The 58,502-nt window shown below is 53.5% G+C and overlaps 2 protein-coding genes across 2 annotated transcripts in view; both read left to right on the forward strand.

Moving 5' to 3' along the window:
• The window catches only part of CST11 (cystatin 11), a 2,470-nt gene extending 2,284 nt beyond the window's left edge, over window positions 1-186 (forward strand). The window contains exon 3 of the mRNA XM_032461167.1: window positions 64-186. Within this exon, the coding sequence (XP_032317058.1) occupies window positions 64-147 (84 nt within the window). The 3' untranslated portion in view covers window positions 148-186. The remainder of the gene's footprint in view (window positions 1-63) is intronic.
• Window positions 187-25,410: 25,224 nt separating this feature from the next.
• On the forward strand, window positions 25,411-57,527 carry NAPB (NSF attachment protein beta). Its single transcript, XM_032461718.1, has 11 exons — window positions 25,411-25,597; window positions 39,186-39,265; window positions 42,555-42,671; window positions 44,178-44,224; window positions 44,329-44,406; window positions 46,897-46,952; window positions 47,090-47,174; window positions 53,169-53,273; window positions 54,187-54,255; window positions 54,494-54,544; window positions 55,372-57,527. The coding sequence occupies exons 1-11, from the start codon at window positions 25,500-25,502 to the stop codon at window positions 55,480-55,482; spliced, it is 897 nt and encodes a 298-aa protein (XP_032317609.1). The 5' UTR covers window positions 25,411-25,499; the 3' UTR covers window positions 55,483-57,527.
• The last annotated feature ends 975 nt before the right edge of the window (window positions 57,528-58,502 follow it).

Raw genomic sequence — 58,502 nt, forward strand, 5'->3', positions numbered from 1 at the left:
CCTTCCCCTGTAAAGTTCTCAGCCTGCAGGTAGATCTTTTTCACATTTTGTTTTGTTTTTTAGAAAATCGATTGCTTCTTCTCAGTGTCTGTTTTGCCCTGGTTTGAAAAGTATAAACTTCTGACCAAAAACTGCACCGATGGCTAGAGGTCCCAGCGCACATCCGGCGGTCACTGTGTGTGAAAGAACCCGACGTCGACTGCCGCGCTCCGTGTGGAAAATAAATGCTGGTCAACCTCTTCTCCTAGCGCTCTGAATGTCTGTGATTCCACTCCCCGCCCCCCAAATTCTTCAGCTCATAATGACACGGTCTGAGTTATTCCCGGCTAGCACAGCTTTGGGGTCCAAGTGGGGTGACAGGTGTAATTCTTGGTCTGATGGCCCGTTCCTGAACGACAGCAGAATTTCAGCCTCGTTCTCATATCGAGTGGGATCCTCTAGATTTTAAAATAAGAAGGAGAAGATGAGAAAAAGCAGGAGGAGGGAAGACGCTCCGATTACCTGAGTGAGCAGCGGAGGGTGCTGGCACGGACGCCTGTGGCGGCACCTCCGAGGGGCCCAAAGGACCTCCTTTGCCTGAAGTGTGGAACGAGGGGACGTGATGTGAGTAACTGAGATGAGCAGGGCGTCGTCACTGACAAGGGCCAGGCTGGGAGCTGTGCCTCATTTTTGCCGTCACGTGCACTTTCTGAGCCCAAACTCTACAGTTAGACCCACACCCCCAGCATCAGCCACGCTGGGCCAGGGCAGGTATCTTCCCAGAGGGACTCCTGGCCCAGAGGGCCCAGGGCAAGGTGGGCCCCTGCGGGAAGGAGGAGGACGTGGGCTGCAATCCCCGTTCATTCTCCCCAGCAGACCTGAGAGGGGACTCCCTCCGGAGGGAGGATGGAGGACAGGGACCAGGCACGCCGCGTCACAGGGGCCCCTGCCCACGGGTGTCACCTGGGCAGCGAGGAGTCAGCAACCCCCACCTGACAGCTCGAGTCAGGACTGAAGACAGCATCGCCGGGCTCGTGTCCCCACGCGACCCCCTCCTTGTTCTCCGGACGGCTGCCGGCAGTTTGCTGGGTCACAGCCGTCCTCACGCACCTCACGCGGGACCAGCAAGGTCCCGCCCAAGGGCTCAGGCTAAAGCCTTGGGGTTTAATATCATGGAGACGCTGTGGAAAACGCGCGCCCACATGCACGCAGCATCCATCGACCTGCAGGGAGAGGGAGCCGGCGTTTATCCCGCAGCCCTGGCCGGTCACTGGCTGCAGGACAGCTCTTAAGGGGCACTAGTTCCCTGGAACCTCTGGCCTGGGGTGGCCCGAGCGCAGAGTGCGCAGCCAGAGGGGAGGGGCACAGGTGTCGGCATGCGGAGCCCGGGCTGGTGTGCACAGAAAGGTGAGATGCGAGGGGGCCCGGCAGAACACCAACGGGCCGCCCTCCGCACAGGTGAACTGGGATGACGGTCTCCGCCCAGGTCTCCACCGGCTGGAGGAGGCTGGAGCTTTGAAAGAACCATTTTTTCCGACTTCGACTCTCCCTAGCAAACTTCTGGAGTCCTTGAGACCCTGTTTCAGGTGGGGCCCCGGTGAGAATCCCCTCTACCAACTATCTGGGAAGATGCTAACCTACAGTTTCCTCATCTTTTAAAAAATTTTAATTCTTTTTTTAAGGCTTTTTTTTAGGGGAGGTGGTAATTAAGTTTATTTATTTATTTAATAGACTTTATTCTTTTAGAGCAGTTTCAGGTTTACAGCAGAACTGAGCAGAAAATACAGAGAGTTCGCACACAGCCCTCCCCACCCACACATACATCCTCCCCTCCCCTCGACGTCCCTCGTCAGGGTGGCGTGTCTGGTTCAGTCGCTGAGCCAACACGGGCACATTATCACCAGCCGAAGTCCATAGTTTGCTCGAGGGTTCACTCTTGCTGTTGTACATTCTGTGGGCTTTGACAAATGCATAATGACGTGTGGCCACCACTACGGTACCATACAGAATACTTTCGTTGCCCTAAAAATCCCTTGCGCTCCATCTGTTCATCCCTCCCTCCCTCCCTCCCCTCCCCAAACCCCTGGAAACCACGATCTTTCTATTGTTTCTGAAGCTGTGCCTTTTCCAGAATGTCATTTGGTTGGAATCGTACAATTTGTATACTTTTCAGTCTGGCTTCTTTCATTTAGTAATGTGTCTTTTAAGTCTCTTCCAGGTCGTTCATGGCTTGATAGATCTCTTGTTTCACCGCACATACATCTTTTAATTTACACATATGTACTGCTCATTGTTTCCAAGAACGTTTAGAGAGCTTTAGCTTTTTAAACTTACATAGTTATCAAAGGAATAAAGCCAACCGCAAAATAAGAATTAATTAAAAAAGATACATACACCCCACTATTAACAGCAACATTCTTTATAATTGCCAAGATATGGAAGCACCCCAAGTGCACATCAACAGATGAATAGACAACGGAGATGCAGTGTGTGTGTATATATATACGGAATGGAATCCAGCTCACCCAGAAGAACGAAGGCTACTTTGCCATTTGTGGCCCTTCATTCACTTTTTTTTCACTTCAAAAACCAGAATTTTAAAACTGGCAGAGACATTTCCATTACATCAAAACCAACCAAATACCTAGAAATAAACCTAACCAAGGAGGTTACCTGTACTCTGAAAGCTGAAATGACACAAAGAAATGGAAAGATTTCTTGTGCCCTTGGATTGGAAGAATCAACACTATCAAAACGGCCACACCACCCAAAGCAACCCACAGATCCAACACAACCCCCATCAAAGTACTTGCAACATTCCTCACGGAACTAGAACAAACAATTCCAAAATTTATAAGGAACCACGTAAGACCCCAAACTGACAAAGCAATATTTGTAGATCTCTCTCTCTCTTTTTTCTCTTTCTTCTTTTCTCTTTTCTTATGGTTTGATGACTAGAGAAGGTCCTTGAACATTTGTTGTAAAGCTGGTTTGGTGGTGCTGGAATCTTTTAGCTTTTGTTTATCTGTGAAGCTTTTGATTTCTCCCTCAAGTCTGAAAGAGAGCCTTGCTGCACAGTGTTCTTGGTTTTAAGTTTCCCCCTCGCATCACTTTAAATATATCGTGCGCTCCCTTCTGGCCTGCAGAGTTTCCGCTGAGAAATCAACTGATAACCTTATGGGAGTTGCCTTGTATGTTATTTGTTGCTTTTCTCTCGCTAATTTTAACATTTTCTCCTTATCCTTAACTGTCAGTTTGATGACCATGTGCCTTGGTGTGTCCCTCTCTGGGTTGATCCTGTGTGGAACTCTCTGCACTTCCTGGACCTGGGTGACTGTGTCCTTTCCCAAGTTGGGGAAGTTTTGAGTGATTATCTCCCCCCAAATTTTCTCAGGTCCTTTCTCTCTTCTCTTCTCTTCCAGGGACCCCCATAATGTGAATATTAGAGTGCTTCATGTTGTCCCAGGGTTCTCTTAAACTATCTTCATTCCTTTTTATTCTTTTCCCTTTTTTCTGTTCTGCAGTAGTGATTTCCACTAATCTGTCTGCTGGCTCACTGATCCGTTATTCTGCCTCATTTAGTCTCATCTTGGTTCCTTCTAGTGGGTTGTTCATTTCAGTGATTTTGTTCTTCACCTCTGTTTGGATGTTCTTTATATTTTCCAACTCTTTGCTAAAAGCTTCACTTTGTGTATCTATACTCCTCTTGAGTTCTCTGATCATCTTGGCCATCATTACTTTAAACTCTTTCTCAGATAAATTGCCTATCTCCTCATCACTTATTTCTTCTTCTGGGATTTTATCCTGTGCCTTGGCCTGGGAGATACTCCTTTGCCATCTCATATTGTCTGTCTCTTTATGTGTGTGTGGATTCCTTCCACAGGCTTTGGAATTGTTGTTTTCTTATTTCTGTTATCTGCCCCTGGTGGATGAGGCTGGACTAGAGGCTTATGCAGGGTTCCTGGCAGGAGAAGCTGGTGCCTGCCCACTGCTGGGTGAAGCTCGGTCCTGGACCTCTGGTGGGTGGGCTGTGTCTAGAGGCCTTTGTGGCTCAGGAGGTCTGCCGATGGGTGGGGCTGTGTTCCCAGCCTGTATGTCGTCTGGCCTGAGGCTTCCCTACAGGCTGTCAGGTGGGGCTAGTTCTTGGTGCTGGTGATCCAATCGAGATGTCAGCCTCCAGGAAAGCTCATGTAGAGGAACACCCCTGGAATGTCCGCCACCAGCTTTTATGTCCCCTGAGTGAGCCACAGCCGTCCCCCACGTCCCCAGGAGAGACCCTCCAGATCCAGCAGGCAGGCCTGGCCCAGGTTCCTGTGAAGTCACTGCCTCTGCCCTTGGACCCGGTGCACGTGAGTTTCCGTGTGCGCTTCCCAAGCGAATGGAGTCTCCGTTTCCCCCAGTCCCGTAAGGCTCCCAGAGCCAAGCCCCCGGCCTTCAAAACCAGATGTCCTGGGGTCTCCTTCTCTTCCCAGTGTCAGGACCCGAGCTCGGGAGCCTGGCGGGGGGCTCAGAGCTCTCACTCCTGTTGGGGGGCCTCTGTGATTTAACAGATCTTCAGTTTGTGGGTCACCCACCCGAAGGGTATGGGGCCCAATTATATCGTGAGCACGCCCTTTCTACCGTCCTGCTGCGGTTCCCTCTTTATGTTTCCAGTTGCAGATCTTCCTTGCAGGTTCCGGTCTTTTTTGATGGTTGTTTAGTAGTCGGTTGTGGTTCTGTTGTCGCCGTGAGGAGAGGCGAGCTCGTGGTCCTCTACTTATTTTAATAGAGGTACTGGGGATTGAGCCCAGGGCCCGGTGCAGGCCGAGCTACTGCCGCCCCCGACAATTCCCTCATCTTCAGCTGGATGACACCTGTTTCCAGCACAGCGATAACGGTGAATGAGGGTAATGCACGTAAGTTGCCCGACATGCGCCCAGCACCAAGCAAACATTCAAACCAGCGTCAGTGGCCAGCAGGAACACCGGCTGCACGTGGCAGTACGGTTTAATGCTCACCAGCCACGCGACTCTCTTCCGGCATCCTGGCCACTCCGTCTGGAGGTAAGGGTGGGGGCGGAGAGCAAAGGGAAGGCAGTCACTGATCTTGGATTTCTCAGCGCAGTGGACTTTTAAAATTTTTATCTTGAAATAACTAGATTCACGGGAAGTGTCTTGTACCCTCCAGTACCTCTCAGCTGACCCCTCCATGGTTGCATCGTTGTAATTATAGAAAAATACCACAACCAGGAAATTGACACTGGTACATGGTGTGTGCGTGTCATTTTGTTGTACGTGTAGAATTGTGCAGTTGCCACCACCATCAAGGCACAGAACTATTCCATCACCTGGAAGATGCTCTGCTCCCTGAGGCCACAGCCCCTTCCCTGCATCATCTCAGACTCCCGGCAGCCTCCAGTCTATTCGCTGTCTTTCCAATTGTCAATTCAAACACGTTGCATAGATGGAATCACACAGCGTGTGGCCTCCTGAGACTGGTCGGGTGCCCTTGGGATCCACTGCAAGCTGTTTCGTGCATCAGTAGTTTGTCCCTCTTGACCGCTGAGTAGTATTCCACAGTGCACCACACACCAGGGCTTCACTGTTCACCCATTGCTAGGGGTGCTTGTCATTTTCAAGTTTGAGGCTGTTGCAAATGAAGCCTCTATGAACAAGCATGTAGAGGTTTGTGTGTGGACTTAAGTTTCCTTTCTGTAGGTTAAAGGTCCGGGAATGCCATTTCTGAGTTACACGGTAAAGTTTAATTAAGGATTTTTTAAAAAAGAAACTAGCAAACTGTTTCCCAGAGTGGATGTATCAAAATGTTCGTCTTTATCACTGGAGATGTTCTTTGCTCCGAGATGAACTTTATCCAATTTTAATACAGCCTCTCCTGCTTTCTCTTTTTTTTTAAAAAAAAGTAATAATTGATTTACAATGTTGTGTTAGTTTCAGGTGTACAGCAAAGTGATTCAGTTATCCATATACATACATATATTCTTTTGCAAATTCTTTTCCATTATAGGTTATTACTGCTGTGCAGTAAATCCTTGTTTTTCATCTATTTTATACATAGTAGTGTGTATGTGCTAACGTCAGACTCCTGATTTATCCCTCCCCCAAATCATTTTCCCTTTGGTGACCATAATTTGTTTTCATGTCTGTGAGCCAATTTCTGGCTTGTATATAAGTTCACTTGTATCACTTTAGATTCCACATATGAGTGATGCCACTTGACATTTGTTTTTCTCTGTCTGACTTACTCCACTTAGTATGATCATCTCTAGGTCCATCCATGTTGCTGCAAATGGCAATATTTCACTCCTTTTTATGGCTGAGTAATATTCCATTATATATATATATGAATGTATGTATATATGCCACATCTTCTCCATCCAGTCATCTGTTGATGGACATTTAAGTTGGTCCCATATCTTGGCTATTGCAAATAGTGCTGTTATGAACATTAGGGTGCATGTATCTTTTGAATCATAGTTTTCTCCAGATATTTGCCCACAAGTGGGATTGCTGGATCACATGGTAAGTCTATTTTTAGTTTTTTAAGGGATCTCCATGCTGTCCTCCATAGTGGCTGCACCAAGCTACATTCCCACCAGCAGTGAAGGAGGGTTCCCTTTCTCCACAGCCTCTCCAGCATTTGTCATTTGTGGACTTTTGAATGATGGCCATTCTGACTGGTGTGAGGTGATACCTCATTGTGGTTTTGATTTGTATTTCTCTGATAATTAGTGATGTTGAGCACCTTTTCATGTGCCTGTTGGCCATTTGTATGTCTTCCTTGGAGAAATATCTATTTAGGTCTTCTATCCATTTTTTGTTTGGGTTGTTTGGTTTTTTTTGACATTAAGCTGTGTGACCTGTTTGTTTATTTTGGAAATTAGTCCCTTGGTTGCATCGTTTGCAAGCATTTTCTCCCATTCCATAGGTGGTCTTTTTATTCTGTTTATGGTTTCCTTTGCTGTTCAGAAGTTTTTAGGTTTAGTTAGGTCCCATTTGTTTATTTTTGCTTTTATTCCCATTACTCCAGGAGACAGATGGGAAAAAGTATTGCTGTGATTTACATCAAAGTGTGTTCTACATATGTTTTCCTCTAGGAGTTTTATAGTATCTGGTTTTACATCTAAGTCTTTAATCCATTTTGAGTTTATTTTTGCATATGGTGCTAGAGAATGTTCTCATTTCAGTCTTTTACAGGCAGCTGCCCAGTTTTCCCAGCGCCACTTACCGAAGAGACTGTCTTTTCCCCATTGTTGTTCTTACCTCCTTTGTCAGAGATCAGTTAACCAAAGTGCACAGGCTTACTTCTGGTCTTTCTATGCTGTTCCGTGGACCTGTGGGCCTGTGCTTGTGCCAGCACCATGTTGTTTTGATCACTGCATCTTTGCAGCACAGTCTGAAGTCAGGGAGGGTGATTCCTCCAGCTCCATGCTTTCTCAAGACTGTCTTGGCTACTTGGATTCTTCTGTATTTCCACGCAAATTTAACAATTTTTTGTTTAGGTTCTGTAAACAATGCCACTGGTAGTTTGACAGGGACTGCACTGAGTCTGTCGATTGCCTTGGGTAGTGTGGCCATTTTAGCAATATTGATTCTTCCAGTCCTAGAGCACGGTGTATGTTTCCATCTGTTTATGTCGTCTTCAATTTCTTTCATCAGTGTCTTACAGTTTTCAGAGTACAGGTCTTTTGCCGACTTAGGTAGATTTATTCCTAAGTATTTAATTCTTTTTGATGTGATGGTGAGATTGTTTTCTTAATTTCTTTTTCTGATATGTCCTTGTTAGTGGATAGAAATGCAACCCATTCCTAGTATTAGTATATTAATATATAGAAAGCAGGATATTAACCCTGCTTTCAATGAATGTTTGCATAATGTAACTTTTTCATATTTTTACCTTCAGCCTACCTACACCATTATATTTGAAGGGAGTTTCTTGTTGATGGTGCATAGTTGGGCCACTTTTTAAATTCACTGTCAATGTCTGTCTGTTAATCAGTGTGTTTAGACAGTCTACACGCAGTTTGTATGTGCCGTTCATGGAATTATTAACACGTCAGAGCTTAAGTCCATTTTGCTCTTTGTTTTCTGTTCTCTCTGCTTTTTATTTCTGTTTTCTTTATTCTACCTGTGAGTTACTTGAACGTTTTTCAGGGTTTTGTTTTTGTGGGTCTGCACTGTGTCTGCGTGTCTCTGCACAGCCTTCCCGTTGTCGGCCTGGAGGTCCCATCACGGGCGTGCGCCTCGGACCACAGGCTCGGTGTTCTACCAGTCTGAGTGGCGTGTGACCGTTTCCCTCCCTTTGTCTGCCCTTGTTTCCGGGCGTCTGAACTGTTTCTTCTACATACATCAGAAACCACATCAATGATCTGATCTTCGCCTTAACCATCAAACATAGTCTACAAACTCACAGGAAGGAAAATCTATTGCATTTACTAAAAGTTTTACTTTTTAAGGGTCTTCTTTCTGACATTTTACGAGTCTTCCTTTCACAGTGCCCTCTCCATCTAGAGGGCTCTTACCAATTCTTCGTGGGCGGAGCTTCTGGGGCAAATTCTCTTCGTCTCCCTCCACCTGAGAATGACTTGATTTCCCCTTCACTCCTAAACGATATTTTAGGTGGACATAGGACTCTGGGCAGGCAGTTATTTTTTCCTTTCAGCACCTGGAAAGTGTTATGCCACTTCCGGCCCGCACGGTTTATGATGAGAGATCTGTGGCCACTCCAATTCGGTTTCTTCTTTTCTCAGTGATAAGGCATCTTTTCTATCTCACTGCTCTCAAGATTTTTTTCTTTGTCTTTAATTTTCAGAAGTCTGACCCTCCCGTGCCTGGGTGTGGACTTTCTCGGTTTAGTCATATTTAGAATTCCAGCAGTGTCTCAAATCTCATGTCGAGGCCCTTTGCCGCAGTGGGGAGGTCCTCAGCCATGGCTTCTTCAGGTTTTCAGCCCTCTCTCTCCTCTCCTTCCGGGCTCGCTGGGTTAGACCTTTTGTGCTGGCCTCACTGTGGCTCCGAGCGGCTGGTCCCCATTGCTCTCTCTGCAGTCAGGTCACTCTCACCCCTGTTCCGCCGTTCCCCTGGGGGGCCCCTCACGCGGTCTCATCCCCGTTACTGCACTTTTCAGTTCTAAGATTTCCATTGGTTTCTTTGTAGCTCCTCTTCCTTGGCCGAGTTTCTTCAGGTTTGCTGAGACTTTCTGCATGTTCATTTGCTTGAAGTGGGTTTATAATGGCTTGTTGTAACATTTCCATGACGGCTGCCTTGCAGCCTCCATCCGATGATTTTGACGTCTGCGTCATCTCTACGTGAGCGCCTGCTCACTGCCTCTTCTCGTGTGTAAGCTGAAACTGTCCTCGCTCTTAGCAGGACAGGTGATTTTCTGTTAAAACCTGGACATTTTCATATGATAACTCTGGATCGTCCTTCTCTCTCTCCTAGCAAGCCCCTCTGACAGGGCCCTGGTGGGAAGGGTTGGGGGAGCCCAGGTCCCCCGTGGCTTGTTGACCCAGGCTGGGGCTCCCACCACACTGGACATGGGTGGAGTTTGGGCTCCCCCAGGCCTGTGCTCCCCGCTGCCTCCTCTGATACCCCCGCCATGGGGAGAAACCAAACTCCAGACTCTCCAGGAGGCTTCTCTATCCGCACAGGCGGTGGGGGGGCTGGTGGCCCCCAGCGGGGATGGCAGTCCTGCCGGCCGTCTCTGACACCTCACCCATGTGGTGTCAGGCTCCTGATCGCGGTCCCGAGGGGCTAAAGCCCAGGCGCCCGGCTCGGCCTTGGCTTGGCCGGGGCCGTGGACCCTCCCCTCCTCCTGCAGCGCTGGCTGGAGCACAGCCGTTGCTGCCCCAGTGTTTCCTGTCCTGCGGGGCCGCCCCTCTCCGGGCCCTCGGACGGCAGAGAGCGAGCTCTGGTTGGGGCATCTTTGTCTACATGTTAGACAAAATGCTAGCAGCTTCTTCACCCCCAAGTCTGAGGTGGACGAAGCAAGAAGAAGACCCAGGGCATGAGCTGCTGCAGCTGCTGTAACAAGCGACCAGCTTGGTGGCTTGAAGCTGTGGAAATGTGTTTCCCACAGTTCTGGGGCCGTGAGCCTGAGATCAGAGGTGTCGGCCGGGCCTGGCTCCTCCCGGAGGCTCTGGGCTGGAATCTGTTCCTTGCCTCCTCCCGTCTCTGGTGGCCACTGGCGCTGCGGGCTGTGGTCACACGACCCCATCGGTGCCTCCGTCTCCACGTGCCTCATCCTCCACGCGTCTCTGCCAAGCCCTCTCTGTCTCTCTCTGATAAGGAGACCTGTCTTGGTCTCTTAGAGGTCAGGGCCTGCCTCCCCACTCCTGTCACAGGTGCCTGCCTCAGACCTGCCTTCCTAGTTGCGTTTATGAAAACGCAGGGTGGGTGGGTGGGGTGGGGAGGGGAGAGTTCGCCTTGAAAACTCAAAGCAAAGTCATAAAGTTTGGGAAAATGGTATGAAAAAGGTGACAGTGTCAATATAAAACTGCATAAAATAAAGACAGAAATGAAGCCATATGAATAAAAGACAAAAAAAGAAGTCAGACTTTGAGCAGATGTCAATCAATAATGAAGTAATTTACAGACATAAATCAAATAAACGATTAGAAAATGTTCAAAGGTTTTGAGTAGATTAGCTGAAGGCTGAACACACACACGACTCCACTCTCAGGGCCGTCCCAGCGGAGACGCGTGCGCCTGTCCCCCCTCAGATGGGACCACGCAGGTTTGTTCTTAATGCTTTTCTTGTCAAAAGCTGGAAACTAGCTGCAGGCCGGCCCCCAGTAGAATGGATGGTAAGTCACAGTAGGCTCACCCGAGGGAAACCTACACAGCCCTTGTCATGTGGATCGAGGGAGGCAGTGGGGGTGGCAGGCCATGCGGGCGCAGGCAGCCCCCAGCGACATCAGACTTTCAGAGCTGGGTGCTTCTGTATTGCTGGCAGGAGAATTTCACCACCTTTGACCCCTTCCCTCCATCCTCCCCTCTGCCCCAGGGCTCTCGGGGAGACCTGCGCTTCCTGCGGTGTCCACTCCTCCCCTTTGGAAACTCTCTCTCAGGTGGCTGGTCTGACTGTGCTGGTGGGACCGGTCCCCGGGGAGGGACCAGCTGGTCTGGGGGCAGCTCACAGCCCACAGCCGCTCCCCATTTGTGGTCCAGGGTGCATCTTTTCTGCCAGACTATGAGTTATGTGAGGGAAGATGCCACCAGCGGTGAGCATGTGTGAGGCTCAAGGAGAGATCCCGCAGCCGGCCCAAGGCCGGGTCCTCGGAGAGGCCTGCTTGCACAGTTGGCCTTGGCCGGAACCCGGGAGCCAGGATGGTAAACAGTTCCTGATGTGGCTCTAAATCTTCCCCTAAGCGATCAGGGCCTCACTGGGTCCATGCTGCGCAAACACCAGGACTGATGCTCAGCACCTGCTTTCCTTTCAGAACCTGACATTTCGGTCCACGCTGGACAGAGGGTGCCTGTGTGAGCAGCTCCAGGGAAACCCCGGGACACTGAGCCCCCAGGAGCCTCCCTGGCAAACATTTCACCTGACCCCTGGAGGACTGAGGCGCGTCCTGGGTGGCTGCCCCGGGAGGGGACCCAAAACCCCATGCTGTGCCCCGGACATCTCCTCCCCGCTGGCCTCCTCCCTTTGCTCAGTTTGTCTGCGTCCTTCACCGCGGTAAGTCACAGCCCTGAGTACGACCCTGCGCCTGCCAGGTCCTGGGAGTCAGTCACAGAGCTGAACGTGTGCGGGGGAGAAACGGGGCTCTCCAAGGTCAGGCCAGAGTCAGGACGTGCCTGAATCGGGAACAGCCTCAGAGATACGGGCTGGAGGTGGGAAAGTTAGCAAGCCCCCCCAAAGAGTTAGCAACCTCCTGCTCAAACTGCAGCAGCCGCCTAAAGACCCCTGAATGTGTGCTGAGTGTGTGGGTGCCCTGGGGGCCCGCGCGTGAGGGCGTGTGTGAGCGTGCCTCCGGGTGCGAGTGTGACTGGGTGTGGAGACCCTGACCAGGCACACAGGGCCTTTCAGATTCCACAATAAACAGCACACAGCTCTGCCATCTGAGGTTCATCAAAGATTTTGCACAAATGCACTTAGGCCTCCAGACAGGAGTTGTTCCAAAGCTGGTAATGGTTCAGCCAGGGCAAAGTGTACACCAAAAAGTCGCAAATGAAACTCTGAGGAGAGAGAAGACAGACCATCAGTCCTCAGGGGAACGTTTTCCAAAGGCGACAGAAGTCCCCACCCCCCACCGCAGTCTGGGTGTGTCCGGACCCACTACTGAGGCTGGTCACTGACCACACGACCACGTGACCACGTGGGCAAGGCCGGATCTGCTCACTGTCACATGCTGGGGCGAGGGGGGCTGTCAGCCAGGACAGGAATGTCGTCCTGGGCTCCCCTGCCCAGCCACTCAGGAGCCGGAGCAGGCGTCCCCCGAGAGGCACCCCTGCACCTGGGGACAGGGAGAGCCCTTTGGGCCTGCCAGCTGGCAGGGGGTGCCACCAGGAGGGACCAGGAAGAGGGCAAAGGCTGGGAGATAGGGAGGCGACTGGACAATCCACAGGGACCTGGGGGTGCTGACCAAGACCCAGAGAAGGTCCCCGAGGGTAGTAAGCTCTGCTCCCGCCTGAGGGCTGGGGAGAGGGCCAGGTGGGTGAGGACTGGCAGCCGGAGGCTGGGGCCAGCGCAGCGCCGCCCACGGTGGGGCGAGGCCCAGTCAGAGGGCTTCCCTCCTCATGCCCCCTCCCCCCCATGCCAGCCCTGGGGCCGTGCCCTCGCCCCGCCCCAGCCACCCCATCCACTCCGCTCCAGACCCTGCTCCCGGGTGGGCAGGCGGGTGTACCTTCTTCAGCTTATTCTTGCTCTGGACGGGGCAGGGGCGGGTGCCTGTGTCGTTCCTCTTGCACTTGGTCCGGCTGATCCTCACGGTGACCAGGTACTCCACTCCTGTGGTCAGCTGCCCAGAAAAGAGCTGATAGTTTTGACCCCGGAGCTGGGACGAGAGGGAAGCCCAGGAGTCCCGGGGCTGACCCTCCTCCCCTCCTGGTGGGAGGATGCGTGGTGGCAGCCGAGGCCCCATCAGCGCCCAGAGCGTGCGGAGCTGTCCCTTGCTCTGGACCAGCGCACCGCTGCAGCCACAGGTGGCTTCTCACCGTCTCCTGCATCCTCGGGACCCATCGTAGCCCTGGCCTGCACGCATGGTCCTCAAGACGCGTGGAACCACGACCTTGTCCCCCCTCCCTGCTGTCCTTCCTGCCACACCTGACCTGACGGCCGAGCAGCTGGCACCTCAGCTGACGGCCTGGGTGTAGGGACCGGGCTGACCTGAGCACACTCCCCACCCCCTCCCGGACCCCTGCGGCCGTGCGCCTCACGCACTCCTCCTCACCCAGTGCCTGCCCAGGTGTGCACCCACTGAACACACAAAACAAATTGTTGATTAGCTCAACGACCACGAATGAGGACATGTTTTAGCCAATCGCAGGAAGGCACTCTGAGGCAGCGTGAGTGGTGTGGGGGAGAACAGGAGACGGAGGAACTCCCCCTGGCCCTGGGCCCGGGAACAGGTCCATCCACCTCCTGGGTCTCAGTTCTCTTCCCTAGAAAATGGGTGGCGTGGCACCAATTCCTCCCCAGGCGTGCACACACCCGCGGAGAGTGCAGGCCCAGGGGGCTGGTTCCTGTTCCCACGTCCAAGTGCCAGGCTGCCAGGACTAGATGGGGAAAGACTGGGGAGGCCCCCTGTGGCCGGAAGCCCCAAACCCAGGAGGGACAGGCCAACAGATGGACCCCACGTGAGCAGGTGCGCTGGATCATCCACCTGGCGAGGGGAGAGGCTCGGGGGAGGGCCCCGCTGCCTTGTCCCAGACTCAGTGGTCGAACCAGCGAGGAGGCCAGGCACTCTCTGTGGTGGCGACAGAGGGTGCGGACAGAGCCCCAGAAACCTCGAGGCAGAGCATGTGGGGGAGGGGCCTGAGGGCAGGACCGCCAGCCTGGTCCCGCGTCCACCAGAAAGACCTCAGGACCAGGGCCCGGCTCTCCATCCAAGGGCAGTTCCATCCGGCCTGCAAGGCTCAGACCAAGAGGTCCACACTGACGTCAGCACGTGTGACCCGCACATACACGGAAGCCGGAGCATCGGTGTGGATTTCACTGACGTTTCAGCGTGCCAGCTGTCTGCTGCCTCGTTGTTAGACTGGCCGCTAAACAGGAACAGGAACAATCACGGCAGTGGGTCACCCCGCTGCAAGGGGCACATCCCCTCTGACCGCTGATCGGCCTGAGCGGCATCAGAAGCTGCTTATAAGCAGCCGCCTTAGGTGCTGTTAGTGATGGACCCAGTCCACACGGCGGGCCCCTGGAGATGCCAACCTGGGCAGAACGTCGGTGGACGGCCGCCACCTTGTGGCCAAGTGTCCTCAGTGTCCCTGGCCCGCCTGAGCAGGAGCGGGGGCTCAGGACAGGCTGCCGTGCACACCCCGTGAGGCCCACCAGTGTCACACGGGCACCGCCCACCCCCTCTGCTGCTCTCTGTGTCCACTTCCCCACTCTCAGGCCAGGCCCTTTTCTCCCAGCCAGGTGATCTTTCCAAATCCAGTTAACTGAATGAAGCTGTGTTATTGCCTCTGCTCTAATATATGGTTTACTGTCTAAACTTGAGGGCAGGTTGGACCAAACAAAAGTGGCTTTTGAACAGCTTTTCTTTCCTCTGTTATCCTTCAAACACTATCCTTCAGAGAAGCTTTGTATGTAAAACAGAAGGAGAGATGATCTGGTTGGAGCCTGTCCCTGCCCCGTGATCCCCTGCTCCCCAGAACCCCTTGGTAATTCCCGGCTCCCGCATAACGTGGCTGGAGGCCCTTTGTGTAAGCCCAGATTTCCAAGGGACACGGCCAGAAAGTCCCCGCGCAGATGTTCCAGCCCTGGATGTGGAAAACCACGGCTGAGGGGGGCCTGCAGAGAACGTTTGTATTTTGCCTAAATGAGACGAACGAAGGAAACAAAACCCTCCTGTCTGGCTGTACCTCGGCAGGACCTCATTTCAGAACGAAAGACAAGTCGAGCCCTGGAAGAGCAGCTGCGAAGCTCAGGGGACATGTCTGCTCAGATGAGAGTGACAGTCCGGCCCCCGGCCTCGGCCGGTCCCTCGGTGCTCAGGCAGCTCTGGGGCTGGGCCTCCCTGCAGGGTCCTCCCGTCCTGGTGGCGGGAGCCCGGCCGCTCACCTGCACCTGACTTCGGAGCAGCTTGTCCACGCGGAACAGGTAGGAGTCGTTGCTCTTGTTGTTGTAGGCGTCCATGTAGAAGGCCAGCGTGGAGTTCATGTTCTTCGCGCTCGTGGACTTCTCCTGGAAGCCGCCCCACCTCTGAGGCTGGCCCAGCCTGGCCGCCAGGGCCAGGGCCACCAGCAGCAGCAGAGGGTGCCCCCCGCGTCCGGCTCCCATCTCTGTGGCCTCCTCACCGCGGTGCCTTCCAGGTAGAAAGGGGCCGGCCGCGTCCGCTGACTGCTGTCCCCGCCCGCAGCCCTCGCCAGCCAACACCGGCTGCCCCGGAGACCCTGCCTGCGGTTAAACAGAGGCTGACACCCCTTCCTTCCGGGGGCCCCACGATCTGACCGAAGGACGCACCGGGGGAATCTCCCTGCATGGAGGTCCGACCCTCCTTTCACACCCACTGGGCTCTCCCGTGATTCCAGCAGGTGTCACTTCTAAACACCTGCCAAGCAGGCAAGACCCTCTCCCTGCCGCTATACCTGGTGAGGAAGATGGCCCCCAGGACAGACCCCACAGGTGATCGGACAGAGAAGTGCCATTGGTGGGCCTCGGGGAAGGCTTACAGAGAAGATGACGTTTGAACTGGGATGCGAGGCATCAGGGACACGGAACAGGGAGTGATACGTTCCACTTACCTACAGTGGGTTTCAACTGTCCAGCCCCGTCATCAACCCTTCCCCGTGCTTCTCCTAGAGACTGGTTCTCTGCCCCCACTCACTGCTGAGTTCTGTCTCCTGGATCCCACTGTGCCCGCAGGCCCCCCCGCTAGGTCTTGCCATCTAGGTGTGGCCCCGCAGAGCATTGTGAAGTAGCCCTGGCCTCTCAGTGAGGGAGGACTGAGTTGTGGGCCTCACTCAGAAATGAAGCCCTGAAGACTAGTAGGGGAGGGGAATTTCTTCTCCCCTCTTTGGGTCTCTGTCTCGGCCTAAGAATTAGACTGACAGAAGGTGGATTAATAGGAGACAAGCATGTAAAGTTACTGACCTTGGACATGTACGTGGGAGCTTTCAAAGAGGATGAAGACGCAAAGAAGTGACCAGAGCAGGGAGCTTTTATACCTTGCAGCAAACACACAGCAAACCTGTGAAGAGTGAGCAGAGGGCTGGGCTCGGTGTGGTTGGGGTGAAGGGGCAGCAGGTGTGTCTACGCCGCCTTCTTGGCCCTGAATCGCCATCTCTGCTCACCAGGGCGTCCTCTGCCCTCCTGGTCCAGAGAGGGCACCCTTCACTTGGGACATTTGACTCCTGCTTCAGGGTAGAAGGGAGCGGGGAGGTCAGAGGGACATCCCTGCTTCTGCCGTCTTCTCAAACTCCCCCACCTTAAGACACTGGAGAAGCCAAGGTGCCGTATTTGGGGGAAGCGTGCCCCGAACCTCATCACTTGTGCCCGGAAGCCCATAAGAGCTCCCCCGACTTTTAAAACTCTCAGCAAGGTGGGATCCTAAATGGGTTCTGCTCCAGAGAAAGGGCAGTTGTGGGGCAGTTGACCAACTGTGGATCAAGTTGCAGATCAGTTGATGGCATGACACTGTCCGTGCAAACAGTCAGTAACCAGCCTGTAATCAGAACAGAAGAGAGTTTTATTCGAGCCAAAATGAGGACTGTAGCTCCGAGGAGCTGCTCTGGAGAAGCCTGGTTTTCAGCAGTTTCACGCCTTATCAGAACACAGAACATCAAACAAGTCAGGGCGACCTCCTTCAAGGTTTCCAAAATGACGAGCCTGCACACGGCACGTCCGCGTGGCCAGGTGCTGGGGAAGGGAGTCTGCTCACTGGCGGAGCCCAGCTCTGGGTCCAGGGAGGGCGGCGGTCACCTGTATCTTCAAACAGACGTTCTTTACTTCTGGCCGCCGTGCTCCTACCTTTAATGAGGAAAGCAGACGCGGGACGAGGGTTTGATGGGCATCCTTGGCCTGTGGCCTCGTCAGCCAGACTCTGCCTCTGTGGTCACGTGGCCTCCTTTTCTGTCTGCCTCCCTCTTGTGCGGATGTCGGACGGCACTCAGGGCCCATCTGGAAAACCCACGATGGTCTGCGCACTTCACCACCTTGCTCTTAGGGTGCTGTTCGCAGGTTCTCGGGGTTTGGGTTGGGGTTGGGCTGTCTTGCGGGGGGCATTGTCTCGGCTGCCACACCGTGACTGGGGGAATCGGAGGGCTGACTCCCACAGGACAAGGGGAGAGCAGGGCCCTGGTCACGTCTCGGGAAAGCGAGAGGGGAACGAACACATCTGTGGAAGCGAGAGGAAACGGGAGGAAATGGGCAGCCTCACCAACTCCATCGCTAAGGGAGGAACAGGTGTCCTGGCTGTATCCATGGACTAAGGGGAAAACGGCTGTTTCTGTCCAAGAGTAAGGGTGGAACCGGGCATCCTGGTCTCGTCCACGGGGAGTGAGGAACAGGGCCGGTGATGTCCACAGGAGCAGTGCTCCGTCCCTGCATCGGAGGGAGACAGAGTAGGAAGACTCATTCCCACAGTTTAGGGGAAAATGGGGGAGGGGGGCTGGATGGGTCCACGGAAGGAGGGAAGCGGGCAGTGATGAAGGTCATGGAATAAGGGAAATGACCCGCCTGTTGTCCAGAACACGCTGCAGGGACAGGCGGCAATTCAATGTCCATAAGCTAAGAAGGGACTGAGGCCGCCACGTCCACAAAACTTGGTGGACATAGGGGCCTGTGTCCATGAATTAAGGGACGAATACTGAGACTGATAAAGTCCCCAGGAAGGGAAGGTATGAGGCCTGATTTCTTCGTGGAGTCGCGGACAGTGGATCCCCCGGGCTCCCGTAGTGAGAGGAGTGAGGACTCGGCCACATCCGGGAAGGAGGGGACATGCCTGGTTAAGTCCCTGCAGTGAGCAGAAGGGGACTGACCACACCCTTTGACAGGCGAACGGGGAGCCTGGACATGTTCACGGAATTAGGGAGAAAGGTCTCTGGACGTTTCCTTGGAAAGGGGGACACAGGCGAAAAGGAAAAGTCAGCTTTCCACCCGTGTGGGGAAAACCCAGCTCTGCCCTGCGGGTCTCTCTCCCCTGGGTCACCTTGACTGCTGCCACTGGACACGCTCTATGACACTCTGGTCACCAAACAGGAGGGGGCTCCTCACCACAGCAGACCCTCTGCGACCCCGGCCGGACGTCTTGCGATTCAACTCAGTTCTACCTGGAGATGGTGTCAGACCCCACAGGTAAGGCCCAGTCCCACCAGCCTCCCCCGCTTCCGAGGACAATGGCAAGTCCAGCTTGTGACCTGTGCTCTGACCGACACACTGGAGATCAGAGGTCCCCACCACCCGCTCCGTGGGGTCACTGCGTCCGCTAGAGAGGCTCACAGAACTCGGGGAGCACGTAGGTTCACCACTGGTTTGTGATGAAAGGATCTGTTAGAGGACACAGGTGGCCGTCCAGAGGGACACGGGCGTGGCGCAGGGGTGGGAAGAGGGGCAGAGCCTGCCTGCCCCCTGCACACTCTCCCAGCTGCCCCGTGGTCCCCGAACCCCACACTTTGGGAATTTTATGACAGCTTCGTCACGTAGACATGACTGATCGTCAACCCCATTTTCAGCCCTTCTCCCTTCTCAAGAGAAAAGGGTGGGCGGGACTAAAACTCCCAGAATCCCAGTCGTGGCCTGGCCCTTCTGGTGACCAGCCCCCACCCAGAAGCCACGGAGAGTCACCTGATCAGAATGGGAGACACTCCTGTCACCCAGGAAGCTGCGAGGGTTCTGGGAGCCCTGTGCCTGGAATCGGGTGCGAAGACCAGGAGGTCTATTGCTTGCCAGCTCACAGCAGGGGCTCGGTCGTGCCTGCGGCGCAGCGCGGAACCAGAGGCCCTGGCCAGTCACGTCCACAGGACAAGGGGAAGCAGAGACCGACTCACTTCCGCGGGATAATAGGGAAAAGGTGCTGCCGGGTACAGCCGGGGGTGGGAGGGAATAGGAGCCCGATGTTGCCATGGAGTGAGGGTGCGTCACTGGCGGTGTTCATGGGACAGTGAAAAACACGGCCCCGCTCTCGTCAGTAAAAGAACGGGAGATGGGGCCTGGTCATAACACGGAACCAGAGGAAACACGGGCCTGGGTACACCGCGGAGTGAGGGCGGGAGCGAGGGAATGCAGGGGGCACGAGGGGCTGTGGGCGACACAGGTGCTCACTATGCGGGTGGTAGTGATGCCTGCAGGCGTGAGTCGCGTGTCAAAGCTCATCAGATTGTGCAGCTGAGTGAGTGCCAGTCACACCTCCAAACAGCAGTGCGGGTGGACGGATGGACGGATGAGGGATGAGTGAGCGGGTGGACGGATGGACGGATGGAGGGACAAGGGGTGTGCAGGAGTGAGCACAGGCCCTCGTGTGGAATAAATACTAGGCCTGGGAGCCCTTCCCACCACCACTGGGCTCCTCTTCCTGGCTGGTGCACAGAGCACCGAGTGAGAAAGGCCTGCCCCAGGCAGAGCCTCATGGGCCAAGTATGGGAAGAAAGAGGCCTGCACCTCGACCCCTCCCACCTGCCTGGACCCAGGCCACCTTCTCCTCTGCTGTCCCGTCACCCAGAGGAAGACAGGAGCTGGTTCTTAAGAAGGAGGGACCATCTTTCCCAAGAGCCCAGCAAACCTGGCCTCCTGGCTCAGGGCGGAACCTGGAAGGAGGGCCATGGCAGGAGCAGTCGTGGGGCAGAGTGGACGGGGTTCATCTCAGATCAGCCTGTGGCCGGTTGTGTGTGGGTGGGATGACAGGGGTGCCTCGGGGTCCCTCGGAGAGCTGCACAGCTTCCTGGTTTGCTGTTGCCAACCAGGCTTGGGACCTCTGGATCCATTGCTCCCGGGGAAAACACGCAGGAAAGGAGACTGCCTTACACTGCAGGCAGGAAGGCTCTGCTCACGAGGCTGCAGGGGTCTGGAGACAGGCGTTTCCTGGCTGCTGTGTTGCTGAAAGTTCAGGCCCCCGGCCCTGACTAGCCAGAGAACTCAGAGCCCGGACCTTGGAGCTTAGAAGAAAAGAGGCCACTTTGTCACCTTGCCGGGCAAAGGAGACTCACGGCAGGGTTGTGGCTTCAGAGCTGTGGGCCCGTCTTAGGGCTCAGTGATCGCACAGTGAACAAGCTGGAGAGTGAAGGGTGCTATCTGTCAACAGGAGTCTGTGGTGACGCTCCCTCCTGAACCCCGGCCAGTCTGCCCACCATCGTGTTCGGGGGCCTGGAGGGTCATCCACCCACGACCTTCTTTATCTGCTCAGACTCACTAGGCACCAGGAGGGACTTCGGAGGGTCTGGTCACTCTCCTGAGGTTGTCGTCCGGTGACCCCCTTCCTAGAGGAATGACTCAGAACCCAAACATGATTGTCAATCTCAATTGCCAGAGTGAGGTCAACAAACAGGAAAAATCAGCATCTCCAGCTCTAACTCTGACTGTGACTCCAGCTCCAGCTCCAGCTGTAACTCTGACTGTGACTGCAGCAGGGGGCCCGGGGCTGGGCGCAGTGTCCAGTCGGGCGGATGTGCTGAGCGTTTTAAAAGCAAGCGGCAAGTACACGGCCAGAAGACAGCCTGAGAGCAGCCACTGTATTACCTCTCCTTCAGCGGCGCCTTTTAGTCCTCTCCTCCGTCCTGCCTTCTCACGGCGGCCCCCGCCCCCATGGACTTCCCGGCCCCTCCTGGAGCACAGCCCCTCCAGGCCTGCACAGACCGCCCACCAGTCTGGTCAAGACCACCGCTCATCGCGTGAGGCCCAGACTGGACGTCTGAGGTGGGGTGCCACTGCTCCCGGGAGTGAAGGGGGGCCTGGAGGCCCAGCAGCAGTGGGGACCCAAGCCTAGGGTGCCCGGCGGGCTCCATGACAGTGGCCAGGCGGGGTCAGGGACACCCAGGCAGGTCAGTCTGGTCTCACTGAGGGGCAGGGGCGCCTGTCCTCTGTGGCTTGGCTGTGGCTTCACCTTCCGGGTCTGCTTCTTCATCTGTAAGACTGGGCTGTGGTGAACCCCTCGGGGGATTGTGAAATTAGATTATAAAAGGTACGGAGGAGCAGGCTTGGGGCGGGGCCGGGGAGGGGAAGCAGGCCTCAGCTATCTCAGTAAGGAGGGGGGCAGGTGGGATGCCCTGGGGCTCCGGGCCACTTCCAGCAGCCTCCACCCACTCTACTCCCTCCGGGCAGGGAGCTGGTCACTGTGACGTCCTCTTTGTGACCTGTGTCCTCCCAGCCTCTCCCCCTCACTCTGGGAGAACAAATACACCAATAGCCGGGCCTGGCCTCCCCTGGGCTCCTCTCTCCACTGCCTTCCTGTGTGGATTCCGTGTGCGGGTGTGCTTGGGCGGCACTGTGCGTGATAAGCTCTTCCCTGTCCTGTAAACAGCCCGGCTCTAGACTGACTGCCGACCTGGACCTAACCCAGGCAGGGTGCCAGTCTATCTGAGAGCCACCCTGCTGAGCCCAACAAGGAGTGGCGCGCGTGTCCCTCACGCCGGGGGCTGGCGGGGGCACTGCCCGTCCCAGGTCCCTGGGCTGCCGCAGAAGGACGGGGCTGGCCTTGGCTGGAGACGCCTGCGGTGCCGGGAGCAGGCCAGCAGCACAGCGCCGGCGATGACGGGCCGGTGCCCCAGACGGTTGGGCGCTGGCATCGCCCCGAAGGCCCCAGCAGGCACCGGGCTCTGCAGGCTGACAGCAACCTGCCTCTACTTCCTCTGCTGTCTTTCCAGGTTCCCGTAGACAGACACCGTCCTCCCGAGCCAGCGAGCTGCCAGAGCTGAAGGGGACGAGACTCTGGGGTCACCTTCAAGTCCTCGCATGCAAGCCCACTGCCCGCGTCTTCTGGGCGGCTGCTTGCCTTCCGCTGATTTGTAGAACGTCCTTGTCCTTAAAAACAGTTATTTTGGGGGTGTGTGTGCTCCTTTTCTGGATTGTGTTTGTCCTTTCACTTGCGTTGTGCTGAGTTGGTGAAAACAAAGCTTTAGTCTTAAAGGGGTGGCTCTATCGATTTTCTCTCCTGTGGTTTGCAGGGTTGCTGTCTATTTAGGAAACCAAGGCCATAAAGCTACCTTCCTGTACTTTCATTTAAAGCTTCTAAAAGTCTTAAAGTTTAGCACAACACTTCTGTGCCTGTAACTATCAAGTTTTGTGCATGGTGTGCTTGCTAATTTTTTTTCAGAATTTTTGTATCCGTGTTCACAAGTGAGACTGGCCCCAGATTGCCCTTTCTCGTGCTGGCATTTTCTGGTCTGGGTTTCAAGGTTATACCAGCCTCAGACAAGGAGCTGGGAAGTGCAGTCAGTGGGACACACTGGCAACAGGAAGGTTTATTTATGGACACCCACAACGCTGCAGGTGCCAGGGAGCCTGAGAACAGGACTGTCATCTGCTGCAGGACGGCCTCCCTGTGGGGTCTGGGGAACAGCACCACCCCTCTCCCTTCTGCCATCCACCTCAGACCGCGCACCTTACTGGCCAAACACAACAGGGAGTTCGAGGTTGTGATCCCTCTGATGGAGTCTGCACAGGTCTGCACCGCAGGGCAGACTGCTCCAGGAGGACAGGGGGTGAGGGAGGCCTGACACAGGGTGATTCCCCTGTCTTAATCTGGGGAAGAGTTGCTAGGTTTTCCCTTTTCCTTGCCTACTTCTTTTAGGGATTGGGAAAGACTATGATCTGAATTCATTCCATTGTCTTTGTCCAGGCAGCCTCCCAATGTCGTCAGCTCTCACTGTCCAAGGCAGGAATGTTCTAGAAAGTCAGTGCAGACCCTGAATTAACAAGAACGGAACCATTGCCTACCCCCGCCCCATCTGGAAATGCGGTTTGCTTCCCCTGAGTGTCTGCTCACATTTTGTCAACCCATCAATATGTACCTTCTTTTTTTAAAATTAAATTTTACTTTTTAATTGAGGTATAGTCAGTTACAGTGTGTCAGTATGTGCCTTCTTGTATATGACACATATCGTTTTACTTGACATACAGTTGACTCACTGGCTGACTCACCGGTGACAGCTCTGTAACTCAAGGCTGCGCAAGGCTCATCTGACAGCCGGGCTTCCTCCTGAGGGCACGGCCCAGCCTTCTTGCCTCAGGGACTAGACAGCACTTCAGCACTGGGTTTGGGGCCAATTAAACAGCAAAGTCACCAACAGAACGTACAAAAATGTGAAAAACGAGAAGGACACTCATTTACAACACGAGGGCAGAGGGTCGCCTTGTCCCTGTGTGCATGGGGCACGCCAGTGTCTCCTGCCCTGCACGTGTCCGCAAATGACCTCGAAAGTGCTCCGAGGACTGATTCTAGCCACCCATAAATGCAAGCAAATAGGCAGTCGCAAACACAGACCTCGTGAGCAGTGAGCACCATGGGCATTTCCAGGTCCAGTTCCTCGCTGCTGGGTGTGCTGAGCGCCAGGAGATGCTGGCTCCACACCCTCAAGAAGCCGGCATCCGTGTGACCACCCCTGGGAAAGCCCTCCCTGCATTCTGGGACAGACCTCAGTATTTTTGAAATAGTGAGACATGATGAAGCCCGAATATGCCACCATGGGAAAGAGACAGGTAAAATTCAGTGCAATGACTTCTTCCCCAGTATTGCTCCAAATCAGCTTCTCGGAGTTAGAGTGATGCATGCAGTAAAAGAAAGAAGCTCTGCCAGAGGAGCTGAGGTTTCCTTCGGTCTCTAGAGTGGCTGCACTGTGTGAACTCTGAGACACATGCTGTGGTTACCTTTCTGCCTAGGAGTCTGGACTTCTTGCCTTCCTCTCTGAAGACAGGCTTCATCTTCTTAGCTGTATTTTGTGTGCCGGTGCCCACGGTGCACTTACTAATAGTTTGAAATTGTCACAAGTTCTTGTTTGGCAGTGATTTTCATATTTGCTTCACCACTTCTGCTTTAGCCTTGCCAAATGTAAATGGTCTAGACGTTATATTAAAAAATGATGCCCTCTGGGACAGGCCTGGAAATCGTTGGCACACAATAGCATCTATCCATGGATACTTGTTGGAGATTAGAAGTCTTGCTGGCAGGCAGAGCTGTGTTCCAGGAGACCCACTCCACACTATGGCCAGCATTATGTAGAGAATAAGGGACCTCACTGGTTCGCATCCATTGAAAAGAATCCAGTCAACAAAAGACCATTGTGCCTACATCCCACACAGGCAAGTCTGCAATGACCAGTGAAGACTGACAAAGTTGCAATGTGCAGGCACTGAAAAACAACTGATTTAATTTTTTTTAGATTAACGTTAGTATTTTTTAATTGAAGTATAGTCGATTTACAACGTTGTGTTAGTTTCTTGTGTACAGCATAGTGGTTCAGTTACACATATACACTCCTTCTCGTATTCTTTTTCACTATTACAAGGTATTGAAGATAGTTCCCTGTGCTCTACAGTATGACCTTGTTGTTTACCTATTTTATATATAGTAGTGTGTATCTGCAAATTCCAAACACCCAGTTTATTCCTCTCCCTCTTTCTCCCTGGTAACCGCAAGTTTATTTTCTATGTCTGTGAGTCTGTTTCTGTTTTGCAAATGAGTTCATTTGTGTTGTTTTTTTAAGATCCCACATATAAGTGATATCGTATGGTATTTTTATATTGAATTTATATTGGAGACAAATGCTTCCTCGTTAAAGGCCTTGCTGGAGATAAACGTGGCCCCTCCTGCTGCTGTAGCTGGAGGGTTGGTAGCCGGGCATCGCAAGGTCAGTGCAGCTGCTTACCACGGCCGGGCCACCTTACACCACGCTCGGGGAATTCGCGCGCAGTGGGGCATTCCATCCTGCCACCTGCCGCGTCCTCCATCCCGTTATCCCAGTGTCCCCGAGTCCTCGTCCGTCCCTGACCACGCTCAGTCGTGCTGGGCGGGGACTCCTGAACCAACGTGATGCTTGGGTTTGAAGCCACGGGCCCTTTTCCATTTCCCGCATCCTTAAAACGATAAACGTTCTCCTAGGCCGAGGGCCCTACAGAAGGTCGGGACCCCAGCCCCCAAGCCCCTGAAGCCAGCCCTGCCCTGCAGCGTTCTGGCAGCTGTGGTTGACGCCTCCTACACTCCCATCCCCCGGCCGCGGCCTGGACTACAACTCCCGATAGGCTATGCTCCGCGCCTGCGCACCTTGCCGCCGCCGAGAGGCGCTCCAGGGAGCGGCCCGGACTGGAACTCCCGACAGGCTGCGCGCCGCGCCTGCGCGTCCCGCCACCGCGAGAGTTCAGGGAGGCGCTGGAGGCGCTGGAGGCGCGTCGGCGCGGGAGGAGGTTGTTGAGGCCGCCGCGCAGACGACATGGACACCGCGGGGAAGGAGCGAGAGGCGGTGCAGCTGATGGCGGAGGCCGAGAAGCGAGTCAAGGCCTCCCATTCCTTCCTTCGAGGGCTGTTCGGGTGAGTGCCGGGCCGCGCGTGCCCTGAGGGGGGGTCTCCATCCCGGGCTGGCGCCCCTCCCCCCCACGCCTCCTCTGGATCCCTCGGAACAACCAGGAGCCCTCAGCCCCCGCCCGCCCTCCAGGGCTCTCCTAGGGCCCCCGGAACCCCCGACGCCCCCCCTCGGGCCCCGCACTGGCGGGGGGGTGTCCCACGGCTTCGCGGGTTCGCGGCAGCGCGGGTGTGCCTGACCCTCCCCGCCGCGACCACATCGGTTTGTTCGTTTCGCCACGAATGAACCGCGACCCTCGGGAGACCCGTGTGGGCGTGAGGCGTCCGAGACCCCCGCCCCAACGCCCGCGTCTGTCTGGGGGAGTCGGGCGGGCGGTGGGGCCGCGGCGCCCGCATCCCGCCACCCTGTGCGCCAAGTACGCGTTAATAGTGTCCGTGGAAGCGACGACAGGTTTTCCCCAATCAGCGTGTTTCCTTCACCGGAGCTTGACGTGAAACCCAGGCCTCCTGTTGGACTGGGGATAACGCGGCTCCCCTTTAAGGCTGCGCCTTTGGGGACCGCGTTCATTTCCCAGGGAAGGTCTTGAATTCGGGCTTCCCACAGAGCAGAGCCTGCACCGACAGTTGTTGGAAGAATGCTGGGCGGTTGAATGTGCGAATGATTCAGCTGTTTAGGACGAGAGGCAGAAAATTCGCGGTGGTTTTTTGTTTTTCCTTTTGAAAGTGCAAGGTCCTCTGCCGACACCAAGAGCCTGTGTTTGTTTTGAGAAGGACCGGAGGTCCGTGCTTAACTGTTGCATCATTAAACAGAGTTCTATTTCTGCACAAGTTCGGTTTGTTATCAGCTTGTTTGCCGCCTTCATTCTTTTGCTCGAAATACTTCACGTCGTTGACCAGCTGCAGGCAGTGCGCAAATGCACGTTTCACGCGGTGCGCGTGGTGCAGGATGCGAAGATGCGGAGGGGTTAAGGGGCCCTGTCCTCGAGAACCTCGCAGGGCACTTTTCCCAGCTGGTTTCTAGATTTCTCATGTGACGTGTGGTTTGGTTTATAGCGTGTACCATAGATTTCTTCCCCTTTTTAAGTATGGCAGTACCTTAGGAGAGCTGCCTAGTATTGGAGGCTGACAGCAAACAGTAACTCCTTGCTCTGGGTAAACAACACAGTTAAAACGAGTTCAGATAAACGCGAATGTCATAGCACCTCCTGCCGGAGGTGATCTTAATAGCACAGCGTATTTCAAGTCCGGAGGTGCGTCCCTGGAGGACAGTCTGCGATTGGCAGAGGGAAGCGCCTCGCAGCACCTGATGCTTGTCCAGGGAGCATTCCTTTCTGTGAAGAGGTGTTGCGTTATTGTTTTTGTGAAACTGGGCCAAATCTTGAGTCAGTAATTCTCAAAGGATTTTGAAAAGACTTTGTCTTCAGAGAAACGTTTTTTCCTCCTTGACTGTTGATCACCTGTTTCTCTGTCCGGCCGCAGAGGAAGGCTTTCATTCTCTCCGGTCACACTTAGTTTGCATGAAAGTCGTTGCATCCTGGGTCTGACCTGGCTCCAGCAGGTCAGTTTATTATCCTCGCTTTGGGATCTGGGGCAGCTCCTTTGCACCCCCCGACCCTGCTATAAATTGGGGTAACAGTAGGATATCCCGTAGTGAGTGAGGGCTCCGTTAGTACGTGCTTGTAAAACGCGTAGGGTCGATGAAGATGGGGACTAGGACATGTTAATGAGTGTATTGATCAGAACTGTCAGCCCCAGATGTTTATCAGGGAAGTGGAGAACCAGACAGACCCAGTGGCTTTGCCAGGACTTCAGAGCTAAAGGCCTTTTGGACTAGATCATTCGTCTTTTACTGAAATAAAATTTTTGAAAGAGCTCTGCACCGTGTGTTATTCATACCGTGGAGGACTGTGTTTTCAGTAATGCTTGGCTCCAGAACAGCCTGGAGAAGAAGGGTACTCAGAAGTTCTGAGCTTTAATAACATTACATAATTATTTGAAGGCCCAAACCTGGCCTAGTTTCTCTGTCAGTTACAGTGGGAGGGCAGGTTCTGTATGCATTTCAGGTGTTTGGAATCTTAGTTGTGAGCCTTCCGGGCTGGGACGCTGTCAGCTCCACCCCACCCCTGCGCCCTCAGCTCTGGAGTCCCATCTGCTTGTTGCCCTTTAAACCGCGGTGTTGTCCGTCTTCGTGTCAGACTCCTTACTTAACCAAACCCACCACAGGAGGGTCAGCAGTGTCACTGAGCCCACATGTTTAAGAGCTGGCGCCAGTGCTCCAAAGAGGCCACCGAGACAGGGTGCTGAGCCGGCTGCAGGTGCTTCCCACTGCAGACTCGTTCCCGCTGCAGGTGACCCCTTTTAGGGCTGATCCCCTGCACTCAGTGTTGATCCCCCACCCTCGCTAGTTTGGTGCAATGCTGTGTTCTTTTCTCACTGCTCTTCTGTAGCTCTTTCCTCTTGCTTTCAGTAAAATTAGATGAAAAAATGCTTTGTATGCTCCAGAGAAAAAGTCAGTTGTGTTTTCCTCCTGTGTGTGAGGCACAGATCCAAGTCCATGCCTGTCTGCGGGATGTCAGTGCTCCTTCCCCCAGGAGAGGAGCCGCCCGGGGACCAGCTGTCACAAGGACTGAGGTTGTGTGTTGCTGTCCTGCATGAAGGACGGTTAACCTGTGTGTGTTTTTGTAGTTGTGGAATTAAATTAAAGCTTACTCTTTCTGCTGGCTTAGCGTAGTACAGCAAAACTACCACCACGAGGGTTGTGTTTCAATTTCATTTGTTTCCAGAGATGAGCTATTGAATTTTATAGTTAGTTTCAAATTCTAATTTAGCATCTCATGAATTGCTAATAGGGTCTTAAGCTGACCGGGGTCTGACAGCAGGTAACTTTGCATTTCCAAGGCCCCTCACTGCCTTCTCCATCTTGATGTGGGAGACCACGTTGAGGATGCACTGCCCAGCTCACATGGAAGAGAGTGGCTTAAGACCGACGGTGGGAAGACGTTCTGGGTGGTTAATCTGTCTTCTCTTGCTCGTGAATGTTCCCCAGTCTCAAAGCTTGTAAAAAAAAAGCCAGAAATCTGGCAGTGTCAAAGTAAAGGTAAAGAAAGACTCTGGGGTTGTCTTGAAATAATTGTGAGCTTATGATCTCTTAGCTACTTGTGAAAATTGGGAGTGTTTCTCAAGCACAGCAGGCCATTAATTGTCAGTGTTTTCTTCACTCGGCGTTGTGACAAAGATTGTGTTTAAAATTTTGCCAAAATATGCTGGGGGCATGTGATAGCATTCATAAAGCATTTAGGTCTCCTCAGTTACAATAGATACTCAAATGCAGATTGAACTTAAAAAATTATTAAGCTCAGATTTACTTAGAGACAGGTGGTGTGGTATAAGAACTAAATATTTCTTATATAATAAGGAATAGAATAATTGTATTTTATATAACGTCTATTATGTATGAATAACAGTTACATATGCTATTACACATAGGAAAACCAGATACAAGTTGAAGTTTATTAGTTTGGTGGCCCTGGCCAAGTAAATCACACTCAGAGCTTCTGTTTCGGCTTTGAATGGGCAGAGGGAAAGAAAGTACTTGTCAGAGTTGTGAGGACTGAGTGAGGGGTCAGCATGCTGACAAAGTGGCACTAAGCTGTGTTACTGTTAACTGTCATCCTTGGGCATTCTGATTTTGGTGTTACAGTTTGTGTATCAAATGATAAACAGTTGCCAGGTTGTCCTTTTCCTGTTTGCTTTTTGCAATGTTCACCACGTACTCTCATTCTTGTGAGCCTGCAAGGTGCACATTTGTTCCTGGGGTAGGGAGGACGGGTGGCGTGTGGCCCTGGAGTGTCAGCCCCAGGGGTCCGCCTTTTTCTTGCTGGTTCAGCAGCTCCCCCAGCGCGTGACCTGCCGCAGGTGCTAGTTGGTCCTGCCGGAGAGACCTGGGTGAAGGCGGGTGCAGACAACTGACTTGTCCTCTTGTCTGGTTTCAAGAGTGGAGGTAACAGTGAAGGGGGTTCACATTGCTTTTTTCTGTGTTTTCTTAAATACGTGTTTATAGTCAATGTGGCAGCGACGTAGGGTAGGAAAATGCTTGGAGTACAGAGGGTTTCAGTTGAAAAGTGAAGTTTTCCCGGAGTCCTCACTCTGCTAAACCTTACTCAGCAGAAGGAACCGTTCTTAGCCTTTTTTTTGATTCCTCTGATGGTTACTAGCATAATTCAAAATAATTTTAGAGTAGTTACACTACCTACTGTATTAATTTTAGATAACATCTATCAGTTCTGCTAAAAACGAAGAATTTTGCGTAGCCCATATGACAGTGCATTTTCTCCTTAACCTCCTGATTTTGGTTAATTTTCAATCTCTAAAGTTTTATCTACAAGTTTAAAAAAAATTTAAACTTGTAATTCTACTTAAAATTTTTTTCAAATGTCTTTCTATTTCTATGAGTTATAGAGTGGCTGGGAATATAATACAAACTGGGATTTTTTGAGATGCCAAGAAACCAGGTATGACCTGGGAGTGGGCTGCAGCCAGTGTGCAGGACCACCTAGCTAGAGGAGGCCTGTGGTCTGTCTTTAGGCTCTCCCTTTGCATCTATTTGATTAGATGGTGAAATCAGTAAAGCTTCTGGGCTGTAAGAACTTACAGTAAGTGGTACTTAGAGTTCGCAGTAAGAAAGCTGTGGAAGTAGCATTTCAGAATGTTGTGTCTGTATTTGAATAGAGCTTATCATAAGCAATGGCAATTTAATTAAGATATAACAAATTAATAGGTCAGTACTTTCTTGGATTAAATGTTATGTTTTTCACAATAAGGAAGTACCTGCCAATTCCAGTTGCAGTAGGTGCTTTCCTTAGGGGTTGAAGGAAGCGTTCTGTTTTGGAGGCCTCTTCAGTGCCAGTAAGAGGAACGTGACTTTTCTCCTGAATTATGTACTAATTAGTGACCATCCTCACAGCGAGCTGTCCCTGCGTTTTGAATAACCCCTCTGGGTTATAATTTTTTATGGGCTATTGGATTCTGGTTTTAAATGTTTTATTTCGAATTCTTTTACTTACTGTTCTTTTGTGTAGACTTTCTCAGGTTGAAGTGCTGATGTCACAGGTGCCTCAGAGAGAATTAAGGTTTTCTACTCCCACGCTCTGGTCTTTGGAGACTTAAATAGAACCCTCTTACAGTGAAAGGATCTCGGGCTTTTTGGTGGGTGTTTCTTTGATAACGTTCTCTTTTTTCCCTCTGGAATTTGTAATGCTTAAACTCTCTCTTCTGAAGTCAGTTTTGGTAAGTTGCATTTTCCTGGGAAATTACTCATTTCATCCAAGTTTTAAAATTTATTTGCAGAGTTGTGCAAAGTAATCTTTTATGACTTTTAAAAATGTTATTGCAGTGATTTCTGTCTTGTTACGTCTCTCGTGTTTGTGCTTCTTCTCTTTTATTCTTGATTCTGTTGATTGTTTTCCCCAAACAGCTGGTGTCTGACTTGTGCGTTCACTGGTTTGCTGCTTCTGCCTCGCTAACTTCTGCTTCTGCCTTATTGCTCTCTCTTGGTTTTGCCCTTCGCTTTTTTTTGGGAATTGGGGGCAGTATTTAGTTCATTATTTCTATTGTTTTATTTATCTGGATCCAAGTATTCATGGATGAATTTTCCTTTAAAACTGTGTAACTGCTTTAATTACATCTCATAGATCCTGATACATTAATTTGCTTCCCCTTTGACCCAAGAGTTGTTTGAGGGTTTTGTTTCAGGTGGAAGGGCCTTTTTTTGTATACTAGTAATTTCCAGCTTTATTTCATTGTGATTGGAGGGCTTACTCAGGTTTTCTCTGCCTTTAGTGTGTGGTTGGTGGTCGTGCGTGGTCCAGTGCACCTGAGGAGGGGTGTGTTTTCTCACAGAGCAGGTGGCTGCATGAGATCCCCGAGGTCAGCTGCTGACTGTCGTCGAGGTCTTTCATGTGTTCGTTTTTTGTCCACTTGACCTGTTTTGGCCTAAAGGGGGTATATTTATATCAGTGTCTCCTTTTATAAGTGCATTTCTATCTTCTTGGATTGGGTGTAATTTCTGCTGTAAAGGTGGCTGCTGTATTGTGGTACCTAGATATTTAAAACTAGTATGATTTCATTATGAATTGTATCTTTAGCATGGTGAAGTGCATTTCTTTATTTCATATGATACCTTTTTGAGCCCAAATTCTACCTTATCTGATGCCAGGGTAGCAGTCCCCCCTTTCTTGTTATTCGCGTTTGCCTGTTTTAGGGCTGTGTGATGTAAGAGGATTATTCCTGATGCCTGTTGCCATGTGACCTGCGCTGCCTGGCTGAGGAGAGGGCACCTCCCCTCCCTACTGAGTTGTGGTGGAGGGAGGGAGGGAAACTGAGCGGAAGCTGCTGGGTTGTCCCATGCTTCTGCTGTGGTTTCTCTGTCATGAGAAGGGAACACCCCAGGTAGGGCTGCGCTCCTCGGTAGAGATGCCCCCGGAGGAGGGGCCGGTGGAGTCGCGACCTGCCTGCAGCAGGTGGGGTGAGGGGGAGAGACTAGGGGGTTTGTTGCTGCAGCAGACCTGACAAGCGCTGGTTGGTGTGCTTGGTAAACTTCTGACCATCTCTTTATCTTAAGGCTCTCCTATTGGGCAGAGTTGGGTTTTGTCTTGTGAACAAATGTAAAATCTTCAGCGTGTTTACATTATTGCTCTGACGGGTGTGCGGATGATTTTTAATTGTGTCATCCTGCTCTGTTATTTTTGTTGTGTCTAGCAGACCCTTGAGCAGCGTCGGTTTAAACTGAGCAGGTCCACTCACATGCAGATTTTTCTGCAGTAAGTCCTGCGGGGCTGCGTGATCTGCAGAATCGAGGACGCAGGGAACTATGTGTTTCCGGAGCCGCGTGTCAGACGTGGATTTTCCACTGCGCCGAGGATCAGCGCCCAGCCCCCAGCCCCCATGCTGTTCAGAGGGTCAATGTTCTGTTCTATTTGCAGTTTTTCTTCATGTGATTTCTTTGCTTTTTATTTAGGAAACTTAGTACTTTTGTTCTACTGGTTACCTTTATACTGTGAATCTCTTTTAATACCTTAGCTCTGTTTCCTTTCTTAGGCATTGAGTATTTTGCCTTCTCTGAGAACACCCATCACCATGTGCCAGTCAGTGAGCATGTCCTACGTACCCCTTTATCCAGGGTGTGTGTTGGGGGAAAGGTTCAGTTTTTGTACAGATCTTCCTCAACTTACCATGGGATTACGTCCCAGTAAACCCACTGTAAGTTGAAAATGCCATCAGTTGAAAATGCATTTAGTACACCTAACCTGCTGATACCAGTACATCGTGCCTTAGCCCAGCCTGCTTAAACTTGTGTTAGCCTACAGTTGGGCAAAACCACCTAACACAAAGCACATTTAATACTAAAGCATTGAGTATCTCATGTAATTCATTGACTGTGGTACTGAAAGTGAACAGCAGAGTGGGTGTCTGGGGGCGGAGCGCTGGTGTCTGGGGGCGGAGCGCTGGTGAGCTGCCTGTGATAACAGCTGTAAGCAGTTGCTGACGCCCGGACTGCAGGCCGCCCGTGAGCTCAGCGCGCACCCTGCCCAGAATCACGAGGGGTTCGCACTGCGAATCGCTAGCCTGGGAAGGAATCAGACTCAGAGTGTGCTTTCTACTGAGTGTGTGTCACTTTTGCACCGTTGTAAGGTTGGAAACTCGTAAGTCAAACCATCGTGAGTCAGGGCCATCTGTACTTTGTCAGAGCAAACGTTTCCATGCTATTTGTCTACCTCTGTTCCTCCTGTTTTTGGTCTTGGATCTTTAATGTCTAATGTGTTTTCCTTCCACCTGGGGAACAGACTTTTTAAAGTATGTGTTAAGTATGTTAATAAATATTCCTGTATGGTTGGTTTTTAACATAAAACATTAAACAAATAAAGTTTATGGATATGAAAAATACATATTTGGAGGAAACTCTCATTCAGAAAGACACATGCACTCCCAGTTTTCACAGCACTATTTACAGTAGCTAAGACATGGAAGCAGCATAAGTGTCCATCAGCAGATGGCTGAATAGGGAAGCTGGGATATATTTGTACAATGGAATACTACTCAGCCATAATAAGAATGCGATAAGGCCATTTGTAGCAACGTGGATAGACGTAGAGATTATTATATTAAATGAAGTAAGTCAGACAGAGAATGGCATATGATTTCACTTATATATGGAATCTTAAAAAAAATGATACAAATGAATTTATTTACAAAACAGACTCACAGACAGAAACCAAACTGTGGTTACCAGGGGGAAAGGGGGGGAATAAATTGGGAGTTTGGGGTTAACAGACACACACTACCATGTATAAAAGAGATGAACAGCAAGTACCTACAGTACAGCAAAGGGAACTACATTCAATATCTTGTAATAACCTGTAATGGAAAAGACTCTGGAAAAGAATATGTGTGTGGGTGACGGACTCACTTTCCTATACACCTGAAACTAACACAGCATTTGTCAATCAGCCACACTTCAATTTTAATTAATTAATTAATTGAAATAAAAAAAAAAAAAGATCTGATGGTCTCACCAGGCTGTGCTTCACAGTAGAGCTGGGTCTGCGTTCCCAGTGCCTGGTAGGCCTTTCAGTGTTTAGATCCAGATCGTAGGTCTGTATGAAAGCAGAAGATTCAGTACCGTGTCAGTGCTCTTCCGCGGCCCATTCTCCAGTTGCAGGCTGTGGGCTCTCAGCCTGTGCTCTGTCCCCTTGTCTCTGACCCCCTCCCTCCTTTGTTTCGTTTTCATCCTCTTGGCAGTTTTCATGTTTCTCAGCTTCAGGGGGTCTGTTCTCCCCTTCTGTGTAGTAGAGCTAAGGGCTCATTTCTAAGATGATTGGTCTCCTTTCCTTCTAGACTTTGATCCCTTACCGACCTCTGCGCTGTGTGCGGGGGGTGCCCCGCGCCGGCCTGAGGCGCTGGGCTGGCGCCGGATGAGGCCAGCTGGCCTTCTTGCTTGGCTTCTCACACTTTATGTCAGGGAATTATGCTTAAACACAGGTGCTTTTCCAGACTCCTTAAATGTCTACAGTGTCTGAGAATCTATGATTATTTTTTCCTCAATAAACAGACATAGTGACAAGTTCTCAAAAGATGGAACCCCGGGGTCCGAGGCTGAGCACTGAGGCTGCGCTTGGGGCGCAGGTCTGCCTGCTGCTCGGGGGCACAGCTGGGATGACTGACTGTGGGTGGTCTGGCCCCTACACCTGCTGCTGGTTTGTGAAACAGTGCAGGGCCTCAGTCTAGCAGTGACAGGCATTTGGTGTCAGAATTCGGATGAGCCCAAGAAGAGAATCTCCCTGGGGCTTCCGTGTCTCCCCTCCTTCGGGGTCTTTGCTTCCTCCTCACGTGGAGGGAGTGGGACTGTAGACAAATAGGTTAAACCCAGAAATGAAATCATCTTGCAAGGAAAACTAGGAAGATTCCCAGGCTTTTAGAACCAGTGGATATTATAGATGTGAAGGGTCAGGTGAAAACGCACTGCTCCTGGAAGGATGACCACAGAGCAGTCGCATGCGGCTGCGCTGCCGGGATGTAGTTGAGCCCCGCGTCTGTTCTCATCCGGGTCCTGGCACAGACTCGTGCAGCCCCTCTGTGACCCCGAGTGCTGAGGGCGAGGGGTCCTCTCTTGTTCACAGTGAGCCCCTTCATCCCCACCTGGCTTGTGCTACGAGGTGACTCCTGGGGGTCCCTAGAGGGGGCTGGTTGTCAGTGGAACCAGCCGGTGATGAGAAGGCTGGAACTTTCAGCCCCACGCTGACCTCCCGGGAGGAGAGGGGGCTGGGGACTGAGCCAGTCCCTCGCGGTCGAGGATTGGATCAGTCTTGCCTCTGTAACGAGCCTCTGTAAAAACCCTAAACAGTGGGGTCCTGAGTGCTTCCCGGATGGAGAAGGCGTGGAGGTGCCAGGAGGGGCACCTGCCCCACGGGGACACGGGGAAGCCGCACCAGTCTGGGGCCAGGGCCGCTTCTTCCCTGCGGACCCTGCATCATCAGCATCGTTGCCGACGCCTGTGTGCCAGGCCCTGTGCCCGAGGCGGTCTGTGTGCGCTGAGGGGGTGGCTCTCCCAGCGGACTCGGTGGTTCCCCCGGGCCTGGCACCGCTCCAGAGACCCCTGTTTTCAGCCTTCCCACACAGTGCGACATCCCTTCGGGGTGTTGTGGGAGGGAGCTGAATTTTGTCTCCGGCCCTGCTTTGGCATTGGCAGGGCGTTGGCGCTGTCGCAGCTGTGATGCGTCCGCTCTGCATCTTGTGGTTTCAGAGCAACTCTGTCCTGCCTCAGCAGGTGCCTGCTTTCCTTGGGGCCCACCTCGTGCTGTGTGCCCCCAGTCCCCGGGGGCCGTGTGGGGGTGCCTCCCGCCCACGCACGTGTTCTGGTCTGGGTGATTCCCGGGGCTCTGGATAGGTTGCTCTCATCCAAGACAAGGAAAATGCAAGACTTCAGGGGAGTCTGCATTAACAGGTTTGTCTGCGTGTCGATGCCACCTCTTTGAGATAACTGACTGACTGTGACCTTTTTCCCCCTGAGCATCTGAGTGGGGCAGGCAGGATGGGGTGTGAAGAGAGGCAGGGCCTTGTGGGGCTGCGGCTCCACGCTGACCTCTGAGGAGCAGGGGCTGGGGGTGTTGGACAGAGACTTTTGCAGCCCTGAAGTTGAATGTTACTCTGAGCATTCTGACCTCCTCCTGATGAGAACTCTGTTTTCCTAGTTTTTCTGGCAGTTCAGTGCCATGTACTAAGTTGTATCACTTTGTAAGGTAGGTTCCCTGGCAGAGACCTGTTCCTCTTTTGAAGGGTTTTTTAACCTCACAGGGCTCTGGATAACAATGGAAGCATTTGAGGGTGAATTTGGAATATTTGTCCTTAAATACATTTTAAGGAGTATACAAATTGACTTTCACATGTGCAGAACCCAGTAGGCCTTTGGAGTGATTTAAAAGCACATTTTTCATGAATTGTTCAGGTTGTGTCTGTTTATGACAAATGAGTTTTCTGGTGCTTTTAAAAACGAGAATACTTCTGGTGACTCTGTTTTGGAGAGGCGAGGGTCTTGAGTCTAGCAGGATTCATTCATTGTTTTCATAAAGATCGCTGAACTTGACCCCAGGTATCAGCTCCACCACAGACCTTGACTGGATGACCTTGGCGAGCCTGACCTCCAGGTACAGTTTTCTCGTCTGCAACATGGAGAGAGCAGCTTTCACAGTTGTTGTAAAAATGAAGCCGACATGAGCTTGTGAAAATCCGCAGCAGAAGACGGGCGTGATGTAGGCGTTCTGGTGCTCCTAGCTGCCTCTGTCTCTGAAAATAATAGGATACAGTGCATTTTAGTTAAGCTGGTTTGACTTGGAAACCTTTAATAAGAATGAGTGGACTATAATTACAGTTGAAGATTCCTGGTACGCTTTAGAAAAATAAGACAAAATGGAAAGCCTTAGTTTGCTCCAAGGAGCTATGGCTAAGATGGAAAACTTTCTCAATTAGGAATTTTCCTTTGGGATAATTAACTAATTTTTTTTAAAATGTAGCTTTGAGGTGGAGAAAAAGGCACAAGAAGGTGTAAGTGAGAGAAGGCCCTGCTCGTTCGGACTCTTCATTTCTGCTGCGGTTCCTTGCCGTTCTGCCATTGGCCGAGTGACGTAGCCCCCGGAGGGCACCCATTCATGTATCCAGTTAAGTAGTTCTTGGCAGTCACAAAGCTGTGGGACCATGACGACAGCTGATTTTAGAACATTTTCATCACCCTGAAAAGAAACTCTACCCTACCCCCTTAACTCTCCAGCACTCCCAGCTCGAGGCAGCCTCCAGCCTGTGTTCTGTCTCCTGTCTCGAGGGTCTGCCTGTTCTAGATCTTTCCTGTGTATGGCGCGCTCATCTGGGCTGCTTCCCACTCACACGACGTTATCAAGGCCCGTGTGTCGGAGCAGAGTCAGCATTCACTCCTTTTTATTGTGCGACAGCACGCGCCGTCTGTGTGCCACCTTTCGTCTGTCGCTCGTCGGTTGATGAACTCTTGGATCGGTTCCACTTTTGTCTGTCATGAACAGTGCTGCTGTGGACATTTGTAGGCAAGTTTTTGTGTGGACTGATGTTTTCATTTCTCTTGGGAGGTATCTTGGGGTAGAGTTTCTGGGTCACGTAGTGACTATGTTTAACCTTTTGAGTGGCTGCCAAACTGCTGTCCAGCGTGGCTGCACCGCTGGCTGCCTGCACGAGGGGTACGAGGTCCCTGTTGCTGTATGTCCTCCGTTAGGTCTGTCTTTTGGTTGCAGCCAGCCTCGTGGGAAGGAAGTGTTGTCTCGTGTGTGGCTTTGACCTGCGTCTCTCAGCTGGCTGGTGGTGTTGAGTCTCTCCTCAGGGGCTGATAGGCTGTATCTTTTGGGGGGGAGGTGGAGTTGTATCTTCTTTGGGGCAATGTCTATTCAGATCTTTTGCCTATTTTTAATTGGTTTATTAGTCATTTTATTATTGAGTTGTTAGAGTTCTTCATGTATTCCAGATACAAGTCCCTTATCAGACAGACATATTCCCAAAAGTTCGTATACCTTCAGTGGGTGGATCTAATTATAATGATCACCAGGATCGGCACCTCCCCTGGGTCTGACCCTGCAGTGGCAGCTACACCCAGACTCCTTCCTTTGATCTTTGTAACGACCTGGAGGTGTAGATGTATGACCCGCCGGTTGCTGGTGCGCAGTGGGGGTCACAGGAGTGTAAGAGCTGGCTGTGCCCTCCCCCGCCCTCCGCCTGCCCGCACACTCACCCTGCTGCCCGCTTCCGGGGTCAGCTTGGCTGCTCCTGTCTCTGTCCTTACATCCGTCCTCCCGTCCGAGCCCTTCCTGACGTGGGCTGCACAGAGCCTGCCTGGTCTGGGTCCGCTGGTTCTGGCATGCTCGCGGTGTGGACAGACAGGTAAAGGGACACTGTGCCCGGCCTCTGTGTGCTGAGAACGAGGGTGACGTTGCAGAGGGTTGTCTGTCTTTATGTGAGAAGGAATTTCTAAGCAGCTAAGGCTGTCTGTCGGCGAGATTGGCTGCCTGGGAGGAAGTCCCGAGCAGACTCCTGCCCGGTGGGCTGGCCCCTGGGCCTCTGCGGCAGCCTGGCACCTTCCTGCTCTGGCTTTGGGTTTTATATTTACTTTTAAGTCTGAGTGAACACAGTGCTGCACTCGTGGATGTTGGTAGAATCACGTCTTTATCCTTCAAAATTTAATCTCCTTTGGAAAATGGACGTCTCATTTCCCAGAATGAATAAAACCTCACTTCTGATGTGTGGAATGGACTCTGGCTGAGGGCGCAGGCTCTGGGGCCGGCCAGATCTGTGTCTGAGTGTCCGTTCGCGGCGTCCTCGCTTTGTGAGCTTCCCCTGGTCGCTGTCGTGGGCCTCAGTTTCCTCATCTGGAATACGGGGTGATTAGAGCACGCCCTCTGAGCAGCTGCTAAGATTCTGTCATGCTGCTCTGGCACCCAGCAAGTGCTCGTTAAATGTTCCTTGTTGTGGGGCGGGGGATGTGGATGGTCATTCCAGCGAAACTGAACCTCATTTTTAAATTTTTTTTCAGAGGAAACACAAGAATTGAAGAGGCCTGTGAAATGTATACCAGAGCTGCAAATATGTTCAAGATGGCCAAGAACTGGAGTGGTACGTAGACAGAACTTTGTTTGTTTGCTTTCCAGGTGAGTAACTTTAAGATCTCTCTGAAGGAGGAAGTCCCTGTCTGCGTCCCCCAGAAAGAATGCTGGCCAGGGGCGGGTGTCGGCTCCATGGGCCAAGACAGGGCCCAGGCGCCCTGACTGAAGCCTGGAGACCGGGTCTGTTTCAGTGCCTGTGAACCACTTGGTAGAAAGACCTGGAGTTACGTGGCGTTAGGAAGGGGAGCCTTGGGTTCTTGCTGATGTTAAGCCCATAGGGAAGGGAGCTGCGCGAAAACTTGCTGAAAACCAGTGGGCTGGACCCTGCGGAGAACTTCCGACCGCTCCTCAGTCTGTGATACCCTGTGTGCTGTGGTCCATGAGAGACGCAGCCGTGGGGTGTGACGGCTGTAAACCCCAACGGACTTGGCCCTTCCCAGCGTCAGGCTTCCTGCTCAGGGGAATGACTCGAGATAAAGTCAGCAGGGTTCTTCTCATTGTTCTGAGAGGGGGTGGCTCTTTCCAACACTGATCTGAGGAGCAGATCCATCCCCTACGCCTGGAAACGAGTTCTGTGGTGCGCGTCTCTGTGGTGAAGGTGGGCACGGCTGCTGCCCTGCAGGGTGTGGGTCCCAGGCCCTCGCGCCTGCAGGTGACCTGGAGGGGCCTGCCCTCCTCGAGTGCTTTTCCCCGCGCTGTGGAGATGGCCGTGACCCGTCACACCGTGTAAGCTGAGGGGTGCTGTGTCTCGACCTCCCCACTTGCTTTTGAGGCTGACACTGAAACCATTTCAGTGGAGACGATGCTGGTGAACTGGATGACTCTCAGAGGGCCTTTCTGGCTATAAAATTCCTCTATGGGTTTAGTTTTGGGTTAAAAGGGCGTGTTTTGTTTCCAGAATGCACTGACACCTGAATTACAATGTACTTTTTAAATGGAGGGGAGGAGTATTCGCTCAGCATTCATTCACAGCTCCTGTGTGGTTCAGGTCCTGTAATCATAGGTAAAGAGCAATCTTATCTAAAAGGACCTTGATATCTTTAATCTGGAGATCAGCTGCTCTAACCTTTGGATATCCCTTTCAAGGGGCATCACCACCTAAGGGGGCTTGTGTTTCCCTCCTGGGCGCCTCGTGTCTGGGGTGCTGTCTCCATGCTCCTGAAGTCCCTTTACTCATCTGTATTGTCTGTGCTCTGCTGTGTGCCGTCCTTCACTCGAACGGAGGCCTTGGGGGGTCAGGGTGTGTGCTCTCTGCTGGACCAGCACGTGCTGCACAGCGGATGCTCAGGACATCTGTGTCGTGAATAAGTAACTGCCAGTTCTCTGAAATGACGTCCGTGTTGCAGGGGTGCTGATCATGACACCACTGCACCTCTTCAGCTGATGCGTTTGACACTCAGCTTTTGAGAGATCATCTTGGCAGGTGTCAGACGCTTTCCAGTTGAAGAAATTGGGCCTAGGAAGGAGATGACTCTGGTTGAGCACACGCTCATCTAAAGACACCTCCAGGTGTGGAGAGACTGGGCGGGGATGAGTGCTCAGACTGAGGAAGCAAGCCAGCAGCTCGTTTTGGAAGCTGAGAGTGTGAGCTTGTGAGACCAACGCCCTTAAGGCTGTCTGGGGACGTGGAGCTGGCCCAGGAGGGCCTGGGCGCTGTGCTCTCTCCGCCAGCCGTGGTCGGACCGCGTGGCCGAAGTGGGGGCTGTGGTTGGTCTGGGACGGCCAGCACAGGTGAGCCGCCAGAAGTGACATTGCTGGTGGAAAAGGGAGGACTTGGTTGTCAATGAAATGCTGGTATTTAAACGCACAGAGCACAGGTGCGGTCTCAGGATGGATTTACACGTGATGGTGGAAGTGGCCACCACGTGGCTGGAGCCAGGCTGTTGGAAGCGCTTCACGTGGAAGGTCCAAGCGATCACCACCCACGTCTGAGGCCGAGCCTGTCAGAGCCGTGCCCCGGGGGCCGCGTGCCGACCCGCACTCTGGCTGCCGCGTGGCCCTCCTCTGGTTCACAGGTTCACATCCACCAATGTAGGGGTTGTGGCTTCTCCAGCGCAGTGCTGGCTGTGGGCCAGCGTCCACTCGGACTGGCCGTCCCCGGGCCGCACGGTCGGTCAGGGCTTTCAGAGCTGCCCGGGCACCTGCTCCCTGCGCAGAGCAGGGCTCTGGCTTGTCCCGCCTCTCCTCCCCCCAGAGAGGCCCGGAGCCCCAGGAGGCTCTCGGGTGGCGGAGGAGTCGGATGTCTTTGTTTTTTCCTTTCTAACTGAAGTACAGTCGATCACAGCGTGTCGGTCTCTGGTGCACAGCATCGTGTCTCAGTCATACGCGCACACGCTTGGACCTCTTTTCCTGTTCTTTCTCGTTGTGGGTGCAGATGTTTTGTTTCCTAGAAAGGCGTTCAGCGTGGATGCCCTGAACCAGCAGGGCTTGGAGGCGTCTGTCACTGTTCTCTGTGCTTTTCTGAATGTTTTTGAAGCGTTCATGACAACATTTTTTAAGTTCTGAGAGGTTTGGGTTCTCTCGTTCACGTTCTTCCTAACGGGGCGGCTCTTAGGTCCACTTCTGTGAGTCCCGACCTTCCTGCTCAGGCCCCCGCGCTGCGCCGGTCCTGGCGCGCCTGGTGCTGCGGCCCTCGGGACCCAGTGGCTGCAGCCTCGGCCATGCGCTCCACCTCCCCAGGCCTGGTTCCCATGGCCCAGCCCACTCGCTCCTGCGGGCAGCCGGCCGCCTCTGGTCTCCACTTGCAGCCCCTCTGGAATCCACGGTTCCTGATCCAGAACCTCCCTCTCCCACCGGCTGCGTCCCCGCAGAGACCTGGGCGGCCCTGGCCGGGGCAGGGCACCACTTTCGTACCAGGTGGGACACGGTTGAAACCTCAGGGGTCTCGGTCAGATTCGGTTGTTAACTTAAGAAAAAACTTCGACTTTGGAATTGTGGGCCTGGTTTTCACTGTCTGAGAAACTGCTTGTCCAGGAGCCTCCAGAGTCATTTCTTCAGGATGGTGGCTAAACCAGTGGATGCAGACAGGGTGGTGGGCGTGTTCTGGCCCATGGTGTCCCCTGGCCCCAGGTGTCCCGGCAGGACTCCCCGATGGTGTGGGGTCTGTGTGGGGTCAGAGCTGGACACCCGCCGCTGGGCGCTTAAGGTGGATGGAAGCCTTTTCCCCTGGTCCTGGCCGTTTCTCCAGCCCCTGCATGCAGCCGGGGAGGTGACTATCGATCCCCTGGGTGGACCTGGAACTTGGGCCACCCTGTGGGGACACGTGCACCTTCCTTTAACTCAGAAACTATCTTCTCCAGCTGCAGGGAATGCGTTCTGTCAGGCAGCCAAGCTCCACATGCAGCTGCAGAGCAAACATGATTCTGCCACCAGCTTCGTGGACGCCGGGAACGCCTACAAGAAAGCAGACCCCCAAGGTGAGCCCCGCCCGCCCGGCCTGCTCCCCACCGAGCTGCCAGGGGAGCGGTGGGGACGTGGGTGATGGGATCTTTCTGTATCACTGAAAGCTCTTACAGGGAGAAAATGGGTCAAATGTATCCTGACTGTTCTGTGGTCAGTCGCGTTTTCTTAAACTCCCTCTCTGCTGCGTGTGCAGGCCTTTCCTGGAAATTAGCTTTAATTTGACCAGTCTTCCTGTGGCCTTAATCTGATGAACGTGTGCTTCGCTCACTAAAGGACACGGGCGGTTCTCCTGAACTCCTGCTGCGTGTGGAGATCCAGTTTCGGGAGGTCGTAAAATCTAATAGTTACAAACAGCTTACGCACGCAGAAGTCATCTTGCTTTTTAAAAGTGTTTTTCTCAAAGTACTGGTTTGGAGGAAAGAATGACCTTGGGTATTTAGGGAAGTGTTGCACACGTCCTTTCCTTTTTAGTTAGAGGCGTGTTCACTTAGGGGGGAGAAGCCTGACTTCTTCCCTCCGCACGTGTGCTGGTGGCTGTGGAATCTCCCTTTGTTTTGGGCGACCTTTTAACTCAGAAATCCTGACTCTTAACGAATACATCACACAGAAATAAGATATTTCAGGGGCTGTTGTGTCAGGCTCATCACGGTTTACGTGCAGAAGTGAACAGCTGGGCACTGTCTGCACATGTCAGAGCGGACGGAGAGGGTCACCCCGCGCCCACACTAGAGTGCGAGGCAGGACCACAGCCCCCCCGGAGGGCTTCGAGGTCTTCAGTGAGCTGGGAAGTGCTCACCCGACAGCAGAAGCAGCGCACAGGAGCTGAGACCGCAGTCACAGGACGCGTGCTTGTAGAAACGGCCCTGAGCACATGGGCAGGAAACGTGCCTCAGAATCCCGGCAGGGCTGCAGGGCTGCGGGGGGGTCGTGGGCAGCTGGTGTGTCTCCTTTTCTGAGTTCTAAAGGTGTGACCATCCACACTTCTTACGCAGCTTAGGGGGAAGTGGCTCTTATTTTGGTTAATCTCTTTGCTTTTCTCATCGTGCACTGAGGCCTCTTTAAAGCAAAGGCAGTAATTTCGGAGCCGCCGGCCACATGCTGGCGTCATGAACACCGCGCCTGTGGCGGGAGCTGCTGGCCCTCTGGTCTGGGAGGTCAGTGTAGCTCGTTGGCGCTCCGGTTCCATGGAGGTTTTCCTCCTGTTGGCTGTTAGCAGCCTGACAGTCAGCGCGGCTTAACTCCGTGCGGAGTGTTGGCTCTGCTGAGCAGCTGAGGAGCCCCGTCCCCGCAGCACTGGTAATGCAGCCTGCCCCCCCCCCCCATCGCCCTCACCGTCGGGGCAGGGGGTCGCCACACCAACCCCCGCCGGTCCAGGGCTGCGGAGGGGTGGACGTGCGCGCCACGTTCTCCGCCCCGCGTGGGGCCTCCCTAGGGTTCTAGTGACAGCCAGGAAGGCAGGCTCACCAAACCCTCTGACTGAACGGACTTTTCATTGTTTTCCTTAAATGCCTTCGCTTCAGAGGCTATCAACTGCTTAAACGCAGCCATCGACATTTACACAGACATGGTAAGAGCGCGCCCTGCTCGAGCGGCTGTGGGGTGGAGCCCTGGAGATGGCTCCGGCCGTGTAAGCCGGCGTGACCGGTGTGACTGTCCTGTGTTCCTCCCCAGGGCAGGTTCACCATCGCGGCCAAGCACCACATCACCATCGCTGAGATCTACGAGACGGAGCTGGTAGACATCGAGAAGGTGCGCATGGGCCAGAGGGCTGCCGTCCATGCGGGGCTGCGGGGAGACCTCAGCCTGGGGTGGGGAGGCTCTTGTCCCGGAGCGCGTGTCCGAGCAGGAGAGCTGGTTCGGACTGACCAGGCCCACCTGTGCTCTGCTCTGGCCGGTGTCTGTCAGAACCTACCTCCGAGGGCCCTCGTCTGCCCTGTCCGCATGGCCCTGTGGGAGGCTGAGGATGGAGGATGGGCATTACATGCCTTAGATCAGGCCCTGACCTGGGGGGGTGGTTCACTCTGCATGTCCCTCAGGTCACTTCCTGAGCTGAGGTTCACAGGAGCAGCAGGAGAGGAGGGAGGGGACTTTGCTGAGCCACTGTCGCCCAGACTTTGGCCTTGGCTCAGCCTGGGACAGTGTTTGCTGTGGACGGCAGGTGTGAGTCAGGAGGGGTGTGTGCGGGCGGTGGGGACGCTGAGCTCAGAGCCCAACCTCCACTCCGCCTCACTTCTCCTCTGCGGTGGCACCTTTTCCCTTGGCTCCCGAAGCACTGTGCCCACATGGTCTCTGCCCACCCTTGCCTCCGCATGTACCCCCCTTGGCTGGTCCCTCCTCTCCCCGCCATGGTGCGGGTGCCTGGGGCTGGGTCTGCCCCCTCTCACTGTGCGCTCCCTGGTCCTGGTGGCTCTAAGTGTCCTGTGTGTGTCTGCACCTCACGGTCCTCGTCAGCAGTGTGTCCCCGCTGCTTACAGCCTTGCAGGCGGCTGTGTCAGCTGGTGCAGAGCTAGTGTTGCATGCTCGTGCGCGTGTGCACGTCAGCCAGGGTCCCGTGTGTGTGCGTGTGTGTTTCTGTGTCTCTGTGTGTGTCACTGTATCTCTGTGTCTGTGTGTGTGGCAGCTCTGACTGCTCCAGAAGGGACAGGCTCCAGCTGTCTCCTCCACATGTCTGTGTTTGTATGTGTCTTTTTATGGCTGTTTTTTATTTGACATTTCGAGAACCTTCTGTATTGGTACTTTCCATCATTCTTTTCATCTTAGTCCAGTGGCCCATTACAGGTAACCACCTAAATTGGTTTCAGTTTTTCTCCTCTTATAAATAATACTGAGAGAACTCGTGTGGGGTCTGTTAGTTCGTCAGAGTGGGCTCCACGGCTGACCAGTAGGCCCCAGACATCACTGCTCAGCATGGAAGTGTCTGTTCTTCACAAACTGGCCCCAGTGCCTGCGGTCCAGATGGCGGGCGGGCTCTGTGGCTGCGGAGGTGGCCCTGCACCTGGTCCACCCAGCCGAGGGGTCTCCTGGTGCAGCTCCTAGTGTCCCTGTGCCCTGTCCTGGCTTGAATGGGGAGCTGGCCTGTGGTCCGTGGAGCAGGTAGGGCCACTCTCCCCGGGGCACCTGGGCCCGCATGCTGAGAACAGTCTTTACATTTTTAATCGCTGGTGGGAAAAAACATTTCATGACACAGGAAAGCTATACGGTGTTGAAAGTCCACTGTCCGTAGGTTGAATTTCTGGGCACAGCTGCGCCCGTCCCCGCATGTGTTGTCGCTGGGAGCCCAGTGGGGCGGCAGGTCGAGGGCGGTCCCCGGTCGCTGCATACAGGTCCACGGACCCCGGATTAAACGCTGTTTGGGCTTGTCCCTCCCATGTGGGGACAGGTGCCACGGGCCTTTCCCACCTGCAAGGCCCTGCGTTTCATTGTTGCCTGCAAACCAGCTGGCTCTGCAGAGTTCTCTTGCCAGCCTTGCTAAAAACCACACGCCCGTCAACTGCCCCTTAGCGCATTTTCCCGAGTTTCTGCCCTGGCAGCCACGTGTTCCGCTTTCCGACTTGACAGATGCCTTCTTTCACTGAACCCTACACCCCAGCCAGAGTGGCTTCTGGCTCCCCAGCCTGCAGCCTCTGCACCCCCACAACCGTCACTCCCGCCCAGCCGTGTTGGATGGGAGGCGGCACCCCAATTCTGGACGACATTAGAGTGTCCATGAGGGGTGTATGTGCAGCAGTAGCAGCCGTGGGTCCAAAGGAACGACCCACCGTGGCTGCTCTGTGTTGGATGGTGGTGTGGACACTGGGTTGAATACGTTTTGCCCTGTGTGGCTACTGGGAACCGGGACAGAAGGTCTGCCGCCTTCAGTTTGTGGCTTCCAGCGTCACTGGATATGATCATTGCCTTCCAGCTCCTGGGAATGGAAGAGGCCTGGGGGAGGGTGCAGACTCCGGTGTATGGGCCACGTCTGGAGATGGCTCCCGGCAGGTCTGCAGGTCTGCTTACATCCTTTGGTGAGGAGCGTCAGGGGATGGGAGCGGCAGGCTGGGCGTTTGCCATGGGGCAGCTGTCGGCCACTAGCCGCCTGGAAGTGCGTGCTTTCTTGTGTTCCCAAAATAAAGGAGGCCAGGTTGTGGAAGGTTTGCTGTTTGGACAGGTTTATTTATAGGAAAAGTCCCTGTTCAAATGCAGTTTTTAAGTGCAGATCTTCAAGCACGCAGTCTGAGTAAAACACGTGTGTGTTTGCAGGCAATCGCCCATTACGAGCAGTCGGCTGATTACTACAAAGGGGAGGAGTCCAACAGGCAAGTGTCACTCCCCGGAGTCATCGCGTGGCTTTGGCGTGTGAGCGCGCTGGGCTGGACGGTTGGGGTGGCGGACGGACTTCTCCGCTCTTGGCGTCTCTGTGTTGGAGCCGTAACCTGCCTGGTCTTGGTTGCAGCTCGGCGAACAAGTGTCTGCTGAAGGTGGCGGCCTACGCCGCACAGCTGGAGCAGTACCAGAGAGCCATCGAGATCTACGAGCAGGTGGGCGGCCGCGGTCCTCTCTGTGCCTGAACGTTGTGTTTAATTTTGACTTTTGTTGAAGTGTGATTCGCATGTCGTGTCCTCCATCCTTGGAGTGCAGGTCAGTGAGTTGTAGCCCGCTCGCAGATCTGCAGCTGGCACCACTGCCTCATTCTAAAGCCCTTCCTTCGTCGCGGAGAGACACCGCTCTCCCCTCCTCGTGGTGGGAGAACCGCGGGCGTGGAACCTCGGGTGTGGGGGGAGGCCTGGCGGACTCGAGCCCCCACAGATGTTGTACCCGGCGGTCCTGGAGCTAGTCCCCAGGGTACCATGGGGCGATTGATACTCCACAGTTTAACCATTTATTAGCCAGGGGAGATTTGGGCTGTTTTCACTTTGGGTCTCTTAGGAATAATGCTGTGAGTATTTGCGCTCAGGTTTTGGGGGTGGCGTTTGCAGCTCTTGGTTATGTCCCCAGGACTGGTGGTGCTGGGCGTGTGGAAAGTCCATCTGTAACTTCCTGACAAATTGCAGGTTGCACCATTTTTCATTCCCAGCAGCAGCATACAAGGTCCCAGTTCTCCGCACTTCACAACAGTTGCTGTTTCCCGGTTGGCTTATTTTTTAATAATAGCTGCCCTGATGTGTGAAGTGACTCCTCCTTGCACTTCAGAGATTTGTTCCCCTGGTGATTAGCAGCGTTGAGACTCTGCTTGAGCTTGTTGGCCGCTGTGCATCTTGGCTGGTGGAAGGTCTGCTGAGGTCCGCTGCTGGCCTTGAGTTGGGCTGTTCCTGGTGTGAGCTGCAGCAGCTCTGTGTATTAGCCCCTTATCAGATACGCGATTTGCAAATGTTTTCTCCCATTCTGTGGGCTGCCTCTTGACTCTGTTACTAGTGTATTAGTGTTTCTTGATGCGTAAAGCTTTACATTTTGACGAAGTACAGTTTGTCTACTTTTTCTTTTGTAGCTTGTTTTTCATGACATACCCAAGAAACCGTTGCCAATCTGAGGTCACAAAGCTTTTACCCTGTGTTTCATTTTGAGAGTTTCACAGTTTAGCTCTTAGGTTAAATCTTTCGTCCGTTATGAGTTGATGTGTGTGTGCGGTGGAGGTAAGGGCCCAGCCGCATTCCGCGCGGGCAGCCCACTTCTCCCAGCGCCGTTTGTTGAACACACTGTCCGGTGGCCGTTGAACGGTCCTATTGGAAATTCCTCGACCACATCTGTGAGGGTTTACTTCTGGGCTGTCTGCTCTGTTCCCTGGTCGGTGGTGTGTCTTTATGCCGGAACCATGCTGGTGCGATGACTGTAGCTCTGGGTGGTAGGCTTTGGAACCAGTGTGAGTCCTCTGACTTTGTTCTTTTTCAAGATTGTTTTGCTTATTCGAGGTTCCTTGTGTTTCCATGTGAATGTTGGGGTCAGCTGGTCAGTCTGCTGAGAAGCTGGGGTTTGATGAGGGTTACACGGACTCTGCAGACCAGTTTGGAGAGTATTTCCTCCTCACTGCCGTTAAGTGGACAGTCTGCTCCGGGTGCCTCATTCCCTTTAGCAGCGTCTTGGGGCCCCGGGGCGTGCAGGCCGGGAGCTCCTTCTCGGGGGGCTGCGCTCCTCTAGGTGTCTTATTCTTTTTGATGCTGTTTAGATGGAATCGTTTTCTCAACTTCCTTTTTTAGATTTTAAGGGCTAATTTATATACGGCAACTTTGCTGAACTTGTTTACTAGCTCTAGTGAGGTGGGTTTTTTTTTTTTTAATTTTTTTAAGCTTTTCTTTATAGAAAAATCATGTCACCTACACATAGCAGTAGCTTTTCATCTGCAGTCTGGACACCTTTCACTTCGTCTTCTTGTCCTTTGCCCTGACGAGACCTCGGACAGTGATGGGTGAGGTGGGGAGAGCAGACGTCCTTGTCTTGGAGAGCTCCTGCCTCCCTGTGGAGGGCAGTGTCCGCTGGGGGTGTTCCAGCTGCCCTTCACCTTCTCCTTCTGGTGCGCTGTTCTCATCATCAAGCGTGTTGGGTCTTGTCAGGGCTTTTCTGCATCCTGGGAGATGATCCTGTGGGGCTTGTCCTTTGTTCTAGTAACATGTCTTTGTTGGTTGGTTTCCGTGTGTCGGCCCAGCCTTGCGTCCCTGGGAGGCGCCCTGCTCAAGTGCTGAGCAGCTGGGGGTTCCTCCGAGCACTGTCAGGTTCCGAGTCTCTGGAAGGACTCAACTCAGTGAAAGCTGCCTGGCCACAGTTACGGTTTATTGTAGTAGAAGGTTGCAGAGTAACATCAGCCCCAGGAGGAGGTACTGAGGGCCGGATCGGAAGAGTCCTGAGTGCGAGCTTCCTGGTGTCCTCCCCGACTGCAGCTGTGCGGGCGGCCGCGGGAGGAGCACGCAGTGTTGTCGCCGTGGAAGAGGCACCCAGACCTGGTATCCAGGGTTTCCTGGGGCCCAGGCACCTGGACGGGGCCTGGCCTTGTTCTCCAGCCCCTCTGTGGGTGGAGCCGAACCACACTGTCCAAGACCCCCAGGTAAACAGAACACTCAGGCAGGACGCTCTGAGGGCTTCGAGATCACCTACCAGGAATCCCGGGCAAAGGCAAGACTCTCTTTGGACAACACAAAGCCGTAGTGTGTAGTCCCCTCTGAGTAGCTGGAGTTGCTTGTCTGGTGTTCGTTAGGGATTCTGCGTCTGTACTCACAGGGGTGTTTAGTTTTCTCTCGTGACGTCCTCGTCTGGCTTGGTAGACGGTGATGCTGGCCTCGCAGGTGAGTTGGCGAGTATCCCCTCCTCTTCTGTGTCTTGGAAGAGCTTGTGAAGGGCTGGTGTTCGTTCTGTAGACATTTGGTAGAATTCAGTGGTCTTCTCTATTTTTCAGTTTCATTGATCCCTACTCTTACCCTGATTTCTATCCTACTTTCTTCAGGTTTATTTTGCTCTGTTTTAGGGAGTTGCGGGTGGGAGCTTAGCTTACTGATTTTCCTCTGTTGTGTGTGCATTTTTCGTGCTGTCAGTTACCCGCTGAGCGCTGCTTTGACTGTCTCACAATTCTGTTACTTTTTTTTTACTTATTAAATTATGTTTGTTGATTTTCATGGATTATTTATAAGCATCTTGTTGGATTGCCAAGTGTTTGAAGAGGTTCCTCCTGTCTTTGTCGTGTTGACCTCCGGTTGATTCCGTTGTAGCTGGAGAACACTGTGACTGCAGTTCTCACACGTTTGTCGAGGTTCCTCTACGGCGCAGAGCCAGTCTGTCTGGGCCCACGTCCTGTGGCCCCGCTGCTGCTGGGCGGCACGCTCTGCAGGCGCTGGCCGAGGCGGGGTTGCGGTCTCGCGTGTGCTTGCTGGTCTCCGTCTACCTCTCCGGTTGGGGTGTGACCCGGTGCTGTGACCGCAGCTGCGGATCTGTCCGCCGCTTGTCTCGGTCGGTCTGGGCTTCACGTGTTTCGCAGCTCTGTCTGCTGCATATGGTTTTAGGATTGCTGTCTCCTTGGTGAGCTGCCGGTCATGATGCAGTGTCCCCTTCTGTCTCTGGTGATTTTCTTGCTCTGAAGTCTGTCTGTGTGACACTAATCCAGTCTCTCCTGCTTTCCTTTGGTGAATGTTTGTATCGTGTGTATTTTTGCGTCCTTTTCCTTTCAGTCTGTCTGTGTTGTTATAATTGAAGTGAGTTTGTTGTGGACGGCATAGAGTTAGGCCATATTTTTAATCTGCTCTGCCAATCTCTGTCTTTTAATTGGTATGTTTAGATCATTCACACTTAATGTAATTATTGATGTGTTAGAGTTGGAGTTGGCCATTGTGTTTTTTTGTTTTCTGTTTATGCTCTGTTTTTTGTTTTTCTGCTTCCTTTTCCTGCCTTTGAGGGAGTTAGTGCTGGATTACCTGCAGTGTTTGGGGTGTATCACTCCAATAGGTTTTGAGTGAGTGCGCTAGACACTGCATTTACATAACGTGTCCCAGGCTAATGGTGGTGTCATTTTTTCAATCCAGGGAAATACGGATATCTTACCTTACTTTCTGTCCCTTTTCCTCCCATGTTCAGTATATGATGTTGTGAATATTTCCTCCACATGCCCCCGCCAGTCAGCCTTGTGGTGTCTGTCTCAGCATCATCTAGGAAGTGCAGGAGGAGAAGAGAAGCGCGTTGTGTTTCCCGTCTTTGGCTCACTGGACCCTTTACTCCTGGCGTCCCAGGTTCCTTCCTGGGTTTCCTTTCTACTTGGAGAACGGCCTTCTGAGCCTCCCGTTTGGGGCAGGTCTGCTGGTGCTCCTTCGTCTGGGGGAGTTTTGACCTCCCCTTCGTTCCTGAAGCGTGTTTCCCCTGGGTGTGTGGCCCTGGGCTGACAGCTCTCTCCTTTCAGCGCTTGGAGGAATGTGCACCATACGGCTGCGTGGTTTCCGATGAGAAGTGTGCTGTCACTCAGGCTGTCCTCCTGCTCAGTGAGCTGATGTTTCTCTCGGCCCCTTTCAAGATGCTTTTCTTTGTCTTCAGTTTCCAGAAGTGTACGTGGCATGGGTGTCTTTGCTTTTGTGCTGTTTGTATTTCACTGAACTTCCAGAATCTACGGGTTTATGTTTCTTGCCAAATTTAGGAAATTTTCAGCCATCATTTCTTCAAGTGTATCCTAGCCGCTCTGCCCGCCTCCCCCGGGACTCAGCCCAGATGGGCCTTGTTTCATCATCACGGAGGCCGTGAGGCCCTGGCCCCTTTCTCTCCCTCTGTCTTCTCTCTGTTGTTCAGACTGTGATTTAATGTTCTCACATCAGGTTGTCGATTCCTTCCTCGGTTCCCTCTGTTCTGCTGTTGAACTCATCTACTTTTTGGGTCATTAATTGTGCCTTTCAGTTCTGAGGTTCCTGTTCGCTTTGTCTTTGTACCTTCTAGGGTTTTCTGCTGAGAATCTTTCTTCCTTGATGCTGTGGTTTGAACTCTAGTCTCAAGCACTTGGCTGATGGTTCATTGAAGCATTTTTAGGAGGGTTCCTTTGAAATCCTCATTAGAAAATTCCAGTGTTTCTATTAACTGAGAACTGTCATCTGTTAGTTGTCTTTTTTTCATTCAGCTTGAGATCTTCCCCTTTTTTGGTATTTGGAGTTTGGAGTTTCAGTTGAACACTGGACGTTTTCACGGTGCGTTAAGAGACTGGGCTTTGTTATGCCTCTGCTCTCAGCGGGCTCCCTGGACAAAGCTCCGGCTGGGAAGGGGTGTCTCCGTGCTTCTGCCAGGTTAGGGGAGCAGTTCAGGCTCCCCTCCTGCCGCCTCCTTACTGTCAGGTGACAGGAGAGGTCACCCTGCACTGGGCTCTCCTGGGGCCACGCAGCTGGGAGGTGAGGGCGCCTTGGCCCTGCTGGGAGGAGGGGGCCCAGCCCCTGTGTGGTCTGCACTGCCTCTGCGGGGTGCAGGGGGTGCCGGCGGGCTCCTGCTTCCGCCCTGGAGTCCCTGAGTGGGAGGCCCAGGGAGGGGGGTCTCATCTCCCTCTTGGGCGTTGCTGTCGGGAGCGCGGCTGGAGGGGAGTGCTTGCCATCAGCATGGATGCTTTCTGTCCTGCTCACCTGCCCCTCTGCTGGCCCTCTGGCCAGAGGGCAGACTCACTCCACCCACTGCCGTTTATGGGTCGCTGGCTTGTTCTGTCCCATGTCAGAGATGACGCAAGAAAAAGGCAGCCCAGGGCGCTGTCCTCCGTGTGTCCCTGGCTGCTCTGCCCCCACCTTCCAGCCCTGACGCTAGCTCACGTGACAGAAGCGGGGCCTTTAGTCGCCCTTCACGGGAGGGACAGGAAGGCGTGTCTGTTCCGTCCCGGATGTGGAAGTCGTCCAAGTCATTTTTCAGCAGGTCAGCACTTTATGTGTTAAATATTGCTTCTGGTCTAAGAACAGTTTCCAGTTTATGATATTCGACCATAAGAATGTACTTCCTCACTTACTTCACGTGAGACACAGGGCGCTTCCCGAGGAGCAGAGGCGTGTCAGTCTGCCCTTGGTCGGCAGGCGGCCCTGGCCAGGCTGACCCTGCTCTCTGCCTAGGTCGGGGCCAGCACCATGGACAACCCGTTGCTGAAGTACAGTGCGAAGGACTACTTCTTCAAGGCCGCCCTCTGCCACTTCATTGTAGACGAGCTGAACGCCAAGGTGAGAGCCCGCCGGTGCCGGTGTTGGCGGCGTCACCCGGGAGCGTGGCCTCGGCTGCTGCGCCAGCCTCGGGCGGCCTTGCCAGCAGCAAGACCAAGCCGGCACGTGGAGCATGACCTAAGCGCTGGTGCTGGGACCCTGTCCCACCTGCGATGTCCCCACAACAGCTGCCGCAGCCCTGTCCTTAAACTAAGGCCCCCGGGACCACGCTCCCTTCATAGTTTTGATTTAAAGAAATTCCAGGCCTGAGGGGAGGCAGTAAAACTAAAATAACATCCTTTTTTATTTTTATTTTTAAAATTGGGGTTTTTTTGGGGGGGGGTAATTAGTGTTACTAATGCCTAATTAGATAGAGGTACTGGGAATCGAACCCAGGACCTCGTGCATGCTAATTAAGCACGTGCTCTACCCCGAGCTCTACCCTGCCAGCCTCCCCTCTCCCCGTAACATCTTTTTGCAGACTCAGAGATGGAATTGGAGTGAGGATGGGGAGAGACTGAAAAGCAGGCTGAGGGCTGGGAGGCGCAGCGATGGGGCAGCCGTAGTGTTGGCGGTGTCGGGGCTCCCCCTGGGAGGAGGAGGCCCCTCGGGCGTCGGGGAGGCCGGGCGGTGTGGGGGAGACACCTCTGCTCAGGGAGAAACGGGCGCCTGGTCTGGGGGTCTTGAGATTAGGTCTGGTGTACGTTGTCTTCTCTGGCGCAGCCTCACTCAGAAGAACTGGTTTAGACGTTTATTTTTAACTGGAAGTTCAGAATGTGTGGTTGGAAGAACACGGGTGGGTCCGATGCAGCGTCTGGCGGCGTTCTCGTGTGCACGTGAGAAGCACGTCGGTCAGCGGCACCGGCGTGCGCAGCACGTCAGCGCGGGTTCCTGGCTCAGCGGCTCAGAGGGTAACGAGTGGTCTCCCCTGCAGCTTGCTCTGGAGAAGTACGAGGAGATGTTCCCAGCGTTCACTGACTCAAGAGAATGTAAACTGCTGAAGGTGAGCGGGTGGGGCCCGGCCGCCCCGGCGCTGCGCTCTCGCTGGCCACTGGGGGTGCTCACGCAGAGCCGTGCCCCCTCCCCCCGCTCGGGCTCATCTTGGCTCGTGTCTGAGCCGGTCCCCGTCGTGAGGACTCGGCAGCGCGTCAGGGCGACACCAAGGCTGTTTCTGTATGTAAAGTGCTCGTAGGTGGACCTTTTTAACCTACCAAACTAATTTTTCCATATTTTTGCTCCAGAAACTCCTAGAAGCTCATGAAGAACAGAACAGTGAGGCTTACACAGAAGCAGTAAGTTCTCCTTTGGGAGTAGCACGTTTTCTGAAGGTTCAAGTCACAGAAGGTCCTTTTTCTTTTCATTGTGGAAATGCTGAGCATTCCTTTGGACATCACTGGGGTTCACCGAAGCGTGTTTTCCGAAAGGCGTGCTTTTTAGCTCCCACGGACCTCGCAGGTGGACCTTCTGCGAGCCACGCTGCGTTAGCTGTGAGACAGACGCACGTCACACGCGGCTGTGGCTCCTTTTTGGGGTGTTTCCTTTGGAAAATAATCGGATCCCTAAACAGTAAAGTAAAAGCAGTCAGAGCTAATCAGTTACATTTCAAACAAAAACAAAGCAGTGAGAGTGTGTTACTTTCTTGGCATAAAATAAATGGGAATTTTTTTTTCACATTCATCAATTTCCTGTTTTCCCATCCTTTTCCATCTTATGTGTAGAATTGAGTGAATTTCTCAGTGTCCTTCATTCATTCATCCATCCTGGCTTGGGAGCAGCGGTGGGAATGGCCTTCGTGTGGCTGTGCGTCCGTCCTTGGTGGTGGGTGGGGCGGGGCGAGGCTGAGGGCTTGTGCCCCCGCACGCCCTGCGTCTGCTGTCCCCGCTCCCTGTCCAGCGGGCATCGGCGCAGCGGTGACCTCCACGCTGCCTCGGCCTTGGACAGGGTCTGCTGTCCTTATGGGAGCGTGTCGTTAACTTCGTCGCAACAGTCACGGGATGGTGGGAAAGTTATAAAGTGGAGTGAACGGGTTCAGGTGAAAGTCAGTGGCCGTCAGTGGAAGTATTCGGCAGTTTCTGTTCTGTTTTCCACGGAGTCAACCCGTTCTCTGCCCTTGAACCAGGTGAAGGAATTTGACTCGATATCCCGCCTGGACCAGTGGCTCACGACCATGCTGCTTCGCATCAAGAAGTCCATCCAGGGGGACGGCGAGGGCGACGGGGACCTGAAGTGAGGCTGGCGCCCTGGGTGGCTGCGGCCCTCCTGAGTTCCGTGTTGGGCCCGTGACCACGGCAGGGTGCCTGCTCAATGGCTTGTTTTCATTGCACACGAGCCCAGCTGTGCGTGTGTGCGTGTGTGTGAGCAGCTGCGTGCGTCCCTGTGAGGCAGGCGGGTGGGATGGACCATCCACCCGCCAGAGTCCCCAGAGCTCTAAGAACTGCTTCCGAGCCTCGCTGTGTCACTGTGGTCCGCGCAGCACTTGGGTTTATGTTGCCACATCCGACGGCCTTGGCCTTGGCCTTGGCCCCCAGCCCCCCGCTCTGTAGACGCTTTACAGCTTCTCTGTGACCTTGTGCCTGGATGTGTTCTCTGAACATGGCTTGCAGCGCAGGACACCTGTTAGGCATCATCGATGACTTTCCTCGTTGGAAATTTCTTCTCTTTGCTTTCTCGTGATTCTTTTGATGGTGCCAGTGACCATTTTCCGTGGGTTTAATGTTGTGTTGGACACGAGCGCACACGTGAGTCAGGAACAGCCATGTCTGCTGGCGGCCCAGGTGTGGACGGGTGTGGGTGGGCCTGCTGCCCTCACTCACGTACACACGCACTTGCCAGCTCCGTGAGATCGGGGCTTCCTGTCCTGCTTGTCCTCGCCCTTACACAGAGGGGGTTCAACGGCTCGTCCCTCCCCTTCGTGCTCGTGCACCTTCCCACATGCCCCTCACGTCCATGCTCAGCAGGGCTGCAGGGGACTCACGTCAGGCTTAGCAAAGTGTGTCATGAATTATTGTCCTCTTACTGGGCGTGTCGGGCTCGGTGGGGTGAACACGGTGCCGAGGTTCACGTGTGCCCAGCCAGGAAGGAGCCCCACGCCTCCGGGAGAGCCTGCTCTGTGCCGGTAGACTGGTCCAGCCTGTGGGTTTGGGTTCGGTCCTGTTAATTTGGGTCATATCTGTGTGCTCTGTTGACCTAGGACCCTGGGCCCTGCCCGTCTGTGGCACGTTGACCCTGTACCTAGATGTGCTCTTGTTTTATGTCTGATGTGTGTTTATTGCTCTGGGAGGACAGTGTTGACACAGGTGAAACTCCCTGCCACGTGACACGGGAGGTGGCACTGCACATCCACGCGACATGGGAGGTGGCACTGCACACGTTTCTGTGCAGCCTTGCTCCATCGCTCACCTCAGACGTCGGTGTTGCTTGTTGGAAGGAGCTCCTGGTCTGACCGCGCAGAACAAACTCCTCGCGGGGATGTCTTTGCGGCCGCTCCCTTAGCGTCTCCACCGCCCCCTGCGGACGCCCCCTGCAGGGCTGTGGTCCCGAGACGCGGATTCGGCAGCGTTCTGTCACGTCAGTTGGGGTGATGTGGATTGAGACGAACACTGGGATCAGTGGCGGGGTTAAGGTTTTTTGTTTTTAATGTTTTACATGAAGAGAGTAACTAATTGCAGCGGCCACAGCAGGCCTGCCAGACAGCAAAGGAGAGCGAGGAGCAACAGCCTGGGAGCAGGAGCGGGACCTGGACCTCCCTCCTTGGACGCTGCTCGGGGCAGGCGTGGCTGTGACTCAGAGCCCGGGTTAGTGTTCCAGGGTTTGTGGGCCGTTGTTCGTGAACGAAGTGTGATGACTGCTTATGTTACAGTCTCTGTGTTTTAGCAAATTGATAAAGTGAGTTAAAATTTCTTACAGGAAAGCTTAGCTTTTTGTGGCAACGTTTTAATACCTTGTGTGAGCTCCTTTTTTATTTAATGCTTTTAAACCAGTATTTTGCACAGTCGTGACCACATGTGACGGTGTCACTACCCGTGTGTGCATCTGTCGTCTCCTCCGATAGCACGCGTTAGATCCCCAGCACCTGGGCACTCTGGGGGACGTGGCAGCCCAGCATGCCTCCCGTGGCCGCCCGCCCGCAGGGAGCCAGGTCGGGGCCCGGCCGCGGCCTCTGCCCCGTCGTGCCGTCGCGGAGGGCTGTATTGTGAAAACTAACCCTGTGACTAACCTGCACCTTCTCAGAAAGTCTGTGACCCTGTGCAGTAAATAAAGTGGAATTTACCAGCAGTGTGTCGGAGTCCTTCCTGGCTGGACTGCACAGGTTGGAGTGGCTTCCTGTCCTGGAGGTTGTCCCCACCGGGTGGAGGGCAGTGGTCAGGGGTGGTCTCGGGCCCGGGAACACCCACCCAGCCCACCCCCAGCTCTGCAGGCCTGCTGCTGGCTCGGGAGCCTCGCCTGCACCTGAGGGAGCGGCGCTCTGAGGACACCTAGTGTCTCCCTGGGCGGACCCGCCCCGCCCCGGGGCCTCGTTCAGGTCCCGCAGACAGTTCAGAGCAAAGTCAGAGTGGACTAAGAGACCACCCCGTCTAGGAATTCAGCCCAGTGGTGGGGGTTCCAGGTCTCTCTCATTCAAACGTCTCTCAGAGTCTCCCGCTGTGGGCGGGTTAAATCCCGGGCCTGCAGGCCTCACGCCAGTCCAGTCCTGTGCGGACCCGTGGAGGAGGCACTGGTTCCCGAGGCCGGCTGGGGGAGGGGCGCACGGGTGGCCTGTGCCCGCATTCGTCTGTCCCTACCTACCTGCCTCCACAGGCCTGTCTTTGTGCCTGTGGACAAAAGGCCTTTTGCCTGAAATAATGTTACTTAAAGTGACAGGAACAGTATCAAGTTTTGGAGACAGACACCCGTTTGGTCTCAGAAACGTACCCATGTAGCAAAGTATACAGTCTTAACAGGTGAGAATAAAATGTAACAAATGGATCACATTTGTTGGTTGAGTTCATCAGCTGCAGCGGAACCAATAAAAGTGCTTCTTCCCCCCACCCCGTGGCCTTTCTTCCCCCAAACTGTGTACAGCTTTGGTTACAAGCAAAGGCAGCAGAGCTTGGGCGTCTGGGCTGAATGCGTCGCCCTCACGATGGCGGGAAGGTGTGACATCACCTGTCCAGAGGCTCCGGGCGGCACTGAGCGCTTCCCCACCTCCAGGATCAGGGCGACCATCACCAGCAACACGGCACCTGGACGGGGAGACACAGGAGACGCCCA

This window comes from Camelus ferus, chromosome 19 (assembly GCF_009834535.1).
Source record: "Camelus ferus isolate YT-003-E chromosome 19, BCGSAC_Cfer_1.0, whole genome shotgun sequence".
NCBI classification, from domain to species: Eukaryota; Metazoa; Chordata; class Mammalia; order Artiodactyla; family Camelidae; genus Camelus; species Camelus ferus.

What these genes read in the sequence shown, in the direction of transcription:
- NAPB (XM_032461718.1), top strand. Translation starts at nt 25,500, where the DNA reads ATGGACACCGCGGGGAAGGAGCGAGAGGCGGTGCAGCTGATGGCGGAG. An exon ending in TTCCTTCGAGGGCTGTTCGG is followed by an intron (nt 25,598 to 39,185) that starts GTGAGTGCCGGG and finishes ATTTTTTTTCAG; the next exon opens with AGGAAACACAAGAATTGAAG. An exon ending in GAGAATGTAAACTGCTGAAG is followed by an intron (nt 54,256 to 54,493) that starts GTGAGCGGGTGG and finishes TTTTTGCTCCAG; the next exon opens with AAACTCCTAGAAGCTCATGA.